Source organism: Pelophylax lessonae (assembly GCF_965119305.1).
Source record: "Pelophylax lessonae genome assembly, chromosome: 3".
Classification (NCBI taxonomy): domain Eukaryota; kingdom Metazoa; phylum Chordata; class Amphibia; order Anura; family Ranidae; genus Pelophylax; species Pelophylax lessonae.
The window spans coordinates 99,563,994-99,636,082 of NC_138770.1; the positions used below are offsets into that span (position 1 = coordinate 99,563,994).

Sequence of the window (72,089 nt, forward strand, 5' to 3'; positions counted from 1 at the left end):
AGACCCCATAGTAGTTTTCCTGTTTGGCCAAACTGCTGATAGTTACAGCCCTGGGTGCCTGTATGACAGTGAAAGGGAGACATGGACTGATGTAACCCATTCAAGGGGGTTTATCTGTCGGCTATGTGAAAAGAGTAATATAGAGCAAGTATTTTACAAGTATTTTACAAAAAAAATAAAAAAAAGCTGTTAGATAGAACTCCTTCTCAAGATACGAATCTGCAGGACACACACCACCGAGCTCTTCTTGATGGACAGTCTGGCACAGCAATTGTACTTCAAACACATTCTGCCGTAGCGCATGTGCTAGCTCATAAATCCATGTTTGATAGGAAGTTGGAGTGAGTTTGGCAGTTTTCAGAATGCTCTGAATATGAAACATGCACTGCGTTTATGGTGATGGAAAAAAGGCGTGCCGTTACATTGACAAGTGCACGGAGTACTGAGAAATGAGATAATAAAACCGCAGCACAGAGGGGCCCAGAGAAAACAAGCAGACAAGGTCAGCCTAGTATGGTTAGTGTTGATCATTAAATCATGATGTACAGTTTATTCGGGCAATCAAAGCTCTTCAGTTTTCCAAAACAAATGGGGCTCTGTCTGGACTTGTGCTCTGCGTCTCTAGCGCCGGCATAAATAGTAGCAAAGTGCAAGAATGTTTACCTAACCAAACACAGCATAAAATATTATTTCCTGCCAACAGATAAACTTAGGTTGAGTCCCTACTGGTGCTCAAGTCACATGCAGTGCCTACAGCAACTGTGCTCCGTATCCACTCTATCTCAACAGGGGGCCACCAGCTGAATCACTTTAAATTATTACAGTGCAGCACACAACCAGCAGGGAAGTGATAAGACTAAGGAAATCTCCACTATCCTGTCTCCACAACCTGTCTTCCTTCCAAGTTCGCGGGCTGCAACCACTTGAATGGCCGAGCCACGATGACTCACTCCTGCGCATGCACGTGGGAGTCTTGGCCATTGGCCATTTCTTCAGAGTGCATGAGCCAATAATGTCACCGGCTGTTGCTCTCTAGAAAATCTCTTAAATGGTGCAGGTTTATGAGATATTAATTTTACCTACAGGTAAGCTTATAAGCTTACCTGTAGGTAAAAATCTAAATGCGGAATTTACTACCACTTTATACTGCTCAGTGGCAATTGTGTTAAGCCCTAAGTTTTCATTTTCCCAAAGTTTCTGTGAAAATTAGGTGAGTTTCGCAAAATATTTTGCCAAATGTTGCCAAAATGCACTGGGGTCAACAGGAAAGGTAAGATTAAGGTAATACAAAGGAAAGAGATACACTGCTCAAGGTAATGGGAAGCTTGATGACGAACAGCGGTGCTCGCCCGGCTCGCCTCGTGGACAGTCAATAATGAAAAGAAATGGCTGCACTCAGATGTGGTCAAAATGCAGGTTTATTTGACATCACAATGTGGCAAAAAAGTGGCAAGGTAGACGCGTTTCACACACTAAGATGTGTCCTTAATCCAGCCATTTCTTTTCATTAAAGATTAAGGTAATGGTGGTGGTGCAATGGGTTTTGATTTGATGTTACAATGGGCTTTAGATGACTCCTGAGAGAGAAGAACCTTTTATCCTGGACTCGTTGCTGTGCCAAAAAACGGCCCCTCATTAACCTCATTATTTATTTCGTAAAATAAAAAAATCTGAGCAGCAGTACACATGTAACAATCACATTAAAAATATATATGTATTTAACTACCTTATGGATGCATAGAATGCATGAATGTAAAAAATGCGCCTTTAGAACCACTTTAAACATTGAAAATCTTGGTGAATTTGTTATGGTTCTGTTTAGTGTTTGAGTGTTTTGGGGATTGGGGATTGCACACTGTAGCTGGCCTAGGAGAGAAAAAAGTATTAGGCCCCTTTCACACAGGACGGATCCACCAGAGTGGAGCCTGCCTTCGCAGCGGGGGATGCCTCTCCGCTGATCCCCGCTGAGCAGGTGGATGACAGGTCCGGTCTGCTCCACTATGCAGAGCGGACCAGGACAGAGTCAGGTCTTCTCTATGGGGCAGTCGGATGGAAACCTCTGTCTGTTTTCATCTGATTGTCATCCGATCTGACCCACTGGACAGATGGTGAACGTATCGCCATAAGTCTGTTTTTGTCAGGTCTTGTCGGATCGGATGCCAGGCAGGTGTCAACAGACACATGTCTGCTGACATCCGCCTCCTTATAGAGCAGTGGTCCTCAATTATGGTCCTCAGGGCCCACTAACAGGCCAGGTTTGCAAGATAACTGAAATACATCACAGGTGATATAATTTGCTGCTCAGTGATTGCAGTACTCTAGTCTGCATCTCCCCAAGGTAATGCCTAAAATCTGGCCTGTTAGTGGGCCCTGAGGACCGGAGTTGAGGACCACTGCTATAGAGGACAATAAGTGGCCTGATTGGGTCTGCCTGAAAAACAGACTGGTGGACCCAATCGGTCCGATCGTGTGAAAGGGGCCTAGGGGCTGGTGGTTTACATGTGTGCGGTGTGTTGAATTTTAGGAGCATTACCTTTGAACTCTTTAAAATGTGCATCTGATGAAAATCATCAAAGATGCAGCATGCAGGGCTTTTAATTTAATGTACCACACCTAAAACACATCTAAAATGCACAGGTGTGAATGGGGCCTAAATCTAGGCCTTACCTACACACCTAGAAATATCAATAGCAGCAATGCCTGGGGCTCCGTGAGAGAATGAAGATTTCCCTTGCAGAGTCACTTTAAACTATTTGATATGCTTTAATAAACAGTTAATACAACACCATGTGTAAAGAACCTCTCCATCAAGAGTATTTTGTACATTTGCTCGGAACACTTCACAGCAGCGTGTGAGTTTTGCTCGGCCGATGGTCCGTCACGCTCGTGTTTTTCACCACCTGCTGGGTCTGAACCGACTCCAAGGCCTCCATGGGAAAGGCAGGTGGTTGCTTGAAAGCAGAGAATAGAGCCCAGGTTTAATCTGGAACAATTGGAAATAGCGCATGAAGGATTTCTACAAAGTGCCAGAATGCACAGCAGCAGATGGTTCGCATATGCTCGCCGGAATGTTATTTTAAGAAAAGCTTAAAGGTAATTGATTTAAACGTATGACTGTATATGGATTGTGACAGAAATTGGTGTTCTGCAGATTCTGCTCTTTCACTTTCTCACCATCAGACAGACTCCTCTGTTCCAAAATGTCCAGACTATTTACTGGATGGGAAACAAACAGGGCTGTTTAAACACCAGTCAAGTGTTCAGTTTTGTTGGATTGTTCCAGCTTCATGTCTGGATACATTTTTTTTCTACAATTAGAATTGTGAAATGGCAAGAAGAGTTCCCAGCATGTCCCGCCAGTATCTCTCTTATATTCATAGAACTAAAAGTCCCAACATGTCCTAGTATTTTTAAAAAAGTGGTTGCTGACCAAAGGATCGACAATCACTCACCCAGCGCTAAAGGTCAATTATAAAGTGCTTAAAATACATAAAATTAATCGCTAATAGCAGCTACTGTAAAAGTATCAAAATAAAAAAAAAAAATGTAATAAACACTGTAGCGTCCCACAAATTCCAGCATCAATCACACTCAGCAGGGCTGAATATGCTTTCACATATCAAACATTAATTGCCTAATGTCAGCAATAAATTGGCATGAGAAAGAAAGAAGTGAATTATTGTCCATATACTGCTATATTGCTAGGTGAGTCTAACCCAAAATGAGTCCAAAATATTCAAATCTATACGACTTGACAGCCAATGGTACTCCCAGTGCTTGGATAGATAGGAATGGACTAAAAAATCCTTCACCACACCTCCAGTGCACCCCGTAGCAATGGACACTCACCAAATACACAGTGGAAATCAGGCACTTTTGTATTCACTCCAAGACCTCCTCGGCTCTTAATGGCCAGTCATGAATCCTCGGATGGTATTGTCCTAGTATTGTCTTGCTGGTCTCTTCAGATTTGTAAATCCCAACATGTCCCATTGGTCTCTCTCTTACTTTATTACAGTTTATCTATAGAACTATACGTATCAACATGTCCAACTGGTCTTTCTCTTATATCCATAGATCTAAAAAGTCCCAGCATGCCCCACTGGTCTTACTCTTATTTCCATAGATCCACACGTACCAACAGGTCCCACTGGCCTTTCTTTTATATCCATAGAATTGCAAGTACCAACAGGTCCCACTGGTCAGTTTTTTATATCCACAGAACCACAAGTACCAACAGGTTCCACTGGATTTTTCTTTATAGCAATAGAACCACAAGTACCAACAGGTCCCACTGGCCTTTCTCTTATATCCATAGAATTGCAAGTACCAACAGGTCCCACTGGTCTTTCTTTTTATATCAATAGAACCACAAGTACCAACAGGTCCCACTGGCCTTTCTTTTTATATCAATAGAACCACAAGTACCAACAGGTCCCACTGGCCTTTCTCTTATATCCATAGAATTGCAAGTACCAACAGGTCCCACTGGTCTTTCTTTTTATATCCACAGAACCACAAGTACCAACAGGTTCCACTGGTATTTCTTTATAGCAATAGAACCACAAATACCAACAGGTCCCACTGGCCTTTCTCTTATATCCATAGAATTGCAAGTACCAACAGGTCCCACTGGTCTTTCTTTTTATATCCACAGAACCACAAGTACCAACAGGTTCCACTGGTCTTTCTTTATAGCAATAGAACCACAAATACCAACAGGTCCCACTGGCCTTTCTCTTATATCCATAGAATTGCAAGTACCAACAGGTCCCACTGGTCTTTCTTTTTATATCCATAGAACCACAAGTACCAACAGGTCCCACTGGTCTTTCTTTTTATATCCATAGAACCACAAGTACCAACAGGTCCCACTGGCCTTTCTCTTATATCCATAGAATTGCAAGTACCAACAGGTCCCACTGGTCTTTCTTTTTATATCCATAGAACCACAAGTACCAACAGGTCCCACTGGTCTTTTTTTCATCTCCATAGAACCACAAGTACCAACAGGTCCCTCTGGCCTTTCACTTATATCCATAAAATTGCAAGTACCAACAGGTCCCACCGGTCTTACATTCAAAGGCCATTCTCCTGCACTCAAAATGGTTAACCAAGAGGAGCACAGTGTAAGAATTCCTTCTCAGCGCCAGTGGTCTTGCTGCACCCTCTGGACAATGGGTATCCTTATGGACTGTAAAACAATACAAAGAGAAGGGTGCACCGACCTAGCACATTACATCTATAAAATGTAATTTGAAAAATAAAAACAACAATAAAAGTACTCACGAACTCATATTGTATAAACGCATGTTATAGCAAGTGAGACCAATCACATTCAGGTCTACTGTAGTCTACTGGTACTGTAGGAAGATGGCTGACGCGTTTCAAGGGCAAACCCTGTTCATCAGAGCCAAAGTAGTGAATGACCCATAGACACTCTCAATGCACATACTGTATACACACATTCAGCAGCAATGTCTCCAACCACCAAGTAATTAGGAGGTAGGGGCCAAGCTTATATTCATACAACATATGCATAAAGATTGTATATAAATTATATATAAAAGCAAGAACCTTGTATACTCATAATGTAATGGAAAGTAATATAAGGAGGGATAGCCAGCACAAGCACCATACCTGATACTGCTTCTTTGAGAGAACAACATTAATATTTATAGCCCATATATGTGATCCATTGCGTGGGTATTGAAATCTCCAGTCTTAATTAGCCCAGAGAGCCTGCCTTGGAGTGTATCTTTCTGGGTCCCATAATGAAAGGTTTGTATTGTTAATACTATTTGTTATGTTTATTTTTTCACAAGGGGTCCTGTAGATTGTCTGTTTCTTGCATGGAATGCTCATGGCATGCATGAATTTTATCCATATAACTGCAAGTACCAACAGGTCCCACTGGTCTTTCTCTTATGTCCATAGAACCACAAATACAAGCAGGTTCCACTGTTTTGTTTCTGTTATCCATAGAACTACAAGTACCAACATGTCCCACGAGTCTTTATTTTATAGCCACAGAACTACAAGTCCCAACATGTCCCACTGGTTCCTCTCTTATTTCAATAGAAGTATGATTGACATTTCCCACTGGTCCTTTTCTTATAGACATAGAACTATAAGTATCAACATGTTCAATTGGTCTTTCTCTAATGGCCACAAAACTACAAGTCCCAACATATCCCATTGGTTTCTCTCCTATTTCCATAGATCTTCAAGTCCCAACATGTCCAGTTGGTCCCTCTCTTATATCAATAGAACTAAAGGTATGAACCTTTCCCACTGCTTTTTCTCTTATAGCCATAGAATTACAAGTCCTTGCAAGTCCCACTAGTATCTTTCTTATTTCGATAATATTATGAACGTACCCCACTATTGTCTCACTTGTCTCTCCAGATTTGCAAGTCCTAGCATATCCCACTGGTCTTTCTCCTCAATCAGTAGAACTACAAATATCAACATGTCCCACGGGTCTCTATCTCATATCCATAGAACTACAAGTTCCAACATGTCCCACTGGTCTTTCTCTCATATCCATTCAACTATGTGTCCCACTAGTCAATCTTTTGAATCCACCATGCCTTCCTGGTTGCTAGTTTGTCTTTGTAGATTAACAAAAAGAATATGTGGAGGAATAAGGAACTTTATAAAACACATTTTATCTTTAAAATACTGTATATACAGCATCTCACAAAAGTGAGTACACCCCTTACATTTTTGTAAATATTTTATTATATCTTTTCATGTGACAACACTGAAGAAATTACACTTTGCTACAATGTAAAGTAGTGAGTGTACAGCTTGTATAACAGTGTAAATTTGCTGTCCCCTCAAAATAACTCAACACACAGCCAATAATGTCTAAACCGCTGGCAACAAAAGTGAGTACACCCCTAAGTGAACATGTCCAAATTGGGCCCAAATAGCCATTATACCTCCCCGGTGTCATGTGACTCATTAGTGTTACAAGGTCTCAGGTGTGAACGGGGAGCAGGTGTGTTAAATTTGATATTATCGCTCTCACTCTCTCATACTGGTCACTGGAAGTTCAACATGGCACCTCATGGCAAAGAACTCTCTGAGGATCTGAAAAAAAAGAACCGTTGCTCTACATAAAGATGGTCTAGGCTATAAGAAGATTGCCAAGACCCTGAAACTGAGCTGCACCACGGTGGCCAAGACCATACAGTGGTTTGCCAGAACAGGTTCCACACAGAACACGCCTCACCATGGTTGACCAAAGAAGTTGAGTGCACGTGCTCAGTATCATATTCAGAGATTGTCTTTGGGAAATAGACATATAAATGCTGCCAGCATTGCTGCAGAGGTTGAAGGGGTGGGGGGTCAGCCTGTCAGTGCTCAGACCATACGCTGCACACTGCATCAAACTGATCTGCATGGCTGTCGTCCCAGAAGGAAGCCTCTTCTTAAGATGATGCACAAGAAAGCCTGTAAACAGTTTGTTGAAGACAAGCAGACTAAGGACATGGATTACTGGAACCATGTTCTGTGGTCTGATGAGACCAAGATAAACTTATTTTGTTCAGATGGTGTAAAGCATGTGTGGCAGCAACCAGATAAGGAGTACAAAGACAAGTGTGTCTTGCCTACAGTCAAGCATGGTGGTGGGAGTGTCATGGTCTGGGGCTGCATGAGTGCTGCCAGCACTGGGGAGCTACAGTTAATTGAGGGAACCATGTACTGTGCCATGTACTGTGACATACTGAAGCAGATCATGATCCCCTCCCTTCTGAGGGGTGTACTCACTTTTGTGAGATACTGTACATATTCTATTCTATTCTATAAGCCTTTCCATACTTACTGTTCACGGCTTTTGCAGTTCTGGGTGCAGATGATTGTAGTATAGCTCAATGTGTTTTTTGGATATACTAATCTGCTTCATCAGCAGCATAGTGAAAGGGGAAACACACACTCTCCCCCAATCAGGAGTCTAGAAGCCCAAACTCCCCTCCAATCTGGAGCCACAAAGGTGGGGACAGCCGTCCCCACAGAAAGCACCACACCTCAGGAAGCAGCACCATATACAGTACAGTCTGTATAGCCATTGCCAATTTATATGAAATCTGAATCTCTTAGTAGAGGGTTAATTAGTCAAGACATACAGAGGAAACTACTCCTTTTGACCTCATACATGGACAATGATAGCAATTTCTCTTATCTATCAGTCAGAGAAGACACAGGACATACTCTACTGATAGAAGCTCACATGGAGACAATGATAATATTTCTTAGGATGCTGGAGATCTCAATGTTAAGTACTGACTGGTGCTGTGAAAGTTCCACTTTTCAGCATGCCCATCTTATATCGCTTAGCTCTTGAGTAAAGGCCACAACATATCTTACTGGGTTATAATCTATAGTCATTGAATGAACAATACCAGCATGCCCACCTCAGGTCTCCTAGATATATATTAAAGGAAACAACATGTCCAACTGGTCTCCCACTTATAGCCATAGAACAATAAGCCCCAGCATGCCCTCCTCGTGTTTTGTTTTTCTATATAAATTCTCAATTTTCAGTATGCCTCTCTTATGTCTCTCAGATGATCTAAAGTAAAAGTCCCAGGTTGTCGACTGGTCTAGCTTTGATATCCATATAACTCTAAGTGCCAGTATTACCTACTTAAGTTTTGCTGGTCTCTTTAGATTTAAAAGTCCAATCATACCCCCCCCCCCCCCAAAAAGAAAAGTAGCATGGACCACAGTTTCCCTCACAGTCAAATCTTTAGTCTGTGTATGGGTTCTAAGACAGTGATACAGAAAGTACTGAATAATTGCTTTAAACCATGTGCCCCTTTTTTAGAAAACGAATACATATTAAATAACATATAATGAGGGGTACACTAGATACAGTGGGCAAAGGACTGACAGTGGTTGGAGGTGATAGTTTGGGAACAATAGATACAATATGTAAGGGAGATAGCACTGGTTGGGGCTAATAGCGTTGGGAACACTAGAGTCATTTGGTAAGAGGGATAGCATTGGTTGGAACTTATGGGATCAGAGTAAGGTACACTAGATACAGTGGGTAAGGGATATAGTGGTTGTAAATGAAGGGAGTTGGGTACACTAAATACAATGGAAAGACAGATGGCAGTGGTTGAGGGGGGTGGGAGTTAGGTACACTGTATACAATGGGAAAGGGAACTTGCAGTGGTTGAGAGAAGTGACAGTTGGATAAACGAAAGGAAATAGGTAAGGGAGATGGCAGGAGTTGATATGAGCTAAATACACTAGATACAATGGATAAGGGAAATGGCAATGGTAGGAGGTGATGGAAGTTGAGTACACTAAGTACAAGGAATAAGGGAGGTGGCAGTGGTTGGAGTTAATGGGAGTTGGGTAACCTAGATAATATGGGGAAAGGACATGGCAGTTGCTGGAGTTGGATACGCTAAGTACACGGAATAAGGGAGATGGAAGTAGTTGGAGTTGATGGAAGTTGGATAAACTAGATACAATGGGGTACAGGAATGGCAGTGGTTGTAGGTGATGGAGTTGGATACACTACATACAACAAGTAAGGGAGTTGACAGTGGTTGGAAGGGATTGGAGTTAGGTACACTAGATACAGTCAGGTCCATAAATATTGGGATATCTACACAATTCTAATCTTTTTTGGCTCTATAATGGATTTGAAATGAAACAAGCAAGATGTGCTTTAACTGCAGACTTTCAGCTTTAATTTGAGGGTATTTACATCCAAATCAGATGAAAGATGTAGGAATTACAACAGTTTATGTATGTGCCTCCCATGTTTTAAGGGACCAAAAGTAATGGGACAATTGGCTGCTCAGCTGTTCCATGGCCGTGTGTGTTATTCCCTCATTTTCCAATTTACAAGAGCAGATAAAAGGTCCACAGTTCATTTCAAGTGTGCTATTTGCATTTGGAATCTGTTGCTGTCAATTCTCAATATGAGATCCAAAGAGCTGTCACTATCAGTGAAGCAAGCCATCATTAGGCTGAAAAAACAAAACAAACCCATCAGAGAGATAACAAAAACATTAGGTGTGGCCAAATAAACTGTTTGGAACATCCTTAAAAAGAAAGAACGCACCGGTGAGCTCAGCAACACCAAAAGAACCGGAAGACCACGGAAAACAACTGTGGTGGATGACCGAAGAATTCTTTCCCTGGTGAAGAAAACACCTTTCACAACAGTTGGCCAGATCAAGAACACTCTCCAGGAGGTAGGTGTATGTGTGTCAAAGTCAACAATCAAGAGAAGACTTCACAAGAATGAATACAGAGGGTTCGCCACAAGATGTAAACCATTAGTGAGCCTCAAAAACAGGAAGGCCAGATTAGAGTTTGCCAAACAACATCTAAAAAAGCCTTCACAGTTCTGGAACAACATCATATGGACAGATGAGACCAAGATCAACTTGTACCAGAGTGATGGGAAGAGAAGAGTATGGATCCAAAGCATACCACCTCATGAGTGAAGCATGGTGGTGGTAGTGTCATGGGGTTGGCAGGTATGGCTGCCAATGGAACTGGTTCTCTTGTATTTATTGATGATAAATAATAAGTGACTGCTGAGAAAAGCAGCAGGATGAATTCTGAAGTGTTTCGGGCAATATTATATGCTCATATTCAGCCAAATGCTTCAGAACTCATTGGATGGCGCTTCACAATGCAGATGGACAATGACCCGCAGCATACTATGAAAGCAACCAAAGAGTTTTTTAAGGGAAAGAAGTAGAATGTTATGCAATGGCCAAGTCAATCACCTGACCTGAATCCGATTGAGCATGCATTTCCCTTGCTGAAGACAAAACTGAAGGGAAAATGCCCCAAGAACAAGCAGGAACTGAAGACAGTTTCAGTAGAGGCCTGGCAGAGAATCATCAGGGATGAAACCCAGCGTCTTGTGATGTCTATGTGTTCCAGACTTCAGGCTGTAATTAACTGCAAAGGATTTGCAACCAAGTATTAAAAAGTGAAAGTTTGATTTATGATTGTTAATCTGTGCCATTACTTTTGGCCCCTTAAAAAGTGGGAGGCACGCATACAAACTGTTGTAATTCCTACAACGTTCACCTGATTTGGATGTAAATACCCTCAAATTAAAGCTAGAAGTCTGCAGTTAAAGTACATCTTATTTGTTTCATTTCAAATCCATTGTGGTGGTGTATAGAGCCAAAAAGATTAGAATTGTGTTGACGTCCCAATATTTATGGACCTGACTGTATAATGGGAATGGGAAATGGCTGTGGATAAAGGTGATGGCAGTTGGGTACAGTAGATACTAGGGCTGCGCATCTTCACTTACCTCACGATTCGATGCGATTACGATTATTAGGGTCGCGATTCGATACGATTCGATTCCGCGATGCATCACGATGCATCACGATGCATCACGATTACTGCCCAATGCCCATGCCCAGCCCACTGGCCAATGGTTTTCAAAACTTTATCAAAAAAAACAAACAATCAAGCAGTCACAAATAAAATAATCCTTTTTATTTTCATTTGCTTAAAAGGACACTTTCCTGGACCCTGTCATGGCCTGCAAGCCCCGCATACTTTAGTGCACTTGCACTGCAAACATATAGGAAGGTCTGAAAATGCAAATAGCATAGCAGAGACAGACAACAACACTATTATTTTACTAGAAGTAACAGTAAAATTAGTAAAAAACTGTAGTAGTGCAGTTTACTGCTTCATAAAAGAAAATATTAATATAAGCCAGGTCTACCACCATTTAAAGTACAACTAAAGGCAAAACTTTTTTGATTTTGGATAAAGTTTTGCCTATAGTTGTACTTTAAAGGCAAGCCAAGATAGAAGAAGCCAGCCAGCCAGCCAAGCTAATATTCTTGTGAAAATGGTCATCATAAATTCCCACAAAACATATATATATATAAATCCTTTTATGTGAATATATGCATTGGAATAAATTCCAGGTGTGCCATAACCTGTCCTCTACAAAACAGAGCACTTCCTGACTAGTAGCAAACATCAAGGGTGAACCTGGCAATAGTGCACTGCTGCATAACTTCCATGTTCACCGTGATGTTTGTTTCCCTCTGCAACTGCCAGTCAACTCAAGTGAGTTGATGGCTGCTAGAGGGGAGTTACAAATATAAGCTTTAAGCTTATCAATTCACTTATGTCACTTTTATGTCACTTACTTTACAGAAAACGTTACCTGTCCTGCAGACAGTCTCTGTCTCTACCACGATTAAACCCAACTGAAGCCAAGCCAAGCCACCATTAGAGGAAGGAAAACCCTTGACAGAGTAAATCATCAACTGAAGCTTAACCCTTGAGTAAATCTTCATGGGATCACAAAAAAACACACAACAGTCTGCATCAGAATCATGAGAACTGAAGAAAGATTTGGCATTGGCACACTGGTACAACTCAAGGCATAGGTTAGGTCAGGTTTGTGTGTATTTGTGATCCAGTAAAGATTTAATCAAGGTTTTACGCTTCAATGTATGTGTTCTGTCTCAGCATCGATTGTACCTGTGACCCTCTTGTAGACCTCCAGTCTGTAAGTGTGTGCAGCAGGTTGAATGATGGCTTCAACAGATAGTTTACTCAATGAATAAAGACTCCAGAGGTGTTCTCCAATGCTTCTTTATGCTTCAAGTTAGCAAAGACATAAACATAGAGGCTTTTCCATAGTTAAATTTACAATGAAGTTACACAGCTTCCACACTCTGCAGTCTCCTCATAACAACTAAACAAAATGGTAGTTACAGCAGGAAAATGGAGAATGGGAGAAACCATCTAGCCAGAAACAGCAGGGGTGCAAGGAAGATACCAATAACATAGCATAACATAACATGTAATAACAACTGCTAGACAGTTAAAGCTGCGTGGCAGCACACTTCCCGCCTGGTATCGTGAGATACCACTACACAATTATTTTCCATAAACATACAATTAACATTGCATACAGTAGAATGCTATATAGCCCTCTCCTCTAAGCTAACTATGCTAGAGATCTAAGTGACTCCTTCACATAACACTGAATCAGAATTTTTGGAAGCAGGCATAATTAGGACTGTCTCAGTGACTGGTCTCAGGAAGGTTTTTGGGCTCCCGTCCTTTACAATCCTGACTTCCACACTTCGGACCTTTCCATCATCACTAGCAAAGGCCTTTGAAATAACTCCAACTGGCCACTGGATCCGATTGGTTTGCTTTTCTTTTAGAAGAACCAGGTCTCCTTCCTTTAAGTTAGGCTTCTGGGTATGCCACTTTTTATGTCCTTGAAGAAGTGTGAGGTATTCCCTCCTCCATCTGTCCCAGAAACAATCTGCAAGGTATTGAGCGTATCTCCATTGACGTTTATATATGTCCTTTTCATCAAAGATGCTCTTTGGCGCTGGGATCTGTCCAATTTTCCGGCTCAATAATGCAGCTGGAGTTAAAACAGTTGGACATTCTGGGTCTGTGGATACAGCTGTCAGCGGTCTTGAGTTGATTATTGCTGCGACCTCAGCAAGGAATGTAGTAAGTACTTCATGGGTAAGATGTGAAGAACTCACATCAAGCAACATAGAATCCAGTATGCGCCTTGCCATCCCAATCATACGTTCCCATGCTCCGCCCCTGTGTGAAGCGTGTGGTGGGTTGAATTTCCACAGGTTTGCAGTGGCGGAGAAGGTGGCCCTTGGAGGTGGCTCTGTCTGAGAAGCTCGCTCCCGCAGGGGTTTGTTAATGCTCTGGGACGCTCTCTCGCTATAATTGAACTGGTTGGTCAGTTTTCTCTCCTTCTTGTTCCTGGATGGTATTTCCTCACCTTCTGTCCATTCTTCACTAGCCTGAGCATCAGACTTCCCATCTGTATCTTTGTCTCCCGGCTCTGTGGAGTCGTTGGTCTGAGTTTCTTCAATGACTCCCAACTTTGCCATCTGTCGCCGCGCTTTATCAGAGTCTTCGTGTAACATGTTTCCATCCAGGGAGAAGTGTACGGCCAGCTGGTCCACGATGCTAATGGGTTTGTAGGCCAGTTCCTTAAAACTGTACCTCACAATGTTCTGGGGGGCATGAGGGTTGTTTGCAGTCAGGATACGAGTGAATTCCTCCTTAAGTTCAGCCTCGCTGAGTTCCAGCTGGTTCGGAGGCTTAACCAGAGTCTTGGCCTGCATCCATTTATCAGCTCCATCCCCCATATCTGTGGAGTCCTCTTCATCCTCCAAATTTCTTCTTGAGCAGATGTTGGAACTCAATGCTACAACTTCAGGCCGGATTTCCGGATCAGTATCTGGATCCTTCAGATGGAAATCGATATCTTCTTCTGAGTTTGTAGAAGACTGGTCCATTAAAAACTTGGGTCCTGAAAACCAGATGGTTTGTGTGAGGACAACTGCTGGCACTGACCTAGTAGCAATGTCTGCGGGATTCAAACCAGTCGGGACATAGTTCCATTGTTCAGGTCTACTGTTTTTCCTTATTCGTTCTACTCTGTTGGCCACATACACATAGAACCTTCTCACATTGTTGCATATATAACCAAGCACTACCTTGCTGTCAGTGTAGTACTTAATCTGATCGATTTCAATATCCATTTCATTTTGCAGGAATTCTGCGACTTCAACAGCTAGGGTCGCACCACACAATTCTAATCTTGGAATAGTGTGAGCAGGTTTTGGAGCTAACTTGGCTCTTCCTAGTAGAAACCCAACATGGGGTCTCCCGGACGGATCTATGATCTTGAGATAAGCCACAGCCGCTATGGCTTCGGTAGATGCATCACAAAAGATGTGAATCTCTTTCCTCAGACTTCTTGAAACTGAAGTGGGTGAATAGCAGCGTGGGATATTAAGTTCTTCCAGTACCTTCAAGGAGTTTTTCCAGTTCTCCCATTTAGGCAGTAGGTCTACTGGCAGAGGGGCATCCCAATCTGTCACTCTCTCAGTAAGCTGACGAAGTATGGATCTCCCTTGGACGGTAACTGGAGTCACAAAGCCTAGGGGATCGTAAAGGCTGTTGACAGTTGACAAGACTGCACGTCTGGTGAATGGCTTCTTAGCGTCAGAGACCTGAAAGGTGAATGTGTCTGAAGTTACATTCCAGAGAAGACCGAGACTTCTTTGCATGGGCAGGGAATCTACTCCCAAGTCCAAATTCTTCAAATCCTTAGCGTGATCTTCTGTATTGAAAGCCCTCATTACTTCGCTGCTATTAGATGCGATCTTATGAAGCCTCAAATTAGCAGTCAACAGGAGCTTTTGGGTCCTTTTTATCAAATTGACGGCTTCTTCAGGTGTTGAGAAGGATTTCAGGCCATCGTCTACATAAAAATCTCTCTCAACGAATTGCCTGGTGTCAGATCCGAATTCCTTTTCACCTTCCTGCGCTGTTTTTCTCAGTCCATAAGTCGCCACGGCAGGAGATGGACTATTTCCAAAGACATGGACTCTCATGCGATAATCTATTACCTGATCATTAATGTCATTGTTGCGGTGCCACAAGAACCTGAGATAATTTCTGTGTTCCTCTTTGACTATGAAACAGTGGAACATCTGTTGCACGTCAGCTGTCACGGCAATTGGTTCCTTCCTGAACCGCATCAATACTCCTATAAGGTTGTTCGTTAGATTTGGACCAGTTAGAAGAACGTTATTTAAAGAGGTTCTCTGGAACTGAGCGCTTGAGTCAAAGACTATTCTGATTTGCCCCGGTTTACGAGGATGGTAGACTCCAAAGGACGGAAGGTACCAGCATTCTTCACCTTTCTTAAGGTCTGGTGCTGGCTCAGCATGATGGTTATCTAAAATTTTCTGCATGAATGCTAGAAAGTGCTCTTGCATCTCAGGTTTGTTACGGAGAGTTTTCTTAAGTGCAGCAAATCTGGTTAAAGCTTGTTCTCGATTGTTAGGGAGAGTAAGCCTTGGTACTCGGAAGGGTAATGGAGCTACCCAACTGTTGGAATTGTCCTTGAAGAACTCTTCATCCATAATCTTGATGAACTCCTTGTCTTCGACTGAAGGGGCAATCTTGTTGTCATCACGAGTAGTTTGGTACACTGAATCACCAAAGTCCTTTTGAGAAGTGAGCTTGCAGTTAATGCTTTGGAGTGCTTGATATGGAACTTCGTTTTTGAAATCAAGTCTTTCCTTCACATAGTAGTGCAATGGACATTTCATCAATCGATAGGTAACATTAGTTTTGTAGGAAGCTACATCCAAGAGCTTGTGAGATTGGTCTAAACAGACTTCTCCTATTATCACCCATCCAAGATCAAGTTTCTGGGCCTGAGGAGCATCATCTGGACCGTTACATAACTCTCTTATTTTATGAACTCTAGGAATGTCTCTCCCTAGTAGAATCAAAATCTTAACATCCTTGTTAAGTGGTGGAATGTAGTTAGCAATGTGGCTCAAATGAGGGTGATGATGTGCAACCTCTGGTGTGGGGATTTCTTCTCTGTTGTTCGGTAGCTGATCACATTCGATTAGCGTTGGAAGAGAAAACTCTGTGTCCTCATATTCTGATGCGACTATGAAGCCATGGGCTCTTCTTCCAGAAGTATTGACCTTTCCTGCACATGTCTGCAAGGTATAGGACCAGGCCTCTCCTTGAATGTTGAATAGGTCAAAGAATTCTGTACTGGCCAATGAGCGATTGCTCTGATCATCGAGTATGGCGTACATTTTTATGGATTTTTGTGGACATCCTTCAGGAAACACTCTTACAAGACATATCTTGCTACAAGACTTGCTATGAAGCCCTTCTCCACATACCTCTGTACACCTTGTGGTTACGGGGTCGGCATATTGCTCAGTTCTCTCCCCGCCATCATCTGATGTAGTCTTGGGGTTGCTGCCGGGTGAAGGTTTCCTTTTGAACAGGTCTGAATGAAGAGCGTCCACATGTTTGGCACTGTTGCAGAGAGAACATCTGATGGCGATCTTACAGTCTCTAGCTAAATGATCGGAGGATGCACAACACTTAAAACAGATATTATGCTCTTTGAGAAATGACTTGCGTTCTTCAATAGGCTTGTCCTTAAATGCACGACATTTGGAGAGAGAGTGTGGCGCATTATGAATAGGACACTGTTGATTAAGATTGCTGGCTTTAATGTCTGTAGCTAAGACGTTGGATGCTATTGCAGTCTTCCTCACGGCAATAGGATGCCTTAAATCCTTGAATTTACTGTTGGTGGCAATACCCCTTGAAGTACTTAAAGGAATGGTGGTTGTATCTGGATAGAAGAAGCTTGGGTCATTCTTGGATCTTGCAACCTTCCGCACGAACTCTGAAAAATAAGAAAAGGGAGGGAAGGAAACACAATGCTCATACTTATACTTTGATCCTACACTAGTCCTCTTTCCCTGAAGATGACTAGGCAACTTTGCTACAATAGGATTTACGCCCTGAGCAGTGTCTAAATAGCTAAGACCTGGTAAACTAGGATCTAACTTAGCAATTTCAAGTTCATGAAGGAGGTCACCTAACTCTCTAAGCTTATGATTGTCCTTAACGGAGATTTTAGGAAAGTCGTTTAGTCTCTGGAATAAGGCAGATTCAATGACTTCGGGGCTCCCATAGTCTTGTTCTAGACGTTCCCAGGCAGCATCAAGGCCTGCTTTAAAGTTATAAATGTAGACAGATTTAAGTCTCTTTACTTGTTCTGAAGATTGACGCCCCAACCACTTTATTAGTAAGTCAAGTTCTGCTTGAGGTTCAATGTCCAAGTTCTTGGTTACCGCCTTAAATGTAGATCTCCAACTCCTGTAGTTTTCTGGGAGGTCATCAAATCCAGACAGTCCAGTTGTAATCAACTCTCGTCGAATCATATACTTGCTGAACTCTGCAATGTCAGTGCTTTCAGTTTTTATAGCCACAGGGTCTACTGATGGTGCGCCGTCTTGGACCATGGTTGGTATCTGATGTTGGCTGGTAGGTAGAGAGAAAGGTGTTGCAGATGGGTTTAATTTAGGTAAGGGTCTGTCGACTGAAGGTCTCTGAGCATTTGAAGTCAAAGAGAGCTGTATCAAAGGGGGTATAGAGTTCATTCTGTAGTCTTCTGCTGTGCCCTTGTAATCTCTATGCACATAGGGTTGTGGTGGCACATGAGCTGCGTAGGTTGATTCACTTGATTTTGTGACGTGCGGTAGTTGTGGAGGGTCTCTGTTAGTAGGTGCGTCTAGTTGACCAGCTTGCTTTGGCGACACATTGCCTTCTGATCCACTTGCTGGATGATTATGAGAAGAATCTCCAACTGTAGGTGGGACTGTATTGTCGTGGTTCTGAGTTAGGACAAACTGTAGGGTCCTTTCAACAGGGTCTTGACAAGCAGCTAAGCTGGTACAAGCTGCTCCTTCTTCTTCCAATAGGGCTTGTTCCAAGACAGATAACTCTGCTAAAGCTACTTCCTTTTCTCTGTTCTTCTGAAGAATTTCTAGCTGAGCCTCTGTTTCTGCTTGTATTCTTGCTTCCTTGCATTTAGCTTCTGCCTTGAAGGCTGCTTCTTTTTCAGAGCAGGCGGCTTGAACCTGGGCTACTGCAACCTTTTGGCGAGCTTTGAGTATTTGGTCGCTCAGTATTGACCTTATAGAGCAGGACCGCAATGACTTAGAAGAAGATTTATGATATGAGCGGGCAGACCTAGAAGATTTTCCTGAGTGTCTGGAAGAAGCAGAGTTACAGGATGTAGTCTCATGTATCTGTGCCAATCTCCCTTCTATCTGTGCCTTTGCTTCAAGATATGTGCTATGCCTCTGCTGGTCAGTAGAAGTAAAGTCCTTTAATTCCAATGCAGCTTCCTCTATGTTGGAATGTGACAATAGAGAATAGTACTTCTCAGAAAGTCTTTTATAATTCTCAAATGCCTTCTTAACCCTTGAGAGAGCAGTGTTCAATTGCTCAGAATTGTTGCTAGTTTCATTAGTGGCTGTTATACAACTTAAAGTCTTTTACCATAATGCAGTCAAGTTACTAGATGTTTCTTCCTTACTTGCTTCATAAACCTCCCTTGCCTTCAAGGATGGATGAGGGGCTCTGACAGGACGAGCAGAATGAAGTAAGGAGTCTGCTTTATCTTGACTAAATGCAGGTAACTCTGTGAGATCTCTGTCAGACATAATAAGTACTGTATTTCTGGTGTCTTGTTAGAAATCTGCCAGAGCTCAGCTCTGTAAGTAGTGACTTCTGTTATTAAGCAGGCTGGCTGAGGTGCTGGGTATTTGATACAATAGCTAGCTATTGCTGGAACTAGTTCAAACTGGATCACCTCAGAGGGCTGTAACAGTAATGAAGCATTCAGTAGGTGGCTGGTTTCATATGCAGAGTAATGCTTCTGGTGACTCACAGACAAGTGTGGTACTTACTGTTCTGAAGCTGCAGAGTCTTGGAAATTTACTTTTCTTAAGCTGCAGAGATACCTGTGATGAATTCTTCATGTAAATTTACTCTCTGAAGCTGTGTACTCCTGTAAATTTACTTCAAGTACTTCTTGGAAATTTACTGCTGAAGCTGCAGAGATAACTGTGTGATGGATAATTGTAAATTTACTGTTCTGTCTCAGCATCGATTGTACCTGTGACCCTCTTGTAGACCTCCAGTCTGTAAGTGTGTGCAGCAGGTTGAATGATGGCTTCAACAGATAGTTTACTCAATGAATAAAGACTCCAGAGGTGTTCTCCAATGCTTCTTTATGCTTCAAGTTAGCAAAGACATAAACATAGAGGCTTTTCCATAGTTAAATTTACAATGAAGTTACACAGCTTCCACACTCTGCAGTCTCCTCATAACAACTAAACAAAATGGTAGTTACAGCAGGAAAATGGAGAATGGGAGAAACCATCTAGCCAGAAACAGCAGGGGTGCAAGGAAGATACCAATAACATAGCATAACATAACATGTAATAACAACTGCTAGACAGTTAAAGCTGCGTTGCAGCACAGTATGATTGATTTAATCTTTCAAGGATGTCCTTTCCTGTACCGTGGCTGGCTTGCCTTCAGTTGTCTAGATACCCTTTTACCTTTAGTATTTGTTTGGTTGAGGGAACCCCCTACACTTGCTACAGAGTACAACAGACACCAGCAGACAGACATGAGTTGCAATAAATTCCAGGTGTTTGCCATAACCTGTCCTCTACAAAACAGAGCACTTCCTGACTAGTAGCAAATATCAAAGGTGAACCTGGCAATAGTGCACTGCTGCATAACTTCCATGTTCACCATGATGTTTGTTTCCCCCTCCAACTGCCAGTCAACTCAAGTGAAGTGAGTTGATGGCTGCTAGAGGGGAGTTATACAAATTTAAGCTTAAGCTTAAATATCAATTCACTTATGTGAATGGACCAATTTTGAAAACAAGCCATTCTCCATCTCTCCAGTGCCAGAAAAGCTGTAAAAAATATAAAATGTTCCAGGTTCACTGCGATTGTGTTTGCCCCTGCCATTGCCAGTCAACTAAACACAGTGTGTGTGTGTCGTGACTCGTGACAACTCAAAAGCTTATACGCAGCCTCAGCATCAACTCAACACACACACTGTGTGTGTGTTGAGTTAATGCTAGAGCTGCGTTATAAGCTCTTGAGTTGTCACGACAGTCAGTCAGTCACGTTACAGAAAGAAAACTTTACCTGCACTGCACTGAGCAGCACTCTACCATGTCGATTACATCTGTAACTGAAGCCAAGCTAGCCAACAAGCCACCATTAGAGGAAGGAAAATCCTTGAGAGAATAAATTGTAAACTGAAACTTAACCTTGAGGAAATTCTATGGGGGTCACATTCACAAACTCACAAATATAGTATATTACACAAGAATCCACAATTGGTGTATTTATTTGTGATCCAATAAGATAAGATTGACTCGAGGTTAAGCTTCAAATGTACAAGTTATTTCTCTCAATGATTTTCCTTCCTATAATGCTGCACCGTGGCTGGCTTGGTGTCAGTCAGTTGTCTAGAAGAAAATACACTTTAATATTATTTATTTGGTTGAGGGTTAAATGAACCCCTGCCTACTTGCCTAGACACTTTTAGTGTGAAGCAACGGAACGGATTATGGATTGGAAATGGACACATTGGACAGGACAATCTTCAAAAACAAGCCATCAGTGCTATAAAGCTATAAAACAAGACTGGTGGTGTGACTGACTGGTGACTGGCGGCAGACTGAATTAGTAATTACTAATTCATTAAAAACATGAATTAATAATTATTTCAGTGCTTAGCATTTGGGAACATGTAGGTTTTTCTGTAAGAGCACTAGCTGATCCACATGCTCAGGCTTCAGACTGCTTCTTTTCACTGTTATAACATCTCCTGCAGTAGAGAAAACCCGCTCTGCAGATACACTTGTACCTGGGATACACAAGTATTGCTTTGACAGCTGAGAGAAGAGGGGAAATATGACCTCATGCTCACGCCACCATTTTAAAGGGTCCTCAGTGAGAGGCAGAGGTGAGGCTTTACAATATTTTTCCATTTCGTCTTCTGCCTTGGCATAGGGGGTCTTAGGTTCTATTGCACCATCAGTGAAAGACTGCCCCAGCAAAGTCAAGAGCAGCGATGTTGTGGCCTTTTTTTTGGGAGGAGAATGGCTGTCCTCAATGGGTGTTTCTTCTTCCACAGTTGCTTTTTCCCTAGGCACTTCATCCACATTTGTCCTTCTATTAGATGTAATCTGTGTGTTTGAACAAAAGATAATAGTATAAGAAGAGCTGAACTGACTAAGAGTGTGATTCATTGATGAGGTGTGGGAAACTGCACGGTAATCCATACCATACAGTTCCACTTCCCACACCGCATCAGTGAATCAGGGCATGTTATTACACAACACAATGTAGCTGAGCTTCTAGCTGTCTGGGAGGAAACATGATGAAATTCTAATTACCTCCAAAGATGCAGCCTCCTCAGTCACTCCTCTGTATATCTCCAATCTCTCCTCCTCTGTGAGAATAAAAGGCAGTCCTTTAAAGCGAGGATCCAGTGCAGAGGCTGTATGAAGGATCTTCTTCTCTGCCTCACTGCTGTACCTCTTCAGGAGATCTGTTTTGATGGCATTCTTGATCTCATGGGTCATGGGTGTGTCTCCCATGGTGTCTGTCATGCTCTGGATCAGTTGTGCATTTAGAGGGGCAATGAGAGACACTGTTGGGTTGCGCTCTTCTGACATCAGCAAGGTTGCATCCTTCATTGGCTTTAATGCACTCACAGCGTCCTCTGCATTTGACACATCTGTTTCATTGAGAGTACAGAGATCAGACTCTCCTTTTCTGACTTCTGGAGACAGCAAGGTGGCACAAACTGCAGGTTGTTGTTCTAAGAACCTCTTGACCATGTCATATGCGCTGTTCCATCTTGTTGGCACATCAGTTATTAGCTTATGATTCTTCAGGCCCAGACATTTCTGTTTCTCTTTTAGACAGTGGCTTGCTCTAGTGCTGCGATGGAAGAATGTGGATATTCGTCGCACTCTGGCGAGAACCCTGGAGGGCGTGGCCCCTATCAGTGCCCGCTGACATGCAAGATTGAGTGTATGGGCAAAACATTTAACATGAGGAAATTTACCAACTTGAGCTGCAACTATCATGTTCGCCGCGTTGTCGGTCACAAGCACTACAGATTTATCAGACAGCTGCCATTCTTCCACGACATGAGACAGTAGCTCTGCCAGATGAGCACCTGTGTGAGACTCATAAATGGCTCTTGTTTGCAACACATGTGACAAGACCTGCCAGTCCTTAGTAACGTAATGTGCTGTTATTGTAACATAGGACTCCGTTGTGACTGAAGCCCATGAATCACACGTTATTGCGACTCGACTGGCTTGGTTCAGTGACGCAAGTACCTGAGCTTTGGTGTCGTGGTAGAGTGCAGGTATAACGTTTTCTGTAAAGTGACTGCATGATGGGATCTTATAACGTGGCTCTAGCGTCTTCAAAAGGTAGCGAAACCCGGCGTTGTCCAAAAGTGAGTAAGGCCGTAGGTCCTTGTCGATGAAAGCTGCCACAGCCAGAGATGTATAGTAACGAAGTAGAACTACTTAAGTACTGTACTTAAGTACCAAAATGCGGTATCTGTACTTTCCTAGAGTAGAATTTTTTTCTCCTACTTCTACTTTTACTTCACTACATTTTTTCGATGATTTCGATACTTCTACTCAAGTATTTTTTTTTTTGTGCTGCATAGTTACTCGTTACTTTTAAAAAAATTACCACTGCCAGAACAGTAGATGGCAGGTTGCATAAAGCTCAAAAAAATGTGTATAATGTCATTTGTAAATCAGCGCATATGAAAATAAAGGCTGTGTATAATAAAAGCTGCTATACCAAATCTTTCCAATAAAAAGAAAATATGAAACAAACAAATAAATGGTGCTACAGCGCTTAAAGTGCATCAAGAAACTACTAACAAACACAGGTTAATCATTTGAATAAATCATTTGAAATAATAAAAAACAATATGATGTTCAAACTTTTGACTTCTTTCTTTAATAACTACATAACACAGTACTTGTACTTTTACTTTCAGTACTTGAGTAGAAATTTTTTTTCAAAACTACTGGTACTTTTTACTTTTAGTACTTAAGTAGCAATTTTTTTGAAAAAACTACTTGCAATACTTAAGTAAAAAAAATGTTGAATACTTTAGTACTTCTACTTAAGTAACTTTTTCTGTGAGCACTTCCACTTCTACTCAAGTCACTTTTTGATCGAGCACTTGTACTTTTACTCAAGTAGAAATTTCGAGTACTTTATACAAGTCTGGCCACAGCTTTGGTTAGTTTCTTCCCTTTTTCTGAGTTGGGCGGATAAGTTGACAGTATGGCATCAATTCTTGGCTGATCTGGGTCTAGCAGTCTTTCCTTGGCAGTGGTGGCACTGCTGGTGGCGACAGGTGTTACTTACTCAGAGTGAAAACGGCTAACATGGTTTCTCAAGTTCGTAGTATTCCCTAGGTATTTAATTTTTGTGTGACAGGCTTTACATACGGCGCGTGTCGTGTCCAACTCACGCTTCCCTGTGTGTTCCTAAAATCCGAAATGTGCCCAGATGATTGCTGTTAAAAAGCTAGGTGCATTTTTTATCTCTCGATCTTTTTCTCCTTCTGCCATTACCATACTACCACGTATGTGACGGAGACGGATGACGTAAGTTGCCAAACTGTCAGTGTTTAAAAAAAAAAAAAAAATACCACTTGTAAACTAAGCCGCAACAAGTCAACCAAGCAACATCTTTCATAAAATATGACTGTCTCTCTGTCTGTCTGTCAGACTCCCTCTTATGCATGCACTGAGCCAGAGCCACTGAGACCCCCCTCCTTACCCCACAGCTGCCTGTGACAGTGACAGTGACACTGACAGAGACCCCCCACAGGTGAGCTGACAGCCTGACACACTGACAGAGACCTGGATGTTCCATTGTCCCACACCTTCCCCAATCCCCAATCCCCCACAGCACTGACAAACACTGAGAGTGAGTCCCCCCTTTGCCCAGACCCCCACAGCTGACACTGACAGAGACCTGGATGTCCCACTGTCCCACACCTTCCCCAATCCCCCACAGCACTGACAAACACTGAGTGAGTCCCCCCCCCCTTGCCCAGACCCCCACAGCTGACCAGTGGTGTATTTTGGTTTTGTGCTGCCCTAGGCAAGACTAAAATCGGGCGCCCCCCCTTAATGTAAATTTGCCCCACTCCTTTTTTAACAGATGTGACTCCCTCCAAAATTGAAGGACTACAAGTCCCAGCACGAACCCCTGAGATCTCACGAGAGGGGGGGTGAGGGAGAGTGAGAGGGGGGTGGGTGAGGGAAGGATAGAAAGAGAGAGGGGGGATGAGAGATAGAGAGAGAGGGGGCAGGTGAGGGAGAGAGAGGGGGGATGAGAGAGAGAGAAAGAGGGGGGGAATCAAAAAGAGAGAGAGGGGGGATGAGAGAGAGAGAGGGGGGATGAAAGAGAGAGGGGGGATGAGAGAGAGAGAGAGAGAGAGAGAGAGAGAGAGCGAGAGAGAGGGGAGATGAGAGAGAGGGGGATGAGAGAGAGAGTGGAGATGAGAGAGAGGGGGGATGAGAGAGAGAGGGGGGACGAGAGAGGGAGGACGAGAGAGAGAGAGGGGGGATGATAAAGAAAGAGAGAGGGGGAGAGAGAGAGGAGGGGTGAGAGAGAGAGAAGGGGGTGAGAGAGAGATAGAGAGGGGGTGAGAGAGAGGGGGGGGTGAGAGAGGCGGTTCTAGCAAACAGTGGCCAATAGAGTCTCAGGTGGAGGGGGGTGGCTTTTTTGCTGCCCCCCTGCAAAGTGCCGCCCTAGGCCTGGGCCTTGTTGGCCTCGGCCAAAATACAGCACTGCAGCTGACACTGACAGAGACCTGGATGTCCCACACCTTCCCCAATCCCCCACAGCAGTGACAAACACTGAGTGAGTCCCCCCCTTGCCCAGACCCCCACAGCTGACACTGACAGAGACCCCCAGGCCCCCACTGACACTCAGAGAGAGCCCCCCTGGCTGCCAGACTGCCACAGCAGAACAGTACCCCCGGGCCCCGACCGACCGTCCCCTGTCCCAGGCCCCCCCATCACAGCCATCCCCCAGAGATACAGACTCGAGACCCCCATGAATGATTATACAATTATTTGTTCGGACTACATACCTGCTGTGTGACTGTGTGGGTTGTTGTGCACTGCATTGCAGAGGAGGACAGGTGCTGTGCTGCTGTGGCGGGCGGCTGGCATCACTGGCAGTGGCGTGGCGGCTGGGCCTGGGACGGTCGGCTACGGTGAGGCTGGCGGCGCTGGCTGGCTGCGATGGGGACGCACTTGGGGCTCCTGTGTGTGGAGTGTGGACTGGCTTCTGGCTTGGCTGGCTGGCTGGCTTCTTCGCTGCAAGGCCGCATGTGGGACGCCGATACACGCGGGGGATGTTCTTGCTGCGCCTCGGCCCGGGTCAAAGAGACAGAATGGGTGGGGTGGAGCCTTTTTATTAAGCTCCCGCCACTAACCCACCAATCAGCTGCGATCTTGTGACTTTTTCTCCCTTGCGCGATAGGGCGTGGCCGCGGCTGATGACGTCATTTCCTAATCGATTATGCCGGCAACCCGCATCGATGCAGAATCGCGAAGGGTCGAATCGCGATGCATCGATCTTTCGATTATATTCCGCAGGCCTAGTAGATACAGTGGGTAAGGGAGATTGCAGTGGTTGGAGGGGATGGGAGTTGGGTACATTAGATGCAATTAATTAAATAGATGGCAATGGCTAGAGAGGTATTTTAAATCAGTGAGGAATTTTTTTCTTTTTAATTTTTACTTTACATAACAATACCTGCTAAAGAATAAATAACAAGCCTTTTTGTTTTTTAATTTCAAGCCTTGTAGAAATATGACACTTCTGGGAATGTCAGATCCTACCAAATGTCTGCTCCCCCTGCTTACATGATACAGCTGCCTGAAAAGGACTCTTGTCTTAGGGGTCTATTTATAAAAGTTTGACACAACTTTCGCCCAGGATTCCTACATGTTTTCAATTGGGTCCAGTTACGGTGTGAATGTTGTGAGAATCTTGTTTAACCACTTTAGCCCCGCTTACATTGAGGCTACTGCGGCAAAGTGCCGCGATCCCGTCCAGCGACGTAGACCTACGTCGCTGGACTCCGCCCCTTGTGGGCGGCGCTAGTGCGCCGCCGGAGGCTCGCTCCCGCTGTGTTCATTCACAGCGGGAGTCGGGCCAGGGGAGGAGCAGTGGCGATTGCCGCTGCTCTGCCCCGATCGTCGGGGATGGAGTCTGGAGATCCGCCCGCTGTGTGTAAACACAGCGGGCGGATCTCCATAGTGACAGGGACTGACAGATCGGAGTGTTCAGCATAGCTGGACATCCGATCTGTCCTTCTCTCACACAGTCACCTCCCCCCCCACACGTCAGTAAGCACGAGGCATACATTAACCCCTCCCTCTCCAATAAAATTAACCCCTTCCCTGCCAGTGTCATTTTTACAGTAACAGTGCATATATATAGCACTGATTACTGTAGAAATGTCACTGGTACCCCCAAAAGTGTCAAAAATGTCAGTCAAGGGTCCGATCTGTCCGCCGCAATGTCGCAGTCCCGCAAAAAAAATCGCAGATCACCGCCATTACGCGTTAAAAAAAAAACACCAAAAATGACAGAAATCTTTCCCTTAGTTAGTAAACGCAATAACTTTTGCGCAAACCAATCAAAATACGCTTATTGCGATTTTTTTTACTAAACATAGGTAGCATAAAACAAATTGGCCAAAAATTTTAAAAAAATTTGATTTTTACATTTTTTGGGGGGGAAATTTCATATAAAAAAATGTGAAAAATATTGTTATTTTTTCAAAATAAACGCTCTTTTTTTGTTTATAGCGCAAAAAGTAAAAATCGCACAGGTGATCAAATACCACCAAAAGAAAGCTCTGTTTGTGGGAAAAAAAGGACGTAAATTTTGTTTGGGTACGGCCTCGCACGACCGCGCAATTGTCAGTTAAAGTCGCACAGCGCCGAATGGCAAAAAGTGGCCTGGACGGAAGACAGCAAAATCCTCCGGTGGTAAAGTGGTTAAAAACATTTATACCTAGTTCCCAACTCTCCCTCAGTTGGAGGGACTGTCTGTTTTTCAGAACCAAATTCTTCTGTCCCTCTTTCATCCTTAAATTGTCCCTCTTTTTGGTCTGATATATGGACTTCTATTAAAATAATCCATTATTTGACTACCAAAAATGTTGTACTATACTGAACCTTTCATTCTACCTCTAAACTATTGATTATTTACTGTTTTTTAAAAAAAAGTAAGTATAAAGAAAAAGTAGTAGTGAAATAAGCTTTAGAAGATTTAACCAATATTTTTTTTTTTTGCATCATTTTTCTTTATGATCTGCGTAACTAAGGTGTGGCAGGGGTGTGTCATTTGCCAACATGCTTTGTGGAAGGTGTCCTTTGTTCTTATTTCAGAAAGTAGGGAGGTGTGATTTATAAATTGAAAATAGTGAATATATTGCGCTCAACACATTGGTGTTCTCAATAAAGTGTGCTTGTGCAAATAAATATAATTATAAATATAGGAGTCTTAAAGTGCTTAATATCAATAAAAATGTCCAGTGGTTAGCAGCAACAATTTTTTGATAGAAGCATAGACTTGATAGGAGTGATTGCAAAGCCTCCACCTCCACACTTTCACTCAGTGCTCTTACAAGGTACTTCTTACCAGAAATATATGACCCCTTGATTATAGGGGGTCACACAGACATAGTGATCCAAATATTAAACCGATCATCCGCTTCAAATTCCCTCACCAGCAGGGATATGCATTCAGACCAGATAAAGGATCCCAATACAGGACATACAGGAACTTAGTGCAGTAAGTCAATACAATCGAGCATTTATTGAAAAGTAATGCACTTACTACAATCCAAATGTAATATCGCTTTGTACAGTCATGGATAAATCACGGTAGCTGGATAAATGAACGCAGCTCCACGCCTGCGTTCCACCAACCCGGAACTCTACGGTCTCACGCTCCCGACGCACGTTTCGTCAGTCCGTGCTGACGTCATCAGGGGATCAAATTTGTGATTTATAAATTGACTAATTAGTGTATGGCATTGCTTACTGAGTGATTTAAGTGCTTTGGTTTCTGTGCTACTGCTTTAACATCTCCATTGTCACCTGTTGTGTTTCACTACAGATTTTATCCTTTTGGGTTCCTCTGCTTGACTTGATTCCTGTCTCACCTAGCTTGCATTCCGACTTTTGGTTACTGTGATGCTCACCTGGCTTGTGTTGACTTTGCCTATGCCTGCTGACTTGTACCATGTTGATTAATGTTTGTTGGCCTTGGCTCATCCTTGCTATCCCTTACCCCAAGTATCTCAGCCTGCCACCTGTTAATTGTGCTTGTCAGCAAGCAAACCTTAAAACACTACATATAGTCCTCAAAGTCAGTTCTGTCCATACTTGTACCATGTTGATTAATGTTTGTTGGCCTTGGCTCATCTTTGCTACCCCTTACCCCAAGTATCTCAGCCTACCACCTGCTAATTGTGCTGTCAGCAAGCATACCTTAAGGCCCGTACACATGAGTCGAAATTCGGCCGGGAATTTTCGTCCGACGACCGATCTGCTGATTTTCTGCTTGTTAGTATGATGCTTCCGACAACCGACTCTGACTTTTCGGCCGAAAAAAATCTGGTGTGCAGGCTATAACATTTTTGTCCTTACGATTTTCGTGCAGTCAGTACAGATTTCGACAGGGAAAAATCTTATGAGCAAGACTGGGCATGCTCAGGGAAGAAAGAACACAAAGAAAGCAAACCAACACATGATATCACTTCTGAAGTAGAATTTTGTTGTGCGGGAAAATTTGTGTGCAGTCTAGGCATATTCCACTCTGGACAAAAGATGGACGACGGTCGGCGGAAATTCGTTGCATGTGTACTAGGCTTTAAACCACTACATACAGTCCTCAAAGCCAGTTCTGTCCATACTTCTACCTGCTACAATGGAAAACAGGGCCTGTAGGGTCCCGGTGTCCCAGCTCGGCCCACCCTAACATAGGCAACCAAGCAGCATTCAATGGGGAGGCAGTTGCAGAAGGTAATTGAAAAGATGAATATGACAGCCAATCAGATGTGTGCCCTGGGCTAGTTTAAATGCAAAACAGTGATGTTAGGTGGCATTGTGCTTTAAAAAATAGAATGTGGGGTTAAATTGACAATTTATAGCAAATAAATGAATTCCTTTCCAGCGGTGATGAAGGCCAGGTTCCAATAAAACACAAGATGCTCCATGAGAGTCCTGTGTAATTTCTGGTGAAGTCATCTTTGTCTAACTGATTCAGTAATGATACAAGATTCTCTGCTGGCTCTCTGCTGTTGCTGGGGAATCAGGAGAAGGTCACCCAATAAAATGTTATACAATGTTCCAGCTACAGTATGTACACACTTTTTCTGTAGTTACTCATAAATAATAAAGACCACTCTAAGCTCAAACCTCGTACTTCAGTTTTTGAATTCTATACTGCAAGCTGAATCACATACAGGCTTTTTTATACTGCCAGAGGACGTCGCTGGTGAGATATTCAGCAAAATATTTGAAGTCCAAATCCCATAACAGTGACAATTGATGGTGCCTTTTAATGCTTAAAATATACCGTCTAGGGTCAAACGTTGTAGACACCTGAATGTCCCACCTACAGTATATGAGTTTATTGGACATCCCATTCCAAAACTATGAACATGTAGAATTGTCCCCTCTTTGAGGCTATAATAGCATTAATGCTTCTGAGAAGATTTTGCACAAGTCTTTGGAGTATCTCTTTAGGAATTGTTACCACAAGGTTGGAAGCTTAGAATGGCCTGATATGTCTTTGGGGTTTATTTACTAAAACTTGAAAATGCAAAACCAGTCTAACTTCTGCACAGAAACCAATCAGCTTCCAGGTTTTATTGCCAAAGCTTAATTTAACAAGCTCAGGTTAGAAGCTGATTGGCTGCCATACACAGCTGCACCAGATTCTAACTGCACCCGTTTTAGTAAATCTACCCCTTTGTATGCTGTAGGATTAACAGTAGCCTTCACTATGAACACCAGAACTTATTTATTTATTTATAACCACAGTCTATAATAAACAAATAAGTGGAAAATTTGGAAATCAAAGACTTTTAGCCCCCGTTCACATACACGCGACGCTACTTTGCACTGCGACCTCCATTGAAGTCCCAAAGAAGCTCCGGACCCTTTTTCTAAGTTGGAGCGACTTGTGTCGCTCCTATTAGAACGGGTCCGCAGCTTCCCTATGGAAGGCGACCTACGGCGACCTGTGAGGCGACCAGGTCGCCTCACAGGTCGCCTTAGTGTGAATGGGGGCTTACAAGGAAATTACTTTTCATATGTGGTGGAAAATGTCACTATTGGAGTTTATGAGAGATGTAAGGGGCTAATAAATAACCAAAACCACCAATACCCAACTAAAACTGGAATATTTAAGGTAGAAAAGGATCTGTTTAACCACTTAAGCCCCGGAAGATTTTACCCCCTTCCTGACCAGGGCCTATTTTGCGATTCGGCACTGCATGACTTTAACGGACAATTGCGCTGTTGTGCGACGCTGTACCCAAATGAAATTGACGTCTTTTTCTCCCCACAAACAAAGCTTTCATTTGGTGGTATTTGATCACCTGTGCGATTTTTTTGATAATGCGCTATAAACAAAAAAAGAGCGCCAATTTTGCAAAAATAACAATATTTTTCACATTTTTTTTATATGAAATTCCCCAAAAAAATGTAAAAATCAAAATGTTTTAACATTTTTGGCCGCTTTGTTTTCTGCTACACATGTTTGGTAAAAAAAAATTGCAAAAAGTGTATTTTGATTGGTTTGCGCAAAAGTTATTGCGTTTACTAAGGGAAAGATTTTTGTCATTTTTGTTGTTTTTTTTTAACGATTAATGGCGGCGATCTGCGATTTTTTTTGCGGGACTGCGACATTGCGGCGGACAGATCGGACCCTTGACTGACATTTTTGACACTTTTGGGGGTACCAGTGACATTACTACAGTAATCAGTGCTATACATATGCACTGTTACTGTAAAAATGACACTGGGAGGGAAGGGGTTAACTTTATTTGAGAAGGAGGGGTTAAGTGTGTCCCTAGGGGCATGATTCTTACTGTGATTGGATGTGGCTTTTCATGTAACAGCAGAGATCTACGGTCCTACATAGCAGGACCGTATGATCTCTGCTGTTACACAAGGGAGAATGACAGGCGGCTTTGTTTACATTAGCTGCCTGCCTTTCTCCCAGTGTAACCGACAATCGCTAGTGAGCGGCGGACATCGGGTCCGCCACTCACACGCGTGGGGGGGTCCGTGAGCGAGCGGGAGCGTGCCTCCAGCGGCGCCCGCTCACTCTCTAGAGCCTCACAGGCTGGCGCGAGGTAGTACTTCATCGCTTTGCCTATGAGGGGCTGACCGCCGCAGTAAATATACTGTGGGCGGTCGGCAAGTGGTTAATAAAGATGCCTCATGCTTTTTTACCAAGCATACATGTGGACACTAAGGCTCCATTCACACTTGTAGGACTCCAAAGATGTGCTAAGTGAAAATTTAATGCAACTTGGATGCAACTTTGGATGGGTGCAACTTGAATATGACTTTGGCGTTGACCAGTGATAATGGACAGCTGTTTGTATAACATTCAGGTATGACTTTCATGAAATGTTTGAGGGTTAAAGTGGTTCCAAAGACAGAGGGTTCTTTATCCTAATGCATTCTATGCTTGTACCGGAGTGAGGCCTGCAGCTAGAGGCATCACCCCGGTACCGGCGTCCATAGCCAAGGGTCGGCTGTCTTGTAATGACAACCAATGCGGCTGAGAAGTCACTCTGCTGTCATTACAAGGAGCGGCAGGGGATATCCCCCCGCTTCTGCGATCTTCCGTGGCTTGCCCAGGTTTCCCGTCCCACCGGGAGACCCGGGCAACAAGCCTGCACGGCCACTGAAGACCCAATCAAAGCCGCATTCGGTCATGACATCACTTCTGGGTACTGGCGCCAGATTTAAGAAAATGACAGCATTCAGAACAGCCAAACGTAGTGTTTTGAATGCTTTTAAGTGCAAAGGAGGGGTTTGGGGTCTTTTAGACCCCCAGATCCCTCCACAAGAGTACCTGTCAAGAAAAAAAAATACCGATATGCATTGGCCAAAATATAGGTATCGGTATCGGTATCGGCAACGAAAAACCGATATTGGTCAATCACTAAACGCCAGGAGCCCATGTGTTTGGGGTCTTTCGTTGGAGAGCACAGTCCCGGATGGAGGGGGTGGCTGCCTCCTCCTCTGTAGAGATGCCATGCGGTCACAGAAGGTCGTCCTGAGGGCCAAAGGAGCGGTGGAGAGGAGCTGAACCCAGAGGTCCAGGGAAGCTGACTGAGAGTGGAGATACTGGAGACCCTGTGGCTGCAGTATTGTGAGAACAGGGACTTGTGTCAAGGGGCCTGACCTGAGGGGGGCCACCCCTGTTCATAGGATAATCAGTGGACGGGTGTCAGCAGAAGGAGAGAGAGAGGATACTGGGGAGAGTGTCCTGAAGATAGCATATTGTTCCCCACGTCACCTTGAATATAAGAGACTTAAAATTTCTATTCATCCAAAGCGGCAGGATGAATCAACAGCCTGGCTGTTCCATACTTAAAGTAAAGTAGAGAAGATAGGAGTCCTCCAATAATATGAATAGTTAAATCAGAGTACCCCACTATTCCCTTCTCCTATCACCAAAACAGCAAACAACCAAATAGCCCAGGACTAATTTTTGAAGTGAGAGCCAAGAGGAATTAGGAAATTGTGTTTGCTCATAGCCGTGTACTGGTAACCAGGGGGAGCCGCAGAGTGAATATCTGGCAATCCTCACGGGGGCAGTGCTACAATACTAATCCGCACCTGCTGACTGAGGAGCCTTGATAAAGTCAAAATGCATTGGGTAGGTCATCTTATGCTGCTGTGGTAGCTCATTTTATGGCTATTTATAATTATGTTAGCAGAAACTTTTGATACTGTCCCAGAAAGCTTGTCTTGGTGCATAGAGACTTGGCCATACATGTTTTAGTTGGCTGCATGAAAAAAACTGAACTGATTTCCCCATCCACACATTTAAGGTGGAGGGGGGGGGAAAATCCTCCCCACTGCGCTATTGTTATCTGACAGTGGGTGGACTCCTCAGCAGTCAGAATACACAGATCAACGCTGCATGCTCTGATCAAGTGGCATTGGTTGAACAGAAGGTTGACTTCTGTTCAACTCCAGTGGCCACACATGGATCGAAGTTTAGCCGCTCCCTGCTGAACCGGGTGAACTTCAATCCATTTATGGGCACCAGAGTTGTATAAAGTACTCGAAACCCATACTTGAGTAAAAGTACAAGTGCTCGATCAAAAAGTGACTTGAGTAGAAGTGGAAGTGCTCAATCAAAAAGTGACTTGAATAGAAGTACTACTTGCAATACTTAAGTACAAAAAATGTTGAATACTTTATATTCAACATTTTTTGTACTTAAGTATTGCAAGTAGTTTTTTTAAAAATGTTGCTACTCGAGTACTGAAAGTAAAAGTACCAGTAGTTTTGAAAAAAAAAATTGCTACTCAAGTGCTGAAAGTAAAAGTACAAGTACTGTGTTATTTAGTTATTAAAGAAAGAAGTCAAAAGTTTGAACATCAGATTGTTTTTTATTATTTCAAATGCAGCTTTTATTTCTACATACAGTAGCATTTATTTTCGTATGCGCTGATAATACACATGTTTTGAGCTTCATGAAACCTGCCATCTACTGTTCTGGCAGTGGTAATTTTTATAATAGTAACGAGTAACTATGCAGCACAAAAAAAAATATCGGAGTAGAAGTATTGAAATCATTGAAAAAATGTAGTGAAGTAAAAATGGAAGTAGGAGAAAAAAATTCTACTCTAGGAAAGTACAGATACCGCCTTTCGGTTCTTAAGTACAGTAGTGAAGTAGTTCTACTTAGTTACTATACATCTCTGGTGGGCACCTTTAAAAATGAAAGCGATTCCCAAACTCCCAGGGAGCAAAGTATTTTACAGATTGTAAGTAACTCATAGAGGCCAAAACAAGGAGGACATGGGTGGAAACACCGGAGCATACATTACCTTACCTCTGTGTAGATCTAACCTCTCCAATAAGTGGGACCACCTCTGAGGCATGATGGAAGAGGTGTACTGTTGATTTACCTTAGTTCACGGCCATTATAATCTGGAACTCAGCCACAAGTCCCTATCCCTTTATTGTCTTGATAAAGTAAGTCTATACCTTTATATACGGTGGTGACACCCCTCCTTTCCATTGCAATTATGAATGTTGGTCATCATTTAATCCAGAAAAGGAATGGCTAGGACAACATGGTGGGCAGCTCTAGAGTCCTGTCCTGGCAGGCAGAGCTTTTTTGAGTTAAGAATACATTCTTGAATAAAATAACATAAAAATATTTTCTTAAACCAAAGTTTATTGTTCCTTTAAACGGATTATTTCATGAATAAGTCAATACATCTGGGAAAGAAAGTGTAGCTTCCCTTTAAATCTGCAGGATTTATTTGCAATGCGAATATAATAGGCACATTGACATGACATGATCCTCTGGCAACAATTAAGCCAATTTATTAGCAAATATGTTCCTTGGAGAAGATAAAAGGCAAAAAGAAGGTAAATTTCCTGTTATTTCAGAAATCGTCATCCAGTTCCTGCAAATAACAAGAGCATTAGTACCATGCGAGACACCAATCAATTTACATTAATGGGAGAAGCCGCCAAGAAAAAGACAATTACTACAATAAAAACTACTGCTCACTGACAGTAAATACAATAAAGGGAAAGAGAGCACTCCCACAAAGGAAGAGGTCAACAGCCCAAAGTGAAGCCATACTTTATTAGAGAGGACTTTATATATAAGGGAATGTATTGTACTTTAAAGCTGGATACACACTATCCAACTTTTGTGGTTAGATTTCCTTCAGATTTTTCTTTTCTATGTAGTACAAGGGCCTGCCAGATTGAATACAAATTGAAAGTGTTTAGGTTTGACCTGATATTATATGGTTTTGGTAAATCTAAAGGAAAAAGTCTTCAGAAAATCTTATAGTGTGTATGGCCCATAAGAGTTTTTTGGATAAACATGTCAACAAATCAGCTTGATGCAAATGATCCAATGTGTAATGATGGTTTAAAGCAGACCCTTACCCTTTTTTTTAATGATGCTTTCTCCTGCCTCCTCTTCCTCCCTATAACAGAATTGCAAAAAAGAAAAACATTTTTTTTAACTCCTTCGCACCTAAGGGTAAAACAGATGTAGCACCCGCCTAGGTAGGTGCTGGGAAAAGCATATTGGTGGCCCTGTCTGCTTATCAGGGGAGCCTGATCTATTAGTTTAGCCTGTTACATGTTTCCAAGTGTGATTCACTGGGTCTGAGGGAGTGTCCTCACTGCAGCCAATGAGGGAGCTCATTGGACAGTGGAGGAAACCTAGCCAGTGGCACACTCTGGTTCATGTTGGTTCCAGTGGGAGGGCATTCCTGCAATGCATCCTGGGATTGGACATAAATTGGAGGGGAGCATGTGACAGAGTCAGGAGCATCAGTCCCAGGAGGAGATGACGGCTCTCAGCTTTCACCTACTTTCGCGGGATCTATCGGCGGAGTCTATCTGAAATGTGGACAGGTTCCTGTCAAAAACAGGAACCCATTCTCCCCCCGAAAGGTGCCAAATGTGGCACTCAAGGGGGGGAGGAAGCAGATAAGAAGATCTTCCGCTTTTTGGTGGAACTCCTTTTTTGGAGGTAGATATAAAAGACACAAAAGAATAGAGCTCTATTTTCTAATTTTTATTCTATTATTATAATTATTCTATTATTTTTCTATTATACATCATTAAAGTAGAGTTCCACCCATTTTCGTAAGTTTAGATCTATGTAATCCCCTTTAAAACGACTTTTACCAATGGAAACTTTTTTTTTTTTGCTAGTAAATACCTTAATTTCTGCTTTATTCCTCCTCTCCTCACTTCCGGGTCCGATCGGCGATGACGTCATTCGGCGATTCGCAGTTTGTGCTGGGATGTATTCCATTCCAGAAATCTCGCAGTATCACCCAGGAGCTGAGCTGTACTGTGTGTATTCAGGCTGTGACCTGCCCGCCTCCGCCCCACCTCCGCCCCGCCTCCTCTCAGTGAGAGAGGACTGAGCTCACTGAGAGGAGGCGGGGCAGAGCACGCCCTGAATACAATGCATTTTGGAGCACCAGGGATTGTTTGTTTCCTTTAAGGAGAGCACTTATTTCATTCCGTCCGGTAAGGAGGAATTCTAACAGGTGGAGGGAATTCAAGTCACGTATTACTTTTGAACACCATCCATCACCAACCACATCACCGAAAATAGTTTCAATATAGACACACTAGTGTCTTGGGACTTCTTCTCATATATATTTATATGTTACAGTTTTGCACCTTAATTGTATATATTTGAGGTTGCACATTATTCGTTTGCATTTTTGCACATATTTCAGATATAGCGCACCATCAATTACACGCATTTATTTATTTTTATCTGGGAGCAGCATATCACGGATCAGCGCACTTTTTCTTTTTCACATATGTATATGTATTTCATTTCACGTTTGCCTGAAGTTAGGGTTTTCAGGCTCCTGCACGGTCTACACTCCCACATTCCACCATAAATTAATCGCTGGGTCTGGACTAAGGGGCTCCCTGTTTACATTATAATAAGTAGTCTACGTTTAATACTCCAGATCCAGTCCTCACATCCCATTAAAATATGTTTTATTGATTATTACCCTTCAATCCAGCCTAAACAAATCATAAATTTGTGTCATCCGTAAACCATCCCCGCATAATATATGAAAAATGTGTGAGTGAGCCTCAGCTGGGAACAGGAGGATTTATACCGAATGGGAGCAATAAAACCAGACACTGCCAAGTAAGGTAACCTGAATACTGAAATCCTCATACAGCATTTCAGGGAATCTCTAAAAACAAGAGAGCATCAGTTCATGACTCAGTAATGTAAGTGTAAAGGATGCACTAGCCTATCTGTAGCACTGACCCCGCAAGGACTGCCAAATGTACACTTTTCGGGTCCCCCTGAGTTACCAATAGTAACCTTGACATGACCAGTTTTTCACTCTTTCTCCTTGGCTCACTCCAATAAACAATCCAGGGGTATTTGGTTGTTTTGTGTTTTATTATAAATTAGGGATAGGAGAAGGGAATAGTGGGATACTACAAATTAACTATCTTCTATCTGCATGTACAGCCAGGCTGTTGATTCACCCTGACACTAAAGGTGAATTTGGGTTAAGTCTCTTTCCTACGATGACTTGGTGAACTATAGGTTATCTTCAGGATACTCAGCATCCTCTCTCTCTCTTGACCACCAACACTTATCCACTGACTACTATACTCCTGGGGTGGCCCCCTCTCAGGTCAGGCCCCTTGACACGAGTCCCTGTACTCACGATACTGTTTTTCAAGGGTCTCTAGTGTCTCCCCTTCAGTCAGCTCTCTGGGTTCAGCTCCGTTCCTCTGGTCTTTAGGACAACCTCCTACGACCACATGCCACTGCTACAGAGGAGGAGGCAGCCGCCACCCTCCCTCCGGGACTCTGCTCTCCAGCCAAAGACTCCGCAGCACATGTGCTCCTGGCTTTTATACAGTATCCCAGAATGCACCAAGGTGACCTGCCCCTGCCAATCACCAGGACTGTATCAAAGCCTATGCATTCATTTGTCAGGTTTCCTCCCTCTGTCCAACATGCCTCCCTATTGGACCAGTGTGAAACACTCTCTAGACACAATGAATTGCATACTGAGCACAACAAGCAGACCTCACTAACAGATCCTGCTCTCTGGTAAGAAAAGAGTAATATTGATTTGCCTGCAGCCCTTCTAATAAGCAGACATGGGAGTAAGTCACAAGTCAAGTCGAGTCCCTGCTAAAAGTCAAGCAAGTCCGCTCGTCAGTTCCGGTGCGGGCGCATCATTCCCTGCTAAACAGCTTCTGGGCATGCCCAGAAGCTGGGGAGGGATGACGCACCCGCACCGGAAGTGACGAGCTGGGCCGGTGCAGGCACATTCTGGGAGAAGAGGACACGGAAGAGGACACAGAAGAGGATGCGCTGGCTTCAGCTGCCCACATCCAAGATGGCAGCGCTGGAGAAGAAATTTTCAAGGTAAGTATTTCTTCTAAAAGCTAAGTGCGACCCGGGACAGTACAGAGGCTATCCATTGTGGAATGTACTAGCCCTGACTGTCCCGGGGGTATTTTTATTGAAAAAAAATTTAGTGGCCAGAACTACGCTTTAAGTCTGACTTAAGCAGGGGCTGACTGGCAACTTTTGGCCCAGGGGGCAAGTACAAACCAGAGGCCCATGGTACAGCGACTCGGCCCCCCTTCCACTCTCTCTCTTCCCGGCCTCCTGCTGACCCCCATTCCAGGCTGAAGCTCTGCTCTCTACTCACCGGCCGAACTTGGGTTCCCGACCTGGCCAGCAGGGGGTGGTTGGGGGAGCTGGGACCGCTCGGTCCGGGCTGCCTGGGGGAGGAGAGTCTCCAGTAGGGCATGGAATAGGCCTCTTCTCAGACACAGTTTACACCATCTATCCTGGGGTGGGGGGGGGGGGGGGAGGCCTGCGCTCTGTCCTTGTCTTCACCCCGCACTCAGTAGGTCAGTGGCGGGGACTTTTTACTTATTTTCTAGAGGAATCCTTTAGGCATGTCTGTGGCAGAAGTGGCGCAGCCTTTTTATGGGGCGTCAGAGTGGCCCAGGGGGTAATTGCCCCCCTGCCGCATGGCCCAGTACTCCCTTGGACTTCTACATATCTAATAGATGGCAGCAACTAGGACTTCGTAAACACTAGGAGATAACTAAATGTAAATAGGAAAGGAAACTAGTGCTCTATCTAAACCAAAGGAGAAGGTGCTTCCTTGATATACATGCTTGTGTCTAGATTTTTATGTAAGCGCAACTTTTAATAAATATGCTTTTATATAGAATATAATGCACTATTAGCTTCTCATTTCCACTATTGAGCCGGGATCTCTAGTATGCCGGGAGAGGGGGGGCATTGTCCATCTAGCCCCATGGCTGAGCATCCTTCCATGATCGGTTGATTGCCGGAATTCATTGGGATTCCCTACCTGACGGGACACCTTACGAGCCCTTGTTGTGGAACATGTCCTAAGACCTTGAGACTGTGTGTCTCTGGTAAGCAGCCATCTATTTTTGGTTTGAGCACCCTGGGGTTGCATGCAGCACTTGGAAGATATACCACTGGCAATTTTTTTCAGTTGTCATTCATCGGAGAGACTTTTGTTGATATTTATAGTTTTTCCTATGGAACTCTTAGGCTCTGTTCACATTTAGACATTTCAGATCGTGGGCAGAATTGCCGCAATTCTGCCCACGATTCCGAACCATTGCAAGTCGCGGGACGCCCGAGCAATTCCCATGACTTGCAATGGCACCCCAAACGCGGCGCAACTTTGCCGCAATTGTCGCCTGAAGAATCTCGATAAAATCGCCCAAACAGGATCGTGGGAAGCCTGATGCCCAAAAGAAGTTCTTGTTCTTGTGTCAGGCGCCTCGTGATTCTTTTTGCGCAACTTTACTGCGAAGGCTGTCCACAAGGTTTAGGAGTGTGTCTATAGGAATGTTTGACCATTCTTCCAGAAGCGCAGGTGAGGTCAGGCACTGATGTGAATGAGAAGGCCTGGCTCACAGTCTTCGCTCTAATTCATCCCAAAGGTATACTATCAGGTTGAAGTCAGTACTCTCTGCAGGCCAGTCAAGTTCCTCCACCCCAAACTCGCTCATCCGTGTCTTTATGGACCTTGCTTTGTGCACTGGTCCAAATCATTTGCTGGAGGGGGGATTAGGGTGAGGGGTTGTTTTACAGGAGTTGGACTTGGCCCCTCTTAAGACATCAGCATACCAAGACATTTTGGACAATTTCCTGCTCTCAACTTTGTGGGAACAGTTTGGGGGATGGCCCCTTCCTGTTCCAACATGACTGCGCACCAGCGCACAAAGCAAGGTCCATAAAGACATGGATGAGTGAGTTTGGGATGGAGGAACTTGACTGGCCGGCACAGAGTCCTGACCTCAACACGATAGAACACCTTTGGGATGAATTAGAGTGGAGACTGCGAGCCAGGCCTTCTTTTCCACATCAGTGCCTGACCTCACAAATGCGCTTCTGGAAGAATAGTCAAACTTTCCCATAGACACACTCCTAAACCTTGTGGACAGCCTTCCCAGAAGAGTTGAAGCTGTTATAGCTGTAAAGAGTGGGCCAACTCAATATACTGTAGAACCCTACGGACTAATGCTGACCATACACTAAATGAAAAATTTGGTCATTTGGACAGTTCGTTCATTTTTCAGCCAGTTAATGAGCACAAATCGGTAATTGGTTGTGAAGTTTTTAAGTCAAAAAAAGGAATTTTCTACTGAACGAACGATAAATTGACAGGTCTGTGTGCAGAGACGGAGCTGTCATCCGCCTGCTCAGCAGGTATTGGCAGATCGATCCCCGCTTAGCTAAACAGAGTCCACCGAGCACACCGCTCGTGTGAAAGGACCCTTAATGTGTTTCTCATCAAAACTGTTTGCACTAGGCATATGTGAAAAAACAAACAAAAAACGGATTTATTTATGTCCATTAAACAATTTATCGGTCATTGCATGATAGCACTATCTCTTGCTCTCATGGCTGAGTGTTCGTTTTTCAGTTTGAACGATTTTTCGTATAGTGTATGTCCAGCATTAGACTGGGATACCATCAAAGGTCATGCGTGTGTAAAGGCAGGTGTCCCAATACTTTTGGTAATATATTGTATCACAGTGGTATGCACATTATACATTCGAGAGATTCACTCTTTGGGAGAAGTACAGGTTCATCCGGGAAAAAAAAAAACTATTATACCTGTAGCACCCTCCTAGGTAGGTGCTAGTGAGAAAGTATAGTTTTGAGCTCTGTCTGCTTACCAGAGGGGCTGCAGGTAAATCTATATTGTTCTCTGCCTACCAGAGAGCAGGGTCTGTTAGTGAGGTCTGCTCATTGTGCTCATTATGCGATTCATTCAGTCTGGAGAGTGTTTCTGGCTGGTCCAATAGGGAGGCATGTTGGACAGTGGGAGGAAACCTGACAAATGGGTGCATATTATTATTATTATACAGGATTTATATAGCGCCAACAGTTTGCGCAGCGCTTTACAATGTGAAGGAAGACAATACAGATACAATACAGTTCAAAACAGGAGGAACTAGAGGCCCCTGCTCGTTAGAGCTTACAATCTAGAAGGGAGGGTCAAGTGAAACAAAAGGCAATAACTGTGGGGGATGGGTTGATGGAGAAAAGGAGGTACATTTGTTAGGTGTTGGTAGGATAGGCTTCTCTGAAAAGGAGGGTTTTCAGGGATCACCTAAATTTCTAATAGAGTAGGAGATAATCGGACAGATAAGGGTAAGGAGTTCCATGGGATTGGAGAGGCTCTGGAAAAGTCCTGGAGGCGAGCATGGGAGGAGGTGATGAGTGAGCTAGAGAGCAGGAGGTTTTGAGAGGAACGAAGAGAGCGATTAGGTTGGTATTTTGAGATGAGGCTGGTGATGTAGCTGGGGGCTAGGCTGTGGATTGCTTTGTAAGATGTTGTAAGTATTTTGAATTTAATTTGTTGGGTGAGCGGAAGCCAGTGGAGGGCTTGACAGAGAGGAGCAGTGGACACTGAGTGATTGGTGAGGTGGATGAGTCTGGCGGCAGCATTCATGATGGATTGAAGGGGGGATAACCTGTGTAGAGGTAAGCCAATGAGAAGGTAATTACAGTAGTCGAGGTGCGAGATGACCAGGGAGTGAACTATGACTTTTGTTGTGTTTTTGGTTAGAAAGGGGCATATTTTGGAGATGTTGCGGAGGCTGAGGCGGCAAGATTTGGACAGCGATTGGATGTGGGGTTTGAAGGAGAGTTCAGAGTCCAGGACAACACCTAAGACCTTGGCATGTGGGGATGGGCTGATGGTAATGCCATTGATATTGACGGAGAAATCAGGGGAAGGGGCATGCGGTGGAGGAAAAATTATAAGCTCGGTTTTGGATGGAGTGAGTTTGAGGAAGTGGTGTGACATCCAGACCGATATATCTGATAGTAAATAAGTGATACGTGAGGAGACTGAGGGAGAGAGCTGAGGAGTGGATAGATAGATTTGGGTATCGTCAGCATAGAGATGGTATTGGAATAGGCTTTGATACGGTCCAGATGATTGGCAGAGGGCAGGTTGCCTCGGTGCATGCTGCTGGGATACTGTATAAGAAGCCGGGTGCACATGTGCTGCGGGGTCTTTCGTTGGAGAGCGGAGTCCCGGAGGGAGGGGGAGGCTGCCTCCTCCTCTGTAGAGGTGCCACACGGTCGCAGGAGGTCGTCCTGAGGGCCGGAAGAGCGGTTAAGAGGAGCTGAACCGAGAGATCCAGGGAAGCTGACTGAGAGGGGAGACACTGTAGACCCTGTGGCTGAAGTATCGTGAGTACAGGAACTCATGTCAAGGTGCTTGACCTGAGGGGGGCCACGCCTGCTCATAGGATAGTCAGTGGATGGGTCTCCGCAGAGAGAGGATACTAGGGAGAGTATCCTTAAGATAATATAAGAAATTGTCTACCAAGTCGTCTTGATGGAAGCAAAAGACTTAGGGCTCTTTCACACGGTCCGCTCCGTAGGCGGATCCGTGTTGCTCAGCGGGGATCGATCCGCGATCCCCGCTGAGCCGGGCGGATGACAGCTCCGTCTCCGCTTGCAGAGCGGAGAGGGAGGTGTCTCAGCCCCCGCTGCCCTCTATGGGGGATCGGATGAGAGCGGACCGCTTGTCCGCTCTCATCAGATCCGCTCCGCTCCGATTACTGAACGGATGGAAAAATAGGGTTTCCATCCATCCAGATTTCAAGCACAGGATCGGATGCGGATGGCAGCGGGTGTCAGCAGAGGTGTCTCCGCTGACACCCGCTGCCCCATAGAGCTGCATGGAGGATCCGATCAGATCCGCCTAAAAAACTGACAGGCGGATCTGATCAGGTCGCCCGTGTGAAAGAGCCCTAAGGGCTCTTTCACTCGAGCTTTCCGTATGTCCGCAAATCATCCTATTTTTTTGCGGATGATTTGCGGACATAATGTAAGTCTATGGCATTGCGGATGTCAGCGGAATACCATCCGCTGACATCCGATTTTCTTCCTGTCAGTTCTATTCCGTTTTTTGGAACGGAACAGAACCCTATTTTTCCTCCGTTCAAAAAACGGAAAGGAAGGAAAATCAGATGTCAGCGGTGTCATCCGCTGACATCCGCAATCCCCATAGACTTACATTAGGTCCGCATATCATCCGCAAACGGATGGGATGATATGCGGACACACGGAGCGGATGACACAAATGTCATCCGCTCCGTGAAAAAAAAAAAAAAAGGACCACAGCGGACCTTTCACACGGAGCGGCCGTGTGAAAGAGCCCTTAGGCCCCTTTCACACATATGGACCATTCATTTCATCAGTTCAGTCACGTTTTTTTGTCATCAGTTTTTCATCCATTTTTTTTCATCCTTTGTCATCAGTTTTTCATCCATTGTCTTCCGTTGTCATCTGTTTTTCCTCTGTTGTCATCCATTATCATCCGTTTTTCATCCGTTGTTATCTGTTTTAACTGATGTTAACGAAAGCGGATGAAAACGGATGTAAATGAACATCCATTTACATCTGTTTTTCCATAGGAATGCATTGATGTCCGTTTTTCCGTTAACAGATGGACGAGAAACGGACAAACGAACAGAATGTGTGAAAGGGACCTTAATCCCCTTTCATCCAAAGTGGCAGGATGAATGAACAGCCTGGCTGTTCCATACCTAAAGCGAAGTAGAGAAGATAAAAGTTCTCAAATACTGTGAATAGTTAAAGTATCCTACTATTCCCTTCTCCTATCCCCATTATAAAATAAACAACAAAACAACCAAATACCCCTGGACTGATTATTGAAGTGTGAACCAAGAGGAATTAAGGAAATTGCATTTGCCTATAGCCGTGTGCTGGTAACCAGGGGGACCCGCAGAGTGGATATCTAGCAGTCCTTACGGGGGCAGTGCTCCATACCAAATAATAAAAAAAATGTACATTTGTTACAAGTGCACTCATATGGCTACAGTCACCTCACACAAATACTGTACAATGGCATGTGACGAGGCACAAAAAAAGCCTTGGTGACCTTTCTGTCAACTTGTCACTGAGACTCGGCACGGTGACTCAGCCGCTGTAGTCACGGAAAGGCTGGGAGCGGAGGGGGTATGCTGCTCTCTGTTGTATGTAAAGGGCCCGTACTCATGAAATATATTGTATCTCTGGTTATCAGTATCTGTTCCCAATACAAATGGGCAATGCTATGTACAAGTTACCAAGAAACTCATAAGGCCAGCCTAGAAATCTGTGCAGGAACTGCTGTAACTGCACTAAAGTCAGAGGAGCATACACTCACCGGCCACTTTATTAGGTACACAAGTTCAATTGCTTGGTAACACAAATTGCTAATCAGCCAATCACATGGCAGCAGCTCAATGCATTTAGGCATCTAGACGTGAAGACAACTTGCTGAAGTTCAAACCAAGCATCAGAATGGGGAAGAAAGGGGATTTAAGCGACTTTAAACGTGGCATGGTTGTTGGTGCCAGACGGGCTGGTCTGAGTATTTCAAAAACTGCTGATCTACTGGGAAGTTTCACGCACATTCATCTCTAGGATTTACAGAGAATGGTCCGAAAAAGAGAAACTATCCAGTGAGCGGCGGTTGTGGAGGAAAATGGCTTGTTGATGTCAGAAGTCAGAGGAGAATGGGCAGAGTGGTTCAAGATGATAGAAAGGCAACAGTAACTCAAATGACCACTCGTTACAACCAAAGTATGCAGAATACCTTCTCTGAATGCACAACACATCGAACTTTGAAGCAGATGACCTATAGCAGCAGAAGACCACACCGGGTGTCACTCCTGTCATCTAAGAAAAGGAAACCGAGTCTACAATTCGCACAGGCTCACCAAAATTGGACAATAGAAGATTGGAAAAACGTTGCCTGGTCTGAGGAGTCTTGATTTCAGCTGCAACATTCAGATGTTAGGGGCAGAATTTGACGTAAACAACATAAAAGCATGGATCCATCCTGCCTTGTATCAATGGTTCAGGCTGGTGGTGGTGGTGTAATGGTGTGGGGGATATTTTCTTGGCAAACTTTGGGCCCCTTAGTACCAATTGAGCATTGTTTAAATGCCACAGCCTACCTGAATACAGACAGTTGCAAAAATTTGAACTGTCTGTGAATTTACTGACAGAAGGGGGTCTGGGAGCAGTTTTAAGCTTAGTTCCAGCCTGGAATTTCACTTTAAATATGGATTGACATTAAAATTTGTTATTCACTATTCTGTCCTCTGTGGGACAAAGTTAATTTCGTATTTTGTTTCATGTTCCTAGCCTTAGCTGTGAGGTCAGAAAGAAGACAGCCGCTTCATGGTAGTCACTTGTCCCGGGTACGAGCATTTTTCTGGGGCAAGTGGCGGAAAGTGGAATGCAGAGAGATAGGAGTCTAATGCATCCCTTCTTCCAGGCGGTCACAAGCCAAGACCTCTAAGGGTAATTAAGGGCATTTACCTGTGAGTAGAGCCTCTGACCGACCCTGGATGGAGATAGGGTGTGCCCATAGTTGGCATATCTATGGAGCTCTAGCCATAGAAAAAATAAGCAAGTGACCATAGCATGTAGTAAACTACGTGCCCATGGCCGCCCATTTGAATATAACCTAAGGGAGGGTTTTCCTTTCTTTTTTTACTATTTGCATCCCTCTGGGGAAATTTCCCTTAATTTCTTCTGCCAAAATGCAACAGGTCTTAAGATGCGGGCATCCTGGAAGATGCCATGTTGTGTGTTGGAGACATCTTAGAGGCAGTGAGATCTTACTGTGTCTCTTATCATCCTTGATTGTGTCTTTCATCCTCTTTGACCAGTGGATTATATTTATATATCTACACCTTCTCAAGTTTAAAGTATCCTGGGTAATCCTTGGTTCCCATTGATATTTGGGTGATTCTTAGGCTTCTGAAATCCTGGACTCTGTTGTCCCTTATGGTACACCGATATCTACCCACAAGAATTTCTATATCAAAGTTCAGGTGTCTCCTACTCTGTTCCACATTTGTATATCTGGTCGAATGTCTTATTGATAAAAACAGGATTGTGCATCTTCACTGAGGACCTATAATATAAATAATATATAATATATATATATATTATTATATATATAATATATATAAAAATATAATATAAATAATTTTTCATGAGCAAAATCCATGATTAGAAATCTCCTGAAGAAGCTATGTATATGTATCAAAACATGTCAAGAACAACTGGGATTATTTGCCTGACTAACGTGTAAAACCTTTCCTTTATTATGGTTTTTAATATTTTGTAGGAAATAAAAAAAAATGTTTTATATATTCTTGTCATTAAAAACCCTACTTCCTGGTTAAAAAAAAAAAAATATATATATATTTTTAGGCATTAAGATGAATTCTGCAAAGTGAGTGTAAATCCCCTCTTAGGCTTAATTAACTCTTGCAATAAAAACACCTGGTTGAGCCATGTTTTTACCACCCCCAAACCATTCCCCTTTTAAGCTGAAAAGGAAGGCACATACCACAGTTACGATGCTTTGCAGCTAAAAGTATACCCCTGTCATGTTTGGTGGGTAACTGAATGGGACCCCACCACAGCCACGTGCAATGGGACATAACACCTTCTTTCAGCTTGTCAAATGCCCCCCCCCCCCCCCGAAAAGATGCCTCCCCACCAAATATTGCTTCTTGTAATGCAACACCAGTGTTAACAAGCAGCTGTCATCTGAACATGTTTCCATATTGGAAGATTTCTACTCACCTGTTATGACAACAATCCACAAATGTTGGATTTTCCATCACTTTAAATAACAGCAATTAAAACCTCACAGGGATTGTAACACTTGATCATTCTAATAAAAACAAAAAAAGTTTTGAGTCTACATTACTTCTGCTATTACATTACTATTGCGACTTTACTGGTGACAGGTCCTTTAATACAACGGCATGAGGAGCTTCTCAAGCCAAAGTGACATTGATCCACAATGACAGGACAAGGAATACCAGCTCGATCACAGAGCCCCAACACTCAGGACTGACACTAATCCCTTCTTTGTATTAGATGCTGCGCTCTGACAAGCGGAAGTATCTGGGTGATGTATTGCTAGCTGAGGGACAGAGATGGCTTATACAACATCCAGGAGAATGAACAGCGGGCTATATACCAACGACAACGTTCTATACAGCCAACAGACCACTTTTAAAGGATCGCACCACCTTTACTCTATTTTTTATGACCCTTCTCCTTGCCAAATCTCTTAAAAGGGAATGTATACAGTTTTACATTTTTACTTTTTATGGTCTTTACAAATGTAAAATTCATTAATAATTTTTTGGTCATCATTGGAAAAAGATGTAGGGGCTCTTGCAGACAGGTGGTAATGGCGCTAAAGGTCACTTAACATTTATACTATGATAAAGGGCTGTCAAGCCTCAGATGATCAAGTGCAGTGCAGAGGACAGGTACACGTAATGTCTCTCCTGCTCTCAGCTCAGACAGATATGGGATACAGAGTTCCCAATCTGCAGGTTGTGATCCTGGAAGATCTTAGCTGTGAACCCAAAAGTGGTCACAGGTGAGTGCATCTGAGTTCGATATACACAAGGGAGATCAGGGAATGAAGTTTCTCAGTCTCCTCCTACTCTCCATTCTAAAAGCCTTTTTTGTTTTCCAGGGCTACCAGGAAAAGTGTAGGGGATGGTCAGTAGTGGGGTATGCCCCATTTTAAGCTAAATTTACAGCTACTCCAATGACCTTTACATTGTACAATAGTGGAAACATTCATTTAAAATAAGCTCATGTCCATCAGCCTGCTTTAACCCATTGCCATGACATGTACAATACATCTTTGGGTTAGAGCTGGGGAAGTCAATTTTCTGTTCCAGCGTGACTACCTTCCTGTGCACAAAGCTCCAATAAGACAAGCTTTGATGTGGGGGAACACAAGTGGCCTACACAGAACTCTAATCTCAACCCCACTGAACACCTTTGGGATAAATTGGAATCCCGATTGCAAGCCAGATCTTTTGATCCAACATCAGTACCTGACCTTAAAATTATCTTTTAGCTGGAATGGCACAAATTCTCACAGACACATTCCAAAATGAATATTACTATCATTATACAGTACATTATTTATATAGTGTCAACAACCTGCACAAAAATATCTGAACTCTAGCTTTTGATACACTTTATATAGTTTGATTGGGCCAAGCTGTACCACCCACTAGCTAGGTGCTAGTGTACATAGTTGAGTAGGAAACGTTGGCCTGGCCTGGGTTGAATCTGGGTCTGGGCTGAGTGACTCAGGGAGGCTGGATGACTCAGCAAGCAGCATCTCTGGTGACTCCCCCTGCTTTTTGAAACCATGAAGAAGCTTCCAGACGCAGTAGGGAGCAGTCTAGGAGTTGCTGCTTGAAGTATGGGTGGGGGCCCCAGCAAATTTGCAGCAAAGTGGGCTGGAGGGGGGCAGGACCTCATAAATACCCCTGGGTCATGCCAGAAAGGGGTAGTTGGGTGGAAGATAGGAAAGGAGTGCTGAGCAGGCTGTTGGAGGCCCTTGCAGGGCGCCCCTTAGTCTGGGGAGGGGGGGGGGGGTGACCTTAGGCCTGGGGCTCGGGTGCTGGAGGGACCCTCTACAAAAAATGGAGGAAATCCTTTCTGGAGGCATGGGATCAAGGTAGAGGACAGCGAGAGAAATTCAGCACGTGCAGGAGTCTCAAGAGGAGTCAGCCGGGTGGGCTGGTGAGTGAGCAGTCTGGGAGGACTGTGGTGTCAGTCTGGCAGGACTGTGGAGAATTAGCCAGGAGGGTTAGTGAAAGGGGCTGCTGCAGCCAGGTGATCTGGCAGTGCCTGAAGAGATGGTTCTGGGATCAGTAGCCACAGGGATGTAAGCTGGACACTGGACTTTGCTATGCAAACAAAGGGGCCCGGGGTCCCTGCCTGTAAAGGGCTTTTGCTTTGATCTGGCTGTGTGCTTTGCCAGATTCCCTAAAAGTGTCCCATCTGACTCTTTTTTTGCAAGCAACTAAGTGCTGGAGGAAGAAGAAGAGTGTACATAGAAACTGTATATAGGATATATAGCTGTATATAGTAAGAGTTGTCCCTGAAGAGTTTTTCTGAAGTCAAGTACCCCTATCCCCATCCAAGTTATATCCCTTCAATAAATAAAAAAAAAAAACTATAACGTTCTGGACTGTTTTGTGACTCTGGCAGACTGTGAAGATTCAGTGTGCCTGGCTGTGCAGGGTGGGGGATCCCATTTCTACTTACAGCTTCTTAGGGGGTGCGCTACAGAACTATGTCCCTCACTAATTTGTAAGCCTGTCAGATGTGCTAAAGCTACATACAGCACTGTTCCAGGTGCAAGCCGAAACTTTCTGTCTCATACCCAGAACACAGTAAAGTCTGATTGGTGCTCAGCCATGCAGAGAAAGTGATATATTCTAGCAATGAGTCAGAGGTTGTGCCAGTGAAGCTTTGTTTTTGTGACAGAACCACTTTGGCACCCCGCTTGAGTGCTTCCTTCCGCCAATCAGTGCCCCCTGTCCTCCAAACCGTTCCGAGCAGACCTAGAGCTAATACCAGCCCTTTTTACCCTAAGCATCATACACAGACAAGATGTTGGGATAGAACCAAAGGAATGACTAATGTTTATTGAACAGAAATACAGGCCAAATATTTACCCAAAACATCACACAATGGTTTAGATAATGAGGTAGAGGCTAATTGCATCATAGATACTTCCAACAAACAGAAATAATAGGTGACTCAATTAACTTAATCAACAATGGGAGAAAAACGTAATAAACACAAAACACCTTAAAACAGACTATAGCAGGAGACCCCCAGAACAAGGTTGCTTGAGCTGATTATATTAACATCTACTAAATCTTACAGTCTGAAGTAGTCATTGCTGGTTTGGGCCTAGAGACCCCAAATATGTATATGGGTCCTCAAGTTCCCAGTCTGTGTGTTTTAAGGAAACATGGGCTTGAATCTGAAGCAAGACCCCCACCAAGGGTCCCCCAGGCACACACCTCCTAAAGATTAATGTTCCCTTAAAAGCAAGGGCCCATAGGCAGTAGGAAAGAGGCTAGCATACAGTCCCCTCCAAAAGACTCTGTTCTGGTTGGGTCTGTCACATTTCTCCCCCATCAGAAGTAGAATTACAAGGTCCTAGACCTCCACATGGTCTGAACCTGCGTTAATCGGGCAGAATAAACCCACATAGGTGGTCCACATAATCTCCATTCTGGGCCACAGGGTATAGTTGTCATCAGTAGGTGTGGGACAGAGGTTGTGGAATCCTAGTCCAGCTGCCAGCACTTCAGCTAGGTGGTCTTTACCATTCTGGGGTGTGGTCTGCTGCTGGGAAGAGGGGCCGACTGCCCCAGCTCCCTGAAGCCGTATAGACACAATAGGTGCTAGACAGAGGCAAGTGGCGCTCTGCCCTGTTGCCAGCTTTTCAGCTGGGAGTAGTAGCTTCACTACATTGCTGGGGAGAAGGGCCACCTGCCTGTGCTGGGCAGAGATTGGTAGCCTGATGCCAGCGCTTCTGCTTAGTTCCCCACATCCTCCATTCCAGTTAACTGTTGGGGAGAGAAGACGCCTTCCTCCACTCCCAGACTGTGGATCTGCCGCTGGAGAGTGAGGACTGCTTCCTCCTTTACAAAGTCCTTGCACTGTCGCTGGGGAGATGAGCCAGATGCTCCATCTCCCGTACTCTTATCCAGCTGCTGGGATAACATCTCTCTAGTACTATCTACCAGGTGCATAGATATTTGCTAGGGAGGGGAGACAGTTTCCTTTGCTCTGGCTGACTGTTGGGGAGGGAGGACAGCTTCCACCACTCCCTGTTCATTGGCCTGCCACTGGGTGGGGGTAATGGCTTCCTCCCCTCCCTTATTCTGACTTCTGTTGGGGAAGATTAACTGCCACCTTCGCACCCTGGGCCCCTAAAATTGCTGCCGGTGAGGGGCAGAAGTCTATAGCACTCTTTCCTGATGCCAGCGCTTCTGCTGGAGAAGTTTGTTGTAATTCCACAGATGTTGCTGTCATGTAATCCCATGTCCCTGCCGTGTTATGGGAGAAAAGCTGGCTGCTTCTTCTCTCAAGAAGGCTGGAGCTGCTGTTGGTGAGGAGCAGAGCTTAGTGATGTTCTGCCCTGATGCCAGCTCTTCTGCTGGAGGTTTGCTGGGTTGTTCCTCCTCTGCAGAAAAGTCTATTAAATCCCCAGTTTCTGGAGCTGGTGGCTGAAGATAGAGTCACACTATCTCCTGTTCCTGGAACCCAGATGATGTTACTGATGCAGGGCAGAGGCTAGCAGAGCTCTGCCCTGTTGTCAGCACCTCAGCTGGATCTCAGTAAACGTTACATCCTCCAATGAAAATCAATTAAATCCATGCTTTCTGGGACCTTTATCTGGGGAGTGAGGACGGCTTCCTCTTCTCCCGATTTCTTGAACAGCAGCTGGGGAGATGAGCCAGGTGCTTGATCTCCCCTACCCTTATGCAACTGCTGGACAGACATTTTCCTCCCTCGAGGCCTGTCCTGTGCAGAAACAGGTTCTTCAAGGTAAGTCAGCACCTGCTGCATCCACCATAATAGCTCTGCTTCCATAGCTGTGGGTGGAGGTAAGAAAAGCACACTGTTACTGTGTGCCATTGCTGACACTTCAGCTGGAATTTCAGAACTGTCAGTTGGACCTTCCTGATAGTCCCAAGCAAAGGGAGTCCAGCCCTGCTGCTGAGCAGAGTCTAGAAGCCTTCTGTAGGTGATCTCCAGTTCCTATTTCTGAGTGGCTAGAAACTTTAAATCTTCCTGTGCCCAAAGCATTTCCAAGGCATTCAGCCTCTGGTCTCTGTACTCCATGATTTTCTCCAAATGCCACTCTGGATTGCTCCCAAAGTCAGTGTGCATTGTAGATTGTGAAGCCGCACACAGGTAGATGAAAACAAAGGTGTCTTTATTCTTCAAAAATCATCAAGGACAAACAGACAGTGTGAGGAACAGATGAGTCCAAGGTAGACGCGTTTCACAGCACAAACGGCCGCTTACTCATTACCACAGGGTAATGAGTAAGCGGCCGTTTGTGCTGTGAAACGCCTCTACCTTGGACTCATCTGTTCCTCACACTGTCTGTTTGTCCTTGATGATTTTTGAAGAATAAAGACACCTTTGTTTTCATCTACCTGTGTGCGGCTTCACAATCTACAATGCATGCTTCCGGATGGCGGATCTAGCCAGCACCAGGTTGGGCTTGCACCTGAGCGGCTTCCCCCCCCCCCTCCCTTCTTTAATACTGCTAATCCCAAAGTCAGTGTCCTTGGACAGCCTTCAGCATAACAGATCCATGCTGCCAAAGCCTTCTGTTAGGCTGTCGCCCACTATCCACGGGCACACTTGGGCTACGTACTAGCAGAGAACTCTGTAGCTCTTGTCCAACTGCATCTATGCATGGACCAGCCTGCTTAACTTAGCTGCCCACTCCTGGAGCGGCTGTTTCCACAAAAACAGCATTTGCACTTCCTACCGCGACCAGTACCTTTGCTGGACGGAGGAGAGAATTTGGTGGCGTTGCTTACGGGCTAGTGCTTCCTTCCAGAGTTGCCAACAGACAGAATCATACCGTCCTAGCAGGACCTGTATTGACACTTGTCCCCTGTGCTGTATACACATCTCTAACCACCTCCTTCCGAATTCCTCTTCCATGGCAACTGGTAACTGTACCTCTCCTCTTCTGCTATCTGGACCTCAGTTTCTGGTGGTGGTTTGTATATCCCAGAATGCAGGAAGCATCCCACCGCTTGCCACCAAATATGACCGAACCGCTTTGGCACCCCACTTGGGTTGTTTGCTTCTGCCAAACTGTGCCTCCTGCCCTCCAAACTGTTCCGAGCAGACCTGGAGCTAATACCAGCCCTTTTTACCCCAAGCATTGTACGCAGACAAGATGTTGGGATGGAACCAAAGGAATGACTGTTTATTGAACAGAAATACAGACTTTTTATACATTTAAAAACTACATCAGTCACCACATGAACGATAAAGCCAAATATTTACCCAAAACATCACACAATGGTTTAGATAATGAGGTAGAGCTAACACAAGGCGTATCCCATCATAGATACCTCTAAGAGTTAGCCAACAGACAGAGTCAATAGGTGACTCAATTACCTTATTTAACAATGGGAGAAAAACACCTAATAAACAGACTATAGCAGGAGAACCCCAGCACCAGGTTGCTTGAGCTGAATATATACTAACATCTGCTCTGAGTCTGACAGTCTGAAGTAGTCATTGCTGGTTTGGGCCTAAATACCCCAAATATGTATATGGGTCCTCTAGTTTCCAGAGTGTGTGTGTATGGGGGAAACATGGACTTTAATCCAAAGCAAGACCACTCCAAGGGTTCCCCTAATCACCCCCCCCCCCCCAAAGAGTAGTGTTCCCCTAAAAGCAAGAGCCCATAGTCAGTAGGCAAGAGGCTAGCATTCAGTCCCCTCCAAAAGCCTCTGTCCTTGCTGGGTCTGTCACAGCATTCATTGCTAGAATATATTGCTTTCTATGAATGGCTGAGCGCCGATCTGATAGACTCTAGTGTGTTCTGGGTATGAGACAGGAAGTCTAGGCTCAAACCTGGAACACAGTGTGGTATGCTGTATGTAGTGTCAGCTACATTCAGTGTATACTGCACATTCAGCAGTTTCACATGTTAGTGAGGGACAAGCTGGCCTAAATGAACTATGTAAAGTATATCAAAGCTGAAGGTTTGAGAAAGTGGTGGGACATTCATACCAATATATCAATGAGTTAATTAGTGATGTGTAAGTGGACTGAAGGGGTGAGCTGAGGAGTAGAGAGATAGATTTGGTTGCTCTTTAGTTGTTGTTTGGTATTGGAAGCCATTGAGGCTATCAACTGATGGATAGAAAATAGAAGGGGTCCAAGGACAGAGCCTTGGGGGACCACTATGGTAAGAGCAAGAAGAGATGGGGGAGACAAGAGTTGTAGGTGACACTGAAGGTGCTCTGAGATAGGCAGGAGGATAACCAGCAAGGCGCAGTCTTGGTGGCCAAGAGAGTGGAGTTCTTTTAGGAGGAGCGGGATGGTCAACTGTATCAAACGCAGCATAAAGGTCTAGTAGTATGAATATAGAGTATTGCTTTTAGTAATTAGTAAGTCATTAAAACATTTTAGAAGGTTAGCTTCTGTAGTGTTATAGGCAAAATCCAAACTGAAAGGGCTTGGAAGGTTGTTATCAGTGAGGGGATAGGTTGTAAACTAGGTGTTTCCAAAAGTTTGGAGGTAAACGGGAGCTAACAGATGGGCTTCAGGTCGCTCATACTGGTCTAGTCCAGTGAGGGCTTTTTAAGTATGGAAGTGACCGGTGCATGTTTTAGAGGATTGCATTTATCTGTTTTTGGCAATGTCCTGGGCAGTGAATAAGTTAGTAGGAGCTGAAAGTGGGGGACAAAGGTAAAGAAGAGTTAAAGGTAAAAAATGGGTTTGTTTGGCAGCACAGATGGAGGAATTATATTTTTGAGGGAATATCTATGTAATGCTCAGCCATAGGAAGGAGGCTGAGAATGTGCCTACATCTCGCTTACTAGTACAGAGGCTGCCAGTCACAAGCACAGTTCCATGCACACATACACACAATATAACCTCAGTCTAGGGGATGTCTTTGTAGAATTGATTGCTGAATAACTTGAAAAGGAGAGGGATTTCAGGGATCAGGGTACTCCAAATGATGGCAGAAAAAACAGGAGGACAGCTTTTCACTAAATCCTCATAGCTGCTGGCACACATGAAAGTCCAAAACCAGGTCCTACTTATAGTGTCCCAGGAGAAGTACACCACTCAGCATCCACCGGCAGATCCTCAGTGAGAAACATAAAAGATCCTTTTCCAGTTCAGTACTTCAGACAGTGCCTTCATGTACAAAAATCCCTTGTCAGTCTGACCAGGGCCCTCAGCCGAGCTCCTGCTGAAGCCCAGACTGCATTCTTTGACTCAGTAATGCTGCCTCCAGGGACAGTAGCCCCGAGAAAACTGGAACCCTCCCTGGCAAAGGAAGAACACGCTGGCCAAGCCTCCCAAACATTTATCACCTCTCCTCCAGCCACCTTCCTTGGAAGCATGATAAATATTCATACAGGTCATTTGATTCTCCCTGCCCTATATTCTAGGAAACTTATTTCAGAAGTGTTGGAAGGAATCAAACACTGAGCTAGGAAACCTGGCCAGTCATAAACAACCAATTGCTGCACCACTGATTACAGTGAAGCCGAAAACGAAATGTAGCCTAGCAGCCTAACTAGAGGAGGAAGCTATATTTTATGGTGTCATTGTGTTTGTAAAGGTTTTAGTGGTAGGGGCCTAATTCTGCATCTAGTGAGGGGAGCCAGTGTATCAAGGGAAAAATATAGCCAGATGTTATAGACATATAGACCAGATTGGGGCAGGAAAGGTGTTCACTTTTGTTGCAGAATAGAGAACAGAAGGGTTTAAAAAAGGTTTTCTATGGGTAATAGCTGGTTGGAGGGATAGTTGAAGACATGGAGAACGTGAAACTGCTATGGTTGTTATCAGAGAGAAGAAAAGGGTTGTTGGGGTTATGGCAAGAAGTACGAAGGTAGGTCAATACAAAGTCAAGGGTGTTGCCACCATAGTGAGTAGTAAATGTCAACCACTTTAGGTTAAAAGGAAAGGTTAGGCTGAGTTGAGAGGTACCTCGAGTGTTAACATTAAAAGCGATGCTTAAGTCACCAAAAATAATAGTAGATATTTCTGAGGAGAGAAAGTAGGGTAGCCAGGCAGAGAAGTCATTAAGGAAGAGTGACACGGGTCCAGGAAGCCAATAAGTATCAATGATCCTCAGAGAAACTAAAGAGAAAAGATAGTAAGCATCAGAAGAGGAGAGAAATAAAGAGGGAGGTGTAGAAAGTACTTGAAAGGTGATTTGTGGGAATAAGATTCCAACTCCACCTCCTTTTCGTTCAATGGGTCTGCGTGCTGCCATAGGAGGAAGAAGCTGGAGAAGCAGAGTCAGCTTACTGAAACTCCCGTCTCTGTAATAGCAAGTAGAGTAAAGGAGGTGCAGATAAAAAGGTCAGTTACAGAGGTGAGCTTGTTACAGACCAAGCAAACATTCCAGAGGCATGGATCTTGGAAGCAGGTTAATACAAATTAGTAGGTGGATTGCATCTGCTCTTGTGGAAAGCCTTCCATAATATACTGCTCAAAAAATTAAAGGAACACTTTTTAATCAGAGTATAGCATCAAGTCAATTAAACTCCTGGGATATTGATCTGGTCAGGTAAGTAGCATAAGGGGTTGTTAATCAATTTCAGCTGCTTTGGGGTAATGAAATTAACAACAGGTGCACTCGATGGGCAACAATGGCACAACCTCCAAAACAGGAATGGTTTTACAGGTGCAGGCCAGTGACATTTTCCCTACTCATCTTTTTCTGACTGTTTTTTTACTAATTTTGCATTTGGCTATGGTCAGTGTCACTACTGGTAGCATGAGGCGATACTTGGACCCAATAGAGGTTTCACAGGCAGTCCAACTCCTCCAGAATGGCACATCAATATGTGCCATTGCCAGAAGGTTTGCTGTGTCTTTTAGCACAGACTCAAGAGCATGAAGGAGATTCCAGGAGACAGGCAGTTAACTCTAGGAGAGCTGAACAGGGCCTTAGAAGCTCCTTAACCCATCATCAGGACCGGTATATGCTCCTTTGTGCAAGGAAGAACAGGATGAGCACTGCCAGAGCCTTACAAAATGACCTCCATCAGGCCACTGGTGTGAATGTCTCTGACCAAACAATGAGAATCAGACTTCATGAGAGTGGCTTGAGGGTCTGACGTCCTCTACTGGGCCCTGTGCTCACTGCCCGACACTGTGGAACTCGATTGGCATTTGCCATTAAACACCAGAGTTGGAAGGTCCACCACTGGCCCCCTGTGGTTTTCACAGGTGAGAGCAGGTTCACCCTGAGCACATATGACAGACGTGAAAGTGTCTGGAGAAGCCATGAAGAACGAGAGTATGCAGCCAGTTCCTGGAGGATAAAGGAATTGATACCATTGAATAGCCCCCACGCTCGCCTGACCTAAATCCAATAGAACTCCTCTAGGACATTATGTTTTGGTCCATCCAACTCCTCCAGGTTGCACCTCAGCCTGTTCAGGAGTTTAGTGATGCCCTGGTCCAGATCTGGGGGGAAATACCGCAGGACACAATCCATCATCTCATTAGGAGCATGCCCTGGCATTTTCAGGCATGCATACATGCACCTGGGGGCCATAGAAACTACTTAGCCTGCTGCATCATTTTTTCACTTTGATTTTTGGGGTGTCTTTGAATTCAGCCCTCCGTAGGTTGATTATTTTAATTGCCATCAAACAATGTGGCATCCATTCCTTCCTAACACATTACCCAGTCCATATCAGTATAGATATCCAGCCTGATATTTTTCCCCATTGAGATCTAATGTGTTTTCAAAGTGTTCCTTTAGTTTTTTTGAGCAGTCTATTATGCATGGCTTTGGAATGGGATGCCCAACAAGTTTAAATAAGTGTGATGAATAGGTGTTCACAACTTTTGTTCACAACTTTTGGCCATTTAGGCCCCATGTTAGAAATTCTGCATATAGCCCTACAGAACAGTCCACATGGGCTTTGCTGCTTAACTGCAGACAGGAACAGGAAACTTTATTATATAGAGAAAAAGACATAGAGTTTACTATGGAGCAGCTAGAATATATCTGTAGTTTTACAAAAATACATGAACAATGTATTCCAACACCCCCACACAACAACTACTCCTTATATTAGTCTCAGTTTTATGAATCTGTTTCTTGTAAGTGATTTTGCCAATACATCTGATCCACTTCTGTTTCTCATGAGTTGGAAGCGTTTGCATCTCATCCCATTAATCTGGCGCTGGTTTAATTGCTACACGAGCAACATAGGACAGAGGTTTGGCTGGGATGCCTTTACTGCTTCTGGTGGATTTCCTGATCCATTTTTTCCTGAAGCCTGTGGTTTGGTTTCTTCTTTTACAGCATTTGGATTAAGGATAAAAAATATTTCCGCGTTAAATTTAAAATAAAGTAAAAGACAGTGAATAAATGTAAGCAGCTAGCACCAAAATCAACTAACAATGATCAATAACCATAATTCTTCCAAAAGTGCAGCGCTAAAGTAAATAAAAAATTCTGAATATTTGTGTGACAAGTGGAAAAACCACAAAAAACATGAACGGGGTAGTGTCCAAAATACTGGATAAAGTCCCAAACAATAGTGCAAATGAAAATAGGCTGTTCCTGGATCAAATAGCGGCGTCCCGCAGATATCCAAAGCAGCGTAAGACAATGTGAAAGCAGCCGGCTCCGTAAGGGGGCGTGTGGACGGATATCTGATCCAGGAACAGCCTATTCTATGTGCCTGTTTTATACCTTCTTATTGTGAGTAGTTTTCTTTTAATAAATTGGAATATATGTGTTACGGGATTACGCTATGGGCCTCTATTCTTTCCATATATCCATATATGTATGACGGAGTTATTAAGAAGTACCTGAGCTTCACATCCGCTGATGACATTGGTATAACACCTTGCTGGGAGAGGCTGTCTCATTAAATTGAGTAGCCATGGAGTTCTGGTAAGCTGCTTGTGATACTTGTGCACAGAGGTGTCCCCATCTTTCACTTTTCCCTGGTGTTACCGAAAGGATTGTTCTTCTCAACACCCTGCATGTGGATTAATTTTCATTTGCACTATTGTTTGGGACTTTATCCAGTATTTTGGACACTACCCCGTTCATGTTTTTTGTGGTTTTTCCACTTGTCACACAAATATTCAGAATTTTTTATTTACTTTAGCGCTGCACTTTTGGAAGAATTACAGCATTTGGATTGTCTGTGTTAATTTCAGTGTCACTTTGCAGCTTATCTTCATGTGATGTGGAATTTCCCTCGGTTTAAAACATCTGTGTTAGTGTAGTGTATTAACACAGACAGGCTGTACAGGTTGCTTCTTTATTCACTGCACATCAGCATGCAACTAACTTCAGCCACACCCAGCTCCCAGACATATACATAATTGTAACATTTTGCAGACAGCAACTTAACCCGTTGCTTACCATACTACATTCCCTCCTCTCTTTGAATAAAACATAACATGCACAACGTATTAATAAGATTAACAAAATGCATGGATGAACAACTAAAAATTTAAACTATAAACTCCTGACTATACACATAGTCCTTAAGGTAGGCCGGTGGATTTGTTGCTCGTTTTTCTCTTGGCCATTCCGATGTGGATGGTTGTGGATTGAAGTCTGTATCACTGGCAGTATCATCACTACTCTTTGCCTGTTCGCCATCTTCCGATACTTGACCTTCTGACTCAATAAATTTCTTCACAAATGAGGAATTACGCACTTTTGTGTGACCATCTAAATCCTCTAAAACCACTTGAGTACCTCTTTTCTCCTTTACAACATAAGGCTCAGGTTCAGAGGACGGAGCCAGTTTGTTAAACCGATCACTTTGAAGCAACACCTTATCACCCTGTTGAAGGCCACTAGGTTGAAATGGCGGCGGTGGTTTGCATACTGTTCAGCCCGGATCTTCCTTTCCTCATCAATATGCCGAAAAGGTTTCTGACTTGTAGGAGGACCCCCAATGTCTGGCAATTTTGTCCTGAATTTGCGACCACAAAGAAGTTCCGCAGGACTAACGCCAGTGACAGTATGCGGAGTTGTGCGATAAGCCAAAAGAAAACGCCACAGTTCCTTTTTCCAGTCTCTTCTCTCTAAATGAGCAATCCGCAAAGCTTTCAGCAAGGTTCGATTCTGGCGTTCCACTTCCCCGTTAGCCTGTGGCCAGTATGGAGTTGTACGATGATGTTCAATAGCATTTGATTTCAGATAATCCTGAAATTCCTGAGAAGTAAATTGGGCACCATTATCACTCACAATCCGTTTAGGCAACCCATGAGATGCAAAAATGCTCTCCAACCCCTCAATTACAGTTGATGATGTAGCTTTAGTGAGAACTACCACCTCTTGCCACCTTGAATAATAGTCCACAACAACTAAAAGATGGTGTCCAGATGGAATGTCGCACAGATCAATGGCTAAATCTTCCCATGGTCCCTCAGGTAGAACAGTGTGAGTTACTGGTTCTGGTTTAGGTTTGCTGCCCACCAACTGACATGCTCGACATGAAGAAACCAAACTTTCCACATCCTTGTCAATTCCTGGCCACCAGACTTTCTCACGTAATCTTTGTTTGGTGCGTACAATGCCTTGATGGCCCTCATGGGCTAAATGTAATGTACGTTTCCGTAAGTCTTTAGGCATCACAATACGATTGCCACGTAGAACTAGTTGTCCTGCAATACTCAGCTCTTGTTTGATTCTGTGATAGCTTGGGTCACAATCCACCCAAACCCCTTGTCTTACACATTTTCTCAACCGAGCAATTTCCGGATCCACAGATGACAATTCTTCAACCTCCCGCGGTGTCAATGCCTGAGGCATGGTGTTAGTAGCCACAAAACGAATGTACTCTTCTGCCAGGTTATGAACAGGTGCAGAAGACTGAGGCAATCTGGAAAGTGCATCTGCCGCATTAGTCGGTCCAGGTCTGTACCGCACTGTAAAGCGATATGGTAACAATCTGAGAACCCATCTCTCAATTCTGGCGGATGGTTTTGAGCGTGGCGAATATATCACTTCCAGAGGCTTGTGGCCTGTGATGATTTCAAAATCAAGGCCGTAGAGATAGGTTTGAAACCTTTCACATCCCCAAACAACAGCCAAAGCTTCTTTCACGGTCTGAGAATAACGTCTCTCTACATCAGTGAGGGATCTGCTTGCATACTGAATAGGCCTGTAATCGCCTGTGCATTGTCTCTGAACCAAGATGGCGCCTAACCCCACAGGGCTAGCATCGACAATAACTTGGGTGTGTGCAGTAGGATTGAAATAAGCCAAAGTTGTGGCGCAAGTCAGCCGTCTCTTAAGTTCATCAAATGCACCTTGTTCCAAAAAGCCCCACTTCCAAGGGACTGCTTTGCGAGTCAACGCTCTCAAAGGTTCACTGACAGTGGCCATATCTGGAATAAACTTGGCACAGTAATTCACTAGCCCAAGAAAACTGCGTACTTCTGCAGGGTTTTCAGGATTTCTGGCATCAGACACAGCTTTAATTTTACAGTCCTCCGGACCAATGCCCCTGTCAGACAGCACATGGCCCATAAAAGTAATTTTATTCATTTGAAATGTGCATTTCTTCTCATTTAATGTTAACCCTTTCTCCTTCAAGCGATTTAGCACTGCACGGAGACGTTCATCGTGCTCCTGTGTGTTTGTTCCCCACACAATTATATCATCAGAAATGTTATGTGTGCCTTCACAACCATGTAGCACTTGCTGAATCACATGTTGATAGGCCTCCGGTGCGGACGATACGCCAAACATCAACCTCTTGTATCTAAAAAGACCTTTATGGCTTGTAAATGTAGTGATGACTCTAGATGCTGGGGTCAATTCAATCTGATGATAACCCCATTTCAAATCCAGTTTACTGAAGACACTTGCCCCATTCATTGCATGTAGAAAATCTTCAATAGTGGGAATTGGATGTCTCTCTCTCTGCACAGCTTGGTTAGCACATCTCATGTCCACACAAATCCGAATATCTGTGCCCTTTGGTACAACAACTAACGGCGATACCCACGGAGTGGGCCCTTCCACAGGTTCAATAATGTCAAGGTCTAGCAGCTCTGCCAGTTTGTGCTCAACGGGTGATCTCAGGCTATAAGGAAGTCTGCGTACTGGCTGTGCAATAGGCTTTACATGTGGATCAATGTGAAGCTCCAACTGAAAATCCTTTAATTTTCCAAACCCAGAGAAGCAATCTTTAAATTCCTCTTTCAATGCAGAAATAGCAGGAGACACCATATTCACTCTTGCGCTGCCTACATCACGGCCAATCTGTAACACCCCTAGTGCCATTGCGGTTTGACGACCAAGCAGAGGCGACCCTGTGCCATCTACAACATAGAATTCGGTCTGCAATGGAGGACCAGTCTCATGTGTTTGAACAGAGGTAGTAAGTAAGTTGTAGTGGTGTACTGGAGCCATAAGTATAAATCGGTTTAGTGGTGTTACACAATTTAAGGTGATTTTCTCTTCCATTAAGACTGTGCCAAGAAGCCAAGTCCATAACATTGCATGTAGCTCCAGAGTCAATCAACACTCACACATCTGTATTTCCAATCTTAATGGTTAATGTCCCGGCTTGCAGAGAACACAGGGAGAATATAAATTCACAGTCAGGAGCACTCTCTTTATCCTCAGCTATAACATTTACTTGTGCAGATTGTCCTTTGGTTTTGTTATCTCTGGTTGTACTTCTACACACAGCTGCAAAATGACCTGTCTTTCCACAAGCAAAGCACATTTTATTCTGTACCACAGTGCAGTCCTGACTTGTGTGTCCCGCCCTGCCACATTTATTGCAGATGATATGTAAAGTCCTCTTTGGAAAACTCTCTTTCCTACTCCAGATATTCCTATTATTATAGGTAGGTTTGGAGACTGTATTGACAGATGCAGTGTTCTTGGATTCAATATGCAGAGCCTGGAGCTCAGACAGTTCAATGGCTCTTGCAATCTCCTGCAGACTAGTAAGTGTGAGACTAGGTTCTCTCAATAATCTCCTCCTGAGGTGCACAGATGTGCATTTCTCTATGACCTGATCTCTGATTATCTCCTCAGTTACAGTCCCAAAATCACAAGACTTTGCCAGATATTTCAGCCTAGTCACATAACTGTCTGTGGTTTCTCCCAGTTCTTGCACAGCCTGTCTAAACTTATATCTTTCATAGGGAATATTTTTCTTTGGCTCAAAGTACTCACTGAGTCTATTCATGGCTGTCTCATAGTCTGAATCTTCCCCTGTTGCTCCCAGGGTTTCAAAAATGTCCTGAACTTGAGGTCCAGCTAGATGCAGCAGCATGGCTCTCTTCTGAGCAGGTGCAGTCACTCCTGTGGCTATAACATAGAGCTGAAATCCCTTCTTCCACTTGTCCTAGCGCTGTGAGAGACTAGTGTGGTCTCCAGACACATCAAACGGTCCGATAGCCGGTAAATCCAGAAAGCTAGCCATCCACGTCGCCAAAATGTAGTGTATTAACACAGACAGGCTGTACAGGTTGCTTCTTTATTCACTGCACATCAGCATGCAACTAACTTCAGCCACACCCAGCTCCCAGACATATACATAATTGTAACATTTTGCAGACAGCAACTTAACCCGTTGCTTACCATACTACAGTTAGTTCATGAAATTATGAACACATTGAAGTTTCATCGACAGTTACACTTCTACTGATGGTTACCTTATTTGTGTCTTGGTGTAGAATTCTGTATCCCTTTTGAAATTCACTGTACCCCACAAGTACTCCGTCCTTTGCACAAGCATCCCATTTTGTACGTTTTTCTTTTGGGGTGTGCACATAGGCTTTGCTTTCAATAATTTTTAGATGGTTCAAATTTGGGGCTTTTCCATTCCACAGTCCATAGGTCGTTTTCCCAGTTGATTTTCCTGGATTTTCGAAACAGCATGGGTTCATAATTGCCTCCCCTCTGTATGATAGACATATGTGTATCAAACAGCTTGGTTCTTCCACTCTCACATAGAGTATGGTCCATTCTTTCTGAAACCCTATTTTGTTCTGAGTTGTAACGTACAGTAGTTTGAAATACAAAGTATTATGCCATGCTGTCTGAGAATCTTGTGTGTGTTATCACCTGCATATTCAGTTCCATTGTGTGTGCACAATACATTCTGCATTTTGCCATATTTGTTGCATACTTGAGCCAAATACTGTTCAAGTTTCTCTGGTACTTCACGTTTATTGTGTAACAGATATATTATACCTGGAGTAATCATATATAAAAGTGAGAAAATAATTTTTTTTTCCTGGAGTCAATTTTTCCATTGGACCACAAAGATCTGAATAAATTAGCCCCACAGGTTTCTTCGCTCTGCTATTACTCTGCTTTGGAAAGGCTTTTTTCTAATGTTTCTTTGTATACAGTTGGTGTGTTTCATTATTTGATCACATGAAGTAATTTTTAATTCCACTTGCATAGTCATTCTTAGTTCATTTCTTTATTATGTCAGGAATTCTGTGCCCAAGTTGTCTGTGCCATTTGTGAATGTAGTTTGAATGTTTTTCCTCCTTGGCAGTATTAGCCACCTCATTGCAGTCCAGCTGATACAGTTTATTTGTAATTTTAGCCATTTTGAAAGTAAGACATCCCTTTTTTGTGATGGTACAACTGTCATCTTGGAAGGTCACTAACTTGCCTTGATTTGTGAGCTTCTTCACTGACATTAGAGGACATTATTTACAGGTATCTTTCTGGTGACACTCTGGGAAATAGGACAGTAAAGAAACCCTCTCCTATGCATTCTGCTTCCATTATTTGCCAATTAGCTGTGGTGATTTTCTGTTTTACTCTGGTTAAGGTGAATAAAGAAATATCTATCATTTTTCATGTAAATCGTAGCTCCTGAATCAACACACCATGCCTGCAAAGATGAGGTGTGTTTAGGATTGGAAAACATATTCATTACCTGAATCAAAATAATTTTCTTCCCTTACACTTTTGGCATTTTGTAGTTAGTTTGTTTTTGCATTCTAGCTTTCCAAGTTCTGCAATCTTCTTTTCAAATACCGTCTTTCTTGCATACAAAACATTCACGTGTTTTTTTTTGTTGCATGTTACTGTTTTTATTCCCCTTTTTCGTTTTTAAAGCAAACTCGGCAATAGCAGCACCTCCGCTATTAATGCTTTCTGTTTTATGCTTGTATCCATCCACAAGCTTTCCCTAAACATATTCCAATGTCAGTTCATCATCTAGACATGCATCAAGTGCTGTGACAAGCGTTTCAAAACTTTCTGGTAAGCCGCTAAGTAATCGTGCTGCAACAGGAAAATATGTTAGAATTTATTTTTATTTTTTTTTCCTATATCTCTCATGTGATTAACTATTTCCAAGGTGTGTCGTATGTAATCCTGCATATCCTGGCCAATCCATAGCCTTTCAATTGCTTGGTTTGGTATAGCTTTCTAATCGTAATAATTGTCTCACCTTCCTAGCAATTCTCTGCTACAATGAGATGTCAGAGACTGCAGACATTCTACAGAAGATGGTCAGAGACTGCAGACATGCTACAGGAGATGGCCGGAGACTGCAGACATTCTACAGAAGATGGTCAGAGACTGCAGACACGCTACAGGAGATGGCCGGAGACTGAAGATATGCAACTAGAGATAGCCAGAGACTGCAGACATACTACAGAAGATGGTCAGAGACTGCAGACATGCTACAGGAGATGGACAGAGACTGTAGACATGCTACTGGAGATGGACAGAGACTGTAGACATGCTACTGGAGATGGTCAGAGACTGCACACATTCTACAGGAGATGGTCAGAGACTGCAGACATGCTACAGGAGATGGTCAGAGACTGCAACCCTCCCCGCAACTGTGTCAAATGCATGTGGTTTTTGGTACAGTGATACAGTCTTTCAGGGATAGAAAAGGTGGTAAGGAGGTAACATACCATCTCCTGGCCGCTTGTCAACTGCATTCTGAAAAAGTGATCCACTGGGGATTACTTTTCAGAGGGGCATTTAGGGCTGCCACAATTGTAAACTATCCCATAGTGATTTTGAAGGGTGTAATGGACTTTAAACAACTCTTGGGGTATACAGAAGCTCTTTTAGAATTCAACCTAATGAATAATCACATTTGAATGCACATCAGCTCTATTACTGCATATCAGCTGTCATAAGAAAACATTTTACTGCATGCAATTTGTGTGCATTTTTTTCAGGAAGGAGAAAGAAAACAAAAAATAGTACCAGTACATAATATTTTTCCTTATTTTAATATATTTTATTGATGTTTGAAAAATACATCAAATTACTATTAGGTGCTTTAAAGAAAAAAATAAACACAATCAGTTTTTGGTGCAACGTGAGCAGGTTTTTTTGGAGGTATTTATTTCCCCAATAAAATTATGCCTATGCATAGCCCAATGGGGGAATCTGAGTCTATCTTCACTGAAGGTTGGGGAAACAGAAATCAGTGTCTTGGCTCTCCTCCCTTGTGTCCTATTTACAGACGATCATTTAAAGGTGATTTCTTTGTTTTTATTCTTCTTCCTCAAACAATGCAGAATTGGATTCTCTGCCCTTGTCAGGTCCTTATATATTCTTTCCTCTGACTAACCGAGCACAGGATCAGAATACGCCTTACGGGAACAGAGGAATGAAACATCATTTTCTGCTTGTCATGTTCCGTCTCCTCGCTTTTCTGAAAAGGCGCTCCCATGGGACATCACAGAACACGGGACCATGCACGTGTCGCCGTCCCAGATCTCCCTTCTTTGTGTCCTGAATAGCTGACATGTGGTGTGGCTGTGTGCCCTGGATCAGAGGGACACACATGGGCATTAAGCAGAAGAAAATCAGGACTTTTACATTGCTTTGAACCAGATCTCTCCAGACGTGTGTCGATGGGTCGGGTCCTGCAATTCATGTAGCCGAGACTAGGAGCCTCAGGCTAAGCAAACTCTTCATACAGTAATGCAAGCAGGGGACTTGGGAGCCATGTTTGGCCTCCGGTTGTAGATTATGATGACTTAATGATTTAACCGCAAGAAAAATGTTAAGGTTTTAGAGAACAGCCAGGCTCGGCATTAAAAGCAGTTGTGATTTAAAGGGATGTTTAACTCAAAACGGTAATTTCAGCTATCAGTAGACACCGATGGATAAATTACCTGACTGGCCTGCTTTATGTCTCAGGTGCAACAGGTTCTAAAAAGTCAGTATTCCATTCAACGTGAGGACATTACCCCCAAAATGCCAGTTTTGAATAGACTAGTCATAGAAAGGAGCATTTTTAAAGGGTTTATTTCCCTTTACAGAAAAAGAAATGCAAGTGTGAACCAACCCTCCTCACCCCCCTCCCCAGTGCCTGCTGTACTAACCTGCAGGTATGCTGAGCTTTCAGAGCGATTCACTGTGTAAGCACTGACCAATCAATCCAAATGGATCTGGTCCATCATTAAAGTGCTGCCCAGGGAAGAGGGCGAAATGTGGGGATTTCAAATCCCCAGACTGCTGGAGCAGCTGCGTGGCCACTGACAGCTCATCACCCACGGATGTACACTGGTCAGCCATAACATTATGACTGCTCCAAAACGATGTGGTGATACCACCTTTCTCCTGCGCTTAGAATCCAAGCTCCCCGACGACACTTCCCACGGGACTCACATATGGCGTCTCGGATGGCTAGAGTCTTGCTGCCCTAAAAGGACTGGGGTAGTCCAACAGTACTACAGGCAAAAAGAAACAAAAAAGAAGGGCGCACCGACCTAGCGCATTATCCTCAATAATATGGCTTTATTAGTACAACATATAAAATGGCTACTCACAAACAAAGGTAGGAAATATTCATATCAAGCTCAATCGCTCCAGTGTCAGGAATAGTCCATGTGTTAGTCCATAGTCCTATTAAGATGACGGCTGACGCGTTTCGAGGCTTAGCCTCTTCCTCAGAGCCTGAGTGGCTTTGATTGACTATATGATACTCCTCATACCCCCGATGAAGGAGACGTGAACTCTCCGAAACATGTCGGGTGGAGGAAGATTTATCATATTTTCATACAGTTCACAGTTGGTGTAATAGTAGCCTAGTTAGCCATGTCTCTCCTTTTTTGTTGATGTACCAATAAATTCTTTTTTTAAGCATTTCACTTCTCATATATATTTTTGTAATTCAAGTGCCTTAAAAGTCCCAAAAAATATGTGAATTTCTCAGTCTGTATGCATATAATTCAGTACTAAATCATTCCGCTGTAAAGAAGAGAAGATTGCAGATAAACAGGTACAACTTATGTAGGAGGATTTGTTTCATCTCTTAGTATCATCTGAGGACAGTCACTTTACTGAGTATATGTAAGGGTTTACAACCACTTTAACCACTTGCCGCCTGATAACTTACTTATATGGCAGCAGGTGGCACTGCTGCCTCGGATCACATACCTAGTACATGAGCCAACACTTCCGGGTCTGGGGCATGCATGATCACCACTGGCGACCCACTCCCGCTGTGATTATACACAGTGGGAGCTGATCCACGGGTACTACAGACTCGATGTCTGCCGGCACCCGATGATCATTCAGCATAGAGGCAGAACGGCAATCTGCCTATGTAAACAAGCAAAGCAGGGACAAGGATCCATCTCCCCCCTTAGCAAAAGCACTGCCCACAGTACACAAACACACTAACTAGACACACAATTAACCCTTTCATCGCCCCTGATGTTAACCCCTTCCCAGCCAGTGTCATTAGTACAGTGACAGTGCATATTTTTAAGCACTGATCACTGTATTAGTGTCAAAAGTTTCAGTTAGTGATAAATACCCAACCACATATAGACAGATGGTCCTTCATATCCTCCTGGCTGCCAAGTCTCTCATACTTCGTAAATGGAATACAACACTAGCCCCCAACCTCTCGGAGGTGATATTGTCAATTGTAAAGATCAACTGGAGAAATCTTTGGCAAACAATACACTACCATATACTAAATTCCAATCATTTTGGAATAGTTGGATGTATCACAAATGAAACCCCTCAGTTATTATTGTAACCTAGTCTAGACTCTTATGGGTACTGTTGGTGATTTCTCTTTATATTCACCCTAGATACCTTAAATGTATATTCAAAAGTTTAGTCCCTGACTTAATAGCAAAGTCTAGTCTGTTCTATGCAAATAAGGCAGAGCTCTGGAGAATGTTCTATCCTGCTAAAGAAAACACGTCCAAACCGTGATCAGTCTAAAACATTCTTAACTTTATTTTCAAAGCGGGGTAACTATTATACACAGTATTGAACAGGAAATACAGTTGGGAGGGGGAGTGGATACTCTCAGGAAGAGTCAAGTTCTCACAAAAGTTGAACAATGGGTTAATACAGAATGTTCGTTAGAAATTGCAAAATACGCCTTGTCTAGACCCTATAGCTCAACTTAGAATAAAAGGAAGCAGAATGTGTTAGGTACAAAGGAAGTGGGGATGTATCTTTATCTTGAAATGTCAGAACATATCGGGTGATTTACTTAGGTCATTGTTCATGTTTAACTAAAGACTTAAAGTAACCTTAACTGAAACAAGTCATTACAAGTCACAGTTGTAAGAAAGAAAATGGTGTTACACAGGTCAAGCTAGAAAATGGTTGCCAGCAACTAGAAAGAGGTCATTCCCCTTCAGGTACCACATACTCAAACCCTCGCCAGTTCCCGGATATGCCCGGTATGCGGGACTTCCCTTTCTGGCACACTATGTTCCCAATAGGAGTGCGCAGGAAGAAGAAAACCTTACACTGGGATGTTAACTTTCTATTTGTATATGGTCCCATTACTACAATGCTCATCCTTTACATGTATCAACGTTACAAATACCCTATTTGGAACCAGTGGATACAGATTGATATTGAATGTTATATACGTTGCTCATCTTTCTTTATTTTGTATTTCTGTTTGAATATTTCTGTTTGTATATTTTTTGTTTGACAAACTCAATAAAAAACATTATTAAAAAAAATAAAAGTTTCAGTAGTCCTTTGTGTATAGAGATCATCAGACCAAACAGAGGGACAACTGAGGATGAACAAGAGGCAGTGTGTCTCAAAAGAGGGTTAACTGGGAGGCAGAGGGTCTCAAAAGAAGGACAACTGAGGATGAACGAGAGGCCGAGGGTCTCAAAAGAGGGACAACTGAGGAAGAATGAGAGGAAAAGGTCTCAAAAGAGGTGCAACTGAGGAAGAATGAGAGGCAGAGGGTCTCAAAAGAGGGACAACTGAGGAAGAACAAGAGGCAGAGGGTCTCAAAAGAGGGACAACAGGATGAACGAGAGGCAGAGGGTCTCAAAAGAGGAACAACTGAGGAAGAACGAGAGACAGAGGGTCTCAAAAGAGGGACAGTCTCTGTAAATGAGGGAGCTATGTATACATGAGTGAATTGCAGTAATAGGCACATTTCTGCAAGGCTCCATTCACATCTGCAGAATATGCGCAAAACTATCACTTGGTAATGACACCTTAAACCCAGCCAGCAGATGCGCTTTACGCATACAGCTTACGTGCGTATACGCATACAACAATGATAAATATTCATAAATCAGTGGTTGATCCTCCTACACTATATTCTGGAAGCCTGCTCCAGAAGCAGGCAGGAGTAATCAACCACTGACATTAGAGAAACACTGACCAAACCAAAAAAACAAGATAATTTCAGTACAGGGAAGCCAAAAACGAAATTTAGCCTGCCAAGGGCAGGGAGCTAAATAAAATCGCACTTGACCCTTGCAAGAGAAGATTTTTTTTTGTTTTCCAGAGTTCACCTCTAAGGGTTTACATCATTTTATCCATGTTCATAGATGTACTATATTTCCCGATGAGACCCCCTAAACATAAAGTACAGTTATTGTATCTGTTCAACATAGAGATCATCCAGATGCAGTGCATATCAAAGATATATATATATATATATGTATGTGTGTGTGTGTGTGTGTGGATATACTGTATATACATTCGTATCAAGATTTCCTGCCAGTCTTTTGGGACAGGGGCCTGCTGCGTACTTCTTGTACTTGGAAAATAAATCATTAAAATTCCCAGGCAATTGATGTCAGCTTGTAAGGACACTGAGTACACAAACTGTTTGTCTTGGCTGCTAGCCTTTCTGATAACCTCAGTACTATTTGTTTGCAGCCATGTATATCTACATTTATTTAAACCCAAACATCTAATATGCATAAATGTTGTTGCACACATGTTTCATACTGTTTTGTTTATGTCTGTCTTTTAATTAAATCATACCAGTGATACCAGTGATGTGTATATGTAGCACACTGTCCTATGGTGACAACGCTTACTTAGTTCAGCTGCAGCGTTGTCACCCTTTACCAAGCAGTCACGAGTTGGACTACTAATGCACATTGCACTGACACATTCTGCTGTAGTCCAGCTTGTGGACTGGGTAGTTGTGCTCACTAGAAGTGAGACTTCAGCTGAAAAAGGTTGTTGGTCGTAACCCAGCTGGATACTCTCAAGCCTTGTACACACGCAACGATTATCGGCCGACCGATCGTCAGACTTTTGTCCAAGTTGTGTTTTGTTGGTTGGAATGTGCCTAGACTGCACACGAATTTTCTCGGCCAACAAAATTCTACTTCAGAAGT

At 43.6% G+C, this 72,089-nt stretch overlaps 2 protein-coding genes and 1 pseudogene across 3 annotated transcripts; all 3 read right to left on the reverse strand.

The window, feature by feature from the left end:
- Positions 1–2,840: 2,840 nt before the first annotated feature.
- Positions 2,841–15,521, reverse strand: LOC309550389 (uncharacterized protein; the record flags this gene model as incomplete). The annotated part of the gene is made up of 3 exons (XM_082250782.1): positions 2,841–2,951; positions 14,232–14,693; positions 15,171–15,521. The coding sequence occupies 3 exons, from the start codon at positions 15,519–15,521 to the stop codon at positions 2,841–2,843; spliced, it is 924 nt and encodes a 307-aa protein (XP_082106908.1).
- A 1,705-nt stretch (positions 15,522–17,226) lies between these two features.
- On the reverse strand, positions 17,227–19,088 carry LOC309551907 (annotated as a pseudogene). The gene is made up of 2 exons: positions 17,659–19,088; positions 17,227–17,260 (listed from the first exon to the last, which is right to left on the reverse strand). The product of its transcript is annotated as an uncharacterized misc_RNA (transcript).
- A 2,102-nt stretch (positions 19,089–21,190) lies between these two features.
- On the reverse strand, positions 21,191–22,314 carry LOC309550390 (E3 SUMO-protein ligase ZBED1-like; the record flags this gene model as incomplete). Its single annotated transcript, XM_082250783.1, has 2 exons — positions 21,857–22,314; positions 21,191–21,646 (listed from the first exon to the last, which is right to left on the reverse strand). The coding sequence occupies exons 1-2, from the start codon at positions 22,301–22,303 to the stop codon at positions 21,191–21,193; spliced, it is 903 nt and encodes a 300-aa protein (XP_082106909.1). The 5' UTR covers positions 22,304–22,314.
- Positions 22,315–72,089: the final 49,775 nt, after the last annotated feature.